The sequence below is a fragment of the Fusarium coffeatum genome (genome assembly GCF_003316985.1).
Source record: "Fusarium coffeatum strain FIESC_28 chromosome Unknown BRIP53273_contig_377, whole genome shotgun sequence".
Taxonomy (NCBI): Eukaryota; Fungi; Ascomycota; class Sordariomycetes; order Hypocreales; family Nectriaceae; genus Fusarium; species Fusarium coffeatum.
Genome location: NW_022158166.1, coordinates 15,526 through 84,568, shown reverse-complemented (window position 1 = coordinate 84,568; position 69,043 = coordinate 15,526). Strand labels below are relative to the sequence as shown.

At 49.3% G+C, this 69,043-nt stretch overlaps 16 protein-coding genes across 16 annotated transcripts; 10 read left to right on the top strand and 6 right to left on the bottom strand.

The window, feature by feature from the left end:
• Positions 1-5,263: 5,263 nt before the first annotated feature.
• On the top strand, positions 5,264-6,014 carry FIESC28_11257 (uncharacterized protein; the record flags this gene model as incomplete). Its single annotated transcript, XM_031165384.1, has 2 exons — positions 5,264-5,294; positions 5,668-6,014. 2 exons carry the CDS (start codon positions 5,264-5,266, stop codon positions 6,012-6,014), a joined length of 378 nt encoding a protein of 125 aa, XP_031010573.1.
• Positions 6,015-10,758: 4,744 nt separating this feature from the next.
• On the top strand, positions 10,759-12,047 carry FIESC28_11256 (uncharacterized protein; the record flags this gene model as incomplete). The annotated part of the gene is made up of 4 exons (XM_031165383.1): positions 10,759-10,765; positions 10,816-10,859; positions 10,952-11,098; positions 11,151-12,047. The coding sequence occupies 4 exons, from the start codon at positions 10,759-10,761 to the stop codon at positions 12,045-12,047; spliced, it is 1,095 nt and encodes a 364-aa protein (XP_031010572.1).
• A 3,627-nt stretch (positions 12,048-15,674) lies between these two features.
• On the top strand, positions 15,675-17,588 carry FIESC28_11255 (uncharacterized protein; the record flags this gene model as incomplete). Its single annotated transcript, XM_031165382.1, has 4 exons — positions 15,675-15,771; positions 15,901-15,980; positions 16,039-17,416; positions 17,494-17,588. 4 exons carry the CDS (start codon positions 15,675-15,677, stop codon positions 17,586-17,588), a joined length of 1,650 nt encoding a protein of 549 aa, XP_031010571.1.
• Positions 17,589-17,998: 410 nt separating this feature from the next.
• FIESC28_11254 (uncharacterized protein) lies at positions 17,999-19,057 on the bottom strand (the record flags this gene model as incomplete). Its single annotated transcript, XM_031165381.1, has 1 exon — positions 17,999-19,057. The coding sequence occupies one exon, from the start codon at positions 19,055-19,057 to the stop codon at positions 17,999-18,001; it is 1,059 nt and encodes a 352-aa protein (XP_031010570.1).
• A 2,932-nt stretch (positions 19,058-21,989) lies between these two features.
• Positions 21,990-23,254, bottom strand: FIESC28_11253 (uncharacterized protein; the record flags this gene model as incomplete). The annotated part of the gene is made up of 3 exons (XM_031165380.1): positions 21,990-22,209; positions 22,258-22,337; positions 22,388-23,254. The coding sequence occupies 3 exons, from the start codon at positions 23,252-23,254 to the stop codon at positions 21,990-21,992; spliced, it is 1,167 nt and encodes a 388-aa protein (XP_031010569.1).
• A 3,211-nt stretch (positions 23,255-26,465) lies between these two features.
• On the top strand, positions 26,466-27,972 carry FIESC28_11252 (uncharacterized protein; the record flags this gene model as incomplete). Its single annotated transcript, XM_031165379.1, has 4 exons — positions 26,466-26,580; positions 26,641-26,789; positions 26,841-27,823; positions 27,909-27,972. The coding sequence occupies 4 exons, from the start codon at positions 26,466-26,468 to the stop codon at positions 27,970-27,972; spliced, it is 1,311 nt and encodes a 436-aa protein (XP_031010568.1).
• Positions 27,973-29,016: 1,044 nt separating this feature from the next.
• Positions 29,017-30,082, bottom strand: FIESC28_11251 (uncharacterized protein; the record flags this gene model as incomplete). The annotated part of the gene is made up of 3 exons (XM_031165378.1): positions 29,017-29,598; positions 29,647-29,802; positions 29,849-30,082. The coding sequence occupies 3 exons, from the start codon at positions 30,080-30,082 to the stop codon at positions 29,017-29,019; spliced, it is 972 nt and encodes a 323-aa protein (XP_031010567.1).
• A 9,038-nt stretch (positions 30,083-39,120) lies between these two features.
• FIESC28_11250 (uncharacterized protein) lies at positions 39,121-41,495 on the top strand (the record flags this gene model as incomplete). The annotated part of the gene is made up of 2 exons (XM_031165377.1): positions 39,121-39,288; positions 39,339-41,495. The coding sequence occupies 2 exons, from the start codon at positions 39,121-39,123 to the stop codon at positions 41,493-41,495; spliced, it is 2,325 nt and encodes a 774-aa protein (XP_031010566.1).
• Positions 41,496-43,419: 1,924 nt separating this feature from the next.
• Positions 43,420-45,526, top strand: FIESC28_11249 (uncharacterized protein; the record flags this gene model as incomplete). Its single annotated transcript, XM_031165376.1, has 5 exons — positions 43,420-43,616; positions 43,671-44,270; positions 44,319-44,570; positions 44,619-45,147; positions 45,194-45,526. The coding sequence occupies 5 exons, from the start codon at positions 43,420-43,422 to the stop codon at positions 45,524-45,526; spliced, it is 1,911 nt and encodes a 636-aa protein (XP_031010565.1).
• A 511-nt stretch (positions 45,527-46,037) lies between these two features.
• Positions 46,038-46,544, top strand: FIESC28_11248 (uncharacterized protein; the record flags this gene model as incomplete). Its single annotated transcript, XM_031165375.1, has 1 exon — positions 46,038-46,544. One exon carries the CDS (start codon positions 46,038-46,040, stop codon positions 46,542-46,544), a length of 507 nt encoding a protein of 168 aa, XP_031010564.1.
• A 335-nt stretch (positions 46,545-46,879) lies between these two features.
• Positions 46,880-48,238, top strand: FIESC28_11247 (uncharacterized protein; the record flags this gene model as incomplete). The annotated part of the gene is made up of 1 exon (XM_031165374.1): positions 46,880-48,238. The coding sequence occupies one exon, from the start codon at positions 46,880-46,882 to the stop codon at positions 48,236-48,238; it is 1,359 nt and encodes a 452-aa protein (XP_031010563.1).
• A 465-nt stretch (positions 48,239-48,703) lies between these two features.
• Positions 48,704-49,697, top strand: FIESC28_11246 (uncharacterized protein; the record flags this gene model as incomplete). Its single annotated transcript, XM_031165373.1, has 2 exons — positions 48,704-48,762; positions 48,809-49,697. The coding sequence occupies 2 exons, from the start codon at positions 48,704-48,706 to the stop codon at positions 49,695-49,697; spliced, it is 948 nt and encodes a 315-aa protein (XP_031010562.1).
• Positions 49,698-51,767: 2,070 nt separating this feature from the next.
• On the bottom strand, positions 51,768-54,653 carry FIESC28_11245 (uncharacterized protein; the record flags this gene model as incomplete). The annotated part of the gene is made up of 3 exons (XM_031165372.1): positions 51,768-52,083; positions 52,132-54,459; positions 54,565-54,653. The coding sequence occupies 3 exons, from the start codon at positions 54,651-54,653 to the stop codon at positions 51,768-51,770; spliced, it is 2,733 nt and encodes a 910-aa protein (XP_031010561.1).
• Positions 54,654-57,168: 2,515 nt separating this feature from the next.
• Positions 57,169-58,359, top strand: FIESC28_11244 (uncharacterized protein; the record flags this gene model as incomplete). The annotated part of the gene is made up of 1 exon (XM_031165371.1): positions 57,169-58,359. One exon carries the CDS (start codon positions 57,169-57,171, stop codon positions 58,357-58,359), a length of 1,191 nt encoding a protein of 396 aa, XP_031010560.1.
• A 571-nt stretch (positions 58,360-58,930) lies between these two features.
• FIESC28_11243 (uncharacterized protein) lies at positions 58,931-63,109 on the bottom strand (the record flags this gene model as incomplete). Its single annotated transcript, XM_031165370.1, has 1 exon — positions 58,931-63,109. The coding sequence occupies one exon, from the start codon at positions 63,107-63,109 to the stop codon at positions 58,931-58,933; it is 4,179 nt and encodes a 1,392-aa protein (XP_031010559.1).
• Positions 63,110-66,669: 3,560 nt separating this feature from the next.
• FIESC28_11242 (uncharacterized protein) lies at positions 66,670-68,318 on the bottom strand (the record flags this gene model as incomplete). The annotated part of the gene is made up of 2 exons (XM_031165369.1): positions 66,670-68,094; positions 68,154-68,318. 2 exons carry the CDS (start codon positions 68,316-68,318, stop codon positions 66,670-66,672), a joined length of 1,590 nt encoding a protein of 529 aa, XP_031010558.1.
• Between the last annotated feature and the right edge of the window lie 725 nt (positions 68,319-69,043).

The window sequence follows — 69,043 nt, the reverse complement described above, 5'->3', positions numbered from 1 at the left end:
TGTCCAATCACCATGAACAGCGTGGAGACGAGAAAATAGGGTCCTTCAACGGTCGAGAGCAGGCACCACAGGCATGTAAGACAACCCCACGATCATGTCTCAGTTGTAACATAACGTGCGTGCTGTTGACCGCAAGTAGTTTGTTTTGACCTGGCCCGGCACACATTCGGCAAGCTAGTTCCACGTATTTTACCATGGATTGCACTACAGGCACAGGTGCATACTCCATTCTGGTGCAGTGATTTGTGCCATAATTTTGGCCAGGGCGGAATTCGATGAATCGATGAAGGGGCCCAAGCACTTGGATCGACCGACAGGGTATAAGCGAGTTCGACCCTATTATATCTTGTTGATATTTTTGCTGTTCAGTAACGCTGTTTATAGCCACCTAAGTAGTCATCTTTAAGAAGTAATAAGTAAGTATATTGGCCCCAAAAAGTGACAATGTGGCCAAGAAACCTGGATCATGTAAAGATAAAGATACATGGTCTTGCTGCCCTCCAAGGTCCAGTCTTGCTTCCTTGATCCCCGTTGGACGGGGCTTCCCGCAGACCGCGATATCAATACATACCAACATGATGGATCCTTTTGCACGTTCTCTAGCCGACCTACATCCTGAACACGAAGCGCTTGGTCTAGCCGCCGGAAACCGCAACGAGAAGATAACAAGAGTCGTAGTTCTGGAGTGAACTCAATCTGCCACGGGACAAGTCTCCCAACTACAGTACCATGTAACTTTATTTTTGCTCAACAATGTATGCGGTATGTAGTTCGAGCAAGATATGCAAGGTTGGTACAGTAGCGGACTCACTCTCTCACTCTCATCGTCATAGTCCATCATCGCCGGCACTTCACCACTGTGGCCATCGCCCCGCTCCGGGTCCATATTCATTCTTAGAAGGGGTGACAAAAGAAGAAAGGCAGCCTTGGCCACCTAGGTACCTAGGTAGGTGGAACTTGTTAGGTGCATCTATAGTCTAGGTCTTGGGGCCAACTTCCTTCAATGTTTTCTTTTTTTCTTCTTCTTCTTTTTTGTGGAGTTTCATAAGTCTATTCGTAGGTACCAACCGCAGCAACATGCCCACAGACTATTTGCCTTGATGTATTTTCTTCTTGTTTCTTTTTAGAGCCGGTCATGTCCTGCTGTTGTTGCTGGTTGCCTTGGCTGTTTAACCGCTGTGTCTTTGGCACATTGATCTGCTTCCGCATGCATCACAGCAGGCGATACGCCCAGATTGATAAGGCGCCTAATTAAACGATAAGGTGCTCTTGTTTTTAACACTCGCGGCCCCAAATCGGTAGGTAGGTATGGATGCCACAAATTTGGGGCCGGCCGAACTCGCAAAGGAAGAAGAATCTCCAACGGTTATTTTCCAATTCGATGTTTGTCATGGCATGGGGCTGTCTAGAATTGGCACGTCAGAGCCAACTAGCGGCATCCTAGACAGAATTCTGGAAGAGTTCGAATTGTCGAATCGTTGTTCGACGTTAAAAGCTCGAGCTCCGTCATGGTCATGGCTCATGTTGGAGGGCAAGGGGGGGTACCCTGGTTCCTCCACAAAGCCCACAAAAGGCCATAATCTTTCAATTGAATTCAACAACACCCCTGTCGCGACTCGCAGTTTGATATCAGTCCTGCAGATGCTTGGCAAATCTTTTGTTCTCGAGACGGGGCTCTTCTCTTTGAGCTTCGTTAGCTTGGCTTGGACTTAGCTAGTAGCTAGGTAGTCAAAGAACAAACCTAAAGGACCGGGTCAAACATCCACGGTGAGCATGTGCGCTGGACCTCGGTAATCACGATGCTGTAAATTAAATTCCGCATGCATTGTGAGATGACTTGCCGTCATGTCAATCAATGGCTGTTGCGGATGGAATGAAGTTTGTCAAATCGACATGGAGGGAGCATAAAGCGGCCACCTCACCTTACGCATAATTAGGTGATGTGATGTGAGGTGAGGTGAGACGCTCAATGAGGTATTAGAGGTACTTGCTGTTGACAAGCTTGTCGGTAGTTGTGTCTCGCCATTGTAAAGTTCCTGCAATGTTATTATTGTTGATGTTGTTTTTTATTTGATTCAAAGCATTGCCAACACATCTTTGCATGAGGTTAGTACTGTAGGGGCTGACCCGAAAGCTACCTATGCCTGCTGCACCTTACCTTGCCCTAGTCGTTACCTCGAGCTTCTTTCTATTGGGGTTCTTCCTACCATCCATTTCCATAACATACCCCTCCTGGTGTATAGAGTAGAGGTAGCTGCTTCCTCTGATCTAGGTAGGCAGGTAGCTTACTTTCGATTAGGCAAGGACAGCGTTCGGACGTCAGGGTACCTTCCCCTTTTCGACTTAGGCCTCTCTAGCCCGTATCTCGGAAGGTACCTTGAGTGTACGGGCCTATCGAAGCTCCAGGCTGGCTTCCAGTACCTAGGTAGTGGAGGTCAATAGGTACCTGTACCTACTACCTAACCTAAACACCAACACCAGAGAGACGAGACTCCTCTTGTCATCCAATTTCTCGAATGCCATAAGGTATCCTGCATTCTCGAACCACCAAACACCCGCTGTGCACACCATTTCAATGGATGCAAAAGTCCTAGCCCCGTCTTTATTGCTGAGACATTCAAGCAAAAGTTGATGTGCATCTTCCAATCAACTGTGCCACTTTCACCGTTCTCATCATTCGAGTTATGGATTAGAGACTTCTTTGCTTTTGCTGCGTGCTGGAGACAGCCCTAACGGCGCCCACACCCACGCCTGTGGATGCATGGCACAGGGTATGGTGGGCAGGGATCGATGAGCAATACCGGACTCTGCTTTGTATTGCTGAGAAGCCCAGCCACTGACTATACTGTTCATGCACTGCATGTCGTCGCGCTGCTTCACCGACCCTTTCTCTGGGTCTTGGGGGAGTGGTATGTAAGATCCATCAATGTGGACAGACAGTCTTTGTCAGGAAGCTCGGGTGCCATCAGCGTTGGGCCATACTCATCTCTCAGGACACATGGCCTTGCAAAAGTTGGTTGTTGACCATCTTCGACCAGTCGATAGTGAGGCACTGTAGCTGATATCGTATCTAAGAGTTCGATAGCATCGGTCTCAAAGATTCACCCTGCCACCTATCATACTCGTGATGCTACTCCGAGTATGGTTCTTACCAATTCTTGTGACAGCAGTGCCAGCCGCCCGTTTTGGTCACATAAGGTCTCTTCGAAGTTTGATATACTCGCTTTAAAAACATGCGCGCTTCACGATCTTGTTGTTCTACGTACGAATTAGCCCAAGGTAGTAACCGCCACATGAAGTTGAGAACGTGGCCCGCTTTCAATGAGTCGTTGTCACTCGGCCCCAGTACGACACTCTAGTCTTCAGGCTAGGCCGCTCAAAACGGCCGTCCATTTCGCGCGCGACTGGTGAGGATCAAAACACAAACCTGGCATATGTCAATCTCGACCCTGAGAATTTTCGCTTCCAATTAGTTGCGGTAACGATGGACAACTTCGATGGTCCTGCAGCATCTCCGGCCACCGGGGCTCTCGGCGCTGGAGAGGAGGGGTTCAGAGTGGGCTGCCCCTCGCTGCACCTCATCGTCCAGCCTCAGGGCAGGGCAGGGCAGTACTGCACAAATACAACACGGTACGGATGTAGTACTTTGGAGGTCTGGCCGCTGTGCATTAGTGGCCGCCAAAGCAGAGATCTCAGACGTCAAGATATGGTGTTGAGCCAGGACGCATAGGTTGTCTTGGATCCAATATCCAATACTCGGACGTTAACGTTATTAAAAGCTGCTTTTACGGCTGCAGACTATTTTGCCCCTCGTCTACCTTTCGGTCTTTTCAGACGTCCGGCCTGACAGCGAGAAACGGATTACCCGCCTTGGACCACTGCGGTGATCTCCTCTTCGCCACTTGAGTTGAAGCTAAAGCAAGTTGAAATTGTTGCCATGTAGCAATGCATCTTCAATCGCGTGTCTGCATGAGCTTCAGAAACGGGGCCCTCACTGGCCCCGTCGCCCCCCATTCCAGACCATGCCATCATGTCTTTATGTACTCAGCCGGATACAATACAAAGACCCTGGCCATACCATGTACTATACCATCGGCCTCGAGATGCCATTATGAGGGGAAGTGGGCAAACGAACACGTTCAACAATACAAAGTTTGAACTAGAGGCCATAGCCGAGACCGCCAAACAAAAACGTTGTTAGCGAGAAGAGGAGGGACAATTATGATCGAATTAAAACAAAACAAAACAAAACAAAAAGAAAGAGAGAGAGAAAAGAACACAACCCGCTGCAGAGGATCCAGCTGCAAAGCAATGACTGAGAGTAAAAATGGGAACCTACTAGGTTCTTTGGTGGTACGCCAGTGGCCGAAGGCGTTAACTTTGAGACTTATCAGAGAGATCGCCTGCTTGCTGCATCCTCCATGTGTCGCGGTGGAGTGGCCTAGTCGCCAGCGGTTTTGATCAACTGGCAACCAGGTAGGCCAGCACAGCAAGATGGGTCACACTCTTTTGAGAGCCGCATCGTTGCTTGCATCTGCCCCCATTCGCGCGTCTTCCTTTGTCTCCAGACACCCCCGGTCCCGCGCTAATAGGTTGTCTGGAATAAAGGCACACACGTCTCGCCGTGCTATCGGCTCAACTCGTCTGCAGCAGATGGAAGTACATGCTGTCAGTACCTAGTATTACTCAAGACGGATATTTCGACAAAGCTAAGGTTATTCTTCCTTTTCTTCCGGTGCTCGTTCTCAAGTGTATCGGATCCTGCTTCATAACCACCTTGCTCCTTCGTCCCATCTCAACTCTTGCAATTCATCTTGTACGTCAGCCGCCTGGGTTCTCTTCAGCTTCAGATACAACACGAGCCGAACAAACTTGACAGGACCCCTCCAAGACTTGCAAGGCTTGTTTCAGTTTCGATTCGGTTCCTGACATCTCTCTGCCTCCACATCCTCTACCCGCTGCAACGCTCGATCCTAGAGTTCGTCTTCGGAGCTAAACCCTGTCTTTCGGCATCAGTCTTCTCCTTTGGATCTAGACAAGCGTTTATTTTGGTCGCGTTTCCTCCATTGATATTCCTTCTTTATATCAACTTCCCCTCTCGGGTCCTTGATACTCTCCACCGTCTTTGCCGCCCCAGAGAAGCTTTTATAAACTTCGATTTCCATCTTTTTGTTTACTCAAGCGCAACCACAACTGCATCTCAACCGACCTCCAACTTATCACTTCTGCCCATCAAGTGACCGCCACCAGCATCAACATCACAATGGGCGGATTCTATATGCAGTACCTCGAGAGTAAGTCAATAATGATTTGATCCGTTATATTTTTGCAAGCCAATTCCACCCACGCCATCGGCAATTGCTCTAAGAAACATTATGTGACGGACGAGAGAAAAAAAGTGTACAGGGTAAACCCAGGTTCTCCGCATGAAGTAATGAGCAACCACTGTTCTTGCTTTTGTGCAACCTGGGTTGAATTGCATGGAACGATCGAGGGAAGACTGTGAAACCTCATCGAAATATAGGTGGTGACTATCCAGCAGTCCTTTCTCGATGTTCCATGGATCTGGCTTATCCTTGAGTCTGGATGGACCGCGGGGGTTTCTCACGCCACCAACTTACACCGGTTGTTGAGACAAGGACTTTTTGCTAACAGAACTGTGCACAGGCCTCTGCCGGCGTCGAGGATGGACAGACCCCATGTACGAATGCTACCGGGATCACAACGGTTACACTTGCCTGGTTCTTGTCAATGGTCGCGAATACCAGACAGATCTTGCATACGAATCTGACGTCCTTGCCCAAGAGAACGCTGCCATGCGTGCCTTCATGGTCTGCCGCAACTTCTCTGTCAACGGGGGTATGTTGGCTCGCAATGGTATCGTCCAAGGCCTCCCAGCCCAGGAAACATCACGCCGCCGCAAGAGCCGTCACACATCCTCACGAGACAGCGATCGCCACAGCAGGCGATCAGGACACCACTCTAGTAGTAGCTCGACTGCCTCATTCGATTAGAGGGCGTTTCGACGCCACGCAGCTGTCAATAGATATTCGGGATACTTGACAGTATGCGTTTTGGCTCAGATTAGCTTTACTCGGAAGCATATCGACAAAGCATTAGAGGGAAACCACACAAGACGACTTATAAGCGGTTGAAATGCTTCACAGCAATCCCAAGGGATATACCCAAGCCAACCTCCTTTGGTAATCTCTCTCGCGAGACTTGGGGAAGGATCATCAGTTATTTCTTTGTTTTCTTTCATGTTGCTCGAATTTGTTGCATCAATTTGCTTTTCTGTTCGACACCCATTGTTCGCTTTGAACTGGGTCAACGAGGATATGTAACCTGATATATCCTCACTATCTTCGACGATTCATGACGACACGACACGACTTTAGATGCGATCTTAAATGTCTGCAGCCAGCATTTCCTTTGACGCCTTCGTCCAAACCGGCGATTTGTTATTTCTCGCAACAAGAACTAAAAACCTGGATCGACTTTTACCAGGGAGACTCGACCTGGCTTGCTCATGACGAACACCCTTTTCGTCGTTCTGGTACTTGGCAGAATATTCATCAAACCCTGAATGAATTGACTGTTAAATCGATCTGAAAGGATGATATACTACAAAAAAGGCCCCCAGTGACATCGGAAGTCATTCCAGCTGGGCCCGAATCCGAGAAATAATAGTCGCAAGAGCGGACGGAGAAGATCGAAACGGGCACGAATACCTGGACATGAACAAATTCTGGATCGGATGACAGTATCACTCAAAAAAAAGAGCATTTGTTTTTCAAAAGTCACGCAAAGGCGGATCTGACACGCGTTGAACGACAGTTTGATGAACCACGACGAAAAGAGAAAAAGCACATTTCCTGAGGGGTTCTTTTGGCATGGGGCACTATTAGCGAAGGTTGGATTTTCTTAAGCACATTTCTATAATGGATTCTGATGAGAAATTGGAATTTTGTTTTGATGGAAGAAAAAGTACGAGCATGGTAGGAGCTAGCGTTGACTTTTTACAACATGAGGAAAGATGAGAAGGATCATGAGAACGCAACGATTGATGAGGATTAGCATGGCCTGTGGAGGGATATGATGACAAGGCACTTTAACGACGATAATGATCACGACTTTTTCTGTTTCACTGCCGATAATTGTGCAGGTAACACCATGTGTTCCCTGATCTTGATGCATCTGTGGTATATGATGTGAGACTTGAGCTACCTCTCAAGAGGGTTGTACTTATTAGGTACACAACGTTTCTCCAACCACAAGTTCCTGTTACATTTGATCTGTTTTCTCTTATGCTCTGGCTTCTTGGCTTTGCTACGTGTTGCAACGTGGAATCTGTTGACAGTCTCATTGTTTTGTTCATTTGAGTTTCTCTCATCTGGAGCTCTAACATGTTGGTTTGCTTGGTGCCTGACGAAACAAAGGGATGTCGGCTGCATGCGCACAACCAGAGGCCTTGTGACACTCCATCCTTGATGCTTCCTTTTTGTACTACTGTGACCGGGTTTCTCACTCACATCGCGGGCATCTAGCCATACGCTTGAATACAACACCCTCCTGGTGCTTGTCATTATCTTCGTCGAGGACAGTAGTGCATCTGAGGGTAGCCTTCAGACCAAAGTAAAGCGTCTCAAATTCCATACGTTTGAAGCAAGCTCATGTTGACGATGTTATTTTCATCCTGGTCATATAGAAGCATTCTTGCAAATGTCGACAAGACCCCCGCCTCTCAACAATGCATCTATACTCCCATTCTATCGTAAGTACTGAACAACTCATTTACTACATAAGGTGTACCACACAAATCCCTTTTTTATGTGTTAAAACTTGCCAGTAATAACAATACTATCCTGCCACATGTTTTTAACCCCGCAATGATTCACTTTGAGGACGGGCTAAAATCACCGACTCTGTGGTATCTGGGAAGACAGACTTGTCAACATTCGTTACCAGCCTGCAAGGACTTGCTAGATTGCGGACAATGCCTTTGAACAGGTCATATCATGTGAATGGTGTTTCTTCGGGGTGACAAATGGGACTTCGAGTTGCATCTTCATGCCTTGTTGAGCGACGCATCCTGTCGTGGTGAAGTTTCTTACCGAGACTTTGTAAGCCATGAAAGGACTCTTGAACTCCCTTTGGTCATCATTCAACAGCAGATATATAGCCTTACAGCTTCTTTCTCTGTTACGAGTACGCCGTGCGCTTCGGGGCAACACTGGAAAAAGTTCACTGTCGACTTACTCACAAACCAGGCACAGGCGATACAAGCCACTCAGGAGATCCTTAACAGTGCCCGATGTCGTTGAGGCATCACAGTAAAAAGCAGTAATTGATTTTATGTCGAAAAAAGCCTTAGACAAGGTTTAACTCTGCTTAAAGGCCAGGCCTTGATAGCCTGTAGGACGGGAGCGAGAAACATACAAAAGATGTCGGACGACTGAACGAGGTCAGAGACATTACACAATTCGATCAAAGTCATCTGTAGTGGAGACTAATTGCCTTATGTCAGGAAGCCTATGAAGAGCTACAAGCAGCCGTTCGGATTGGAAAATTGAACTGCCTTGCGGTGACACCGGCAACTGTCAGCTGTTGAAGTAATGGACACAAAACTACCCAACACCAAACTCTAACGTCGTACATTTAAGCTTTGACGATTGATTGCCGAGCCAGTTCAGCTTTAGCATCCAAGTTTCACCCATATCAAATGTGCGATGACGTTGAAGGAGAGCGTAGCATAGGTAGCCGTGAAACAAGAGGCTAACAGGGCGATGACTGTAGCTTGGGGCCAAGGTAGCAGATTTTAGGTTGACTATATCTTCCAATTATGATCCCATTCGTCATATTTTGAACCGCAATAATTAATTCAAGGTAGAGGGAAGAGGGGAAGTTGACACAGTTTGGGGATTGAAGTTAGTTAGCTACGGATACGTGTTGGGGTCACGGGGTGGTGATCGTCGACCTCCAGCTGTCAATCAGATGTAAGGAGACGAGAGGGTCTCCCACACTAGGTAGACTAATAAGTTTGTAGACGTGTCAGATGGGGACACGGGAGAGGCTGAGATGGAACGCCTCGATTATGAAGTCATATGGGGCTACTTGTGGAACGGTTTCAAGGTTCACGACACTGAACTATCTGTACATATTTACAGTACAGAATACGAAAAGATGGCTCAAGTTAAAGGCAAGGAAGGTTGGGACAGAGTCATGAGGATGTTAGTCTATACTTGGAACATCAATGCCATGTCGTTGAAGAGCCAATATAGAAATGTCCGGTACCAACACGAAGGACTCTCGTAAATGAATTGCAGGGTCCTTGACAGGGGTTGTATAAATGAACGTTAGCCTCTGAGTGGTTAACTTTGCATGACCACCTCCTTAATGCTTACCTAGTAGTCTAGTACAGTACTCCGTATCCGTACACTTGAAGGAAATGGTGCCACTGCTAGCTAGCTCAGACCTCTTTATTTCTTTCAACGAATTGATCAACGGTTAGAGTGAAGAAAGGAGGCGATATACAGATACTCGTCATGGTATCTGAAAGATTGACCGCGAGTCTAGAAGACAAGATAGGTACCTACCTGGGCTGTTCAGATACTTTACTTTGAGCTCTGAGAGTGGCGCATGCTATTTAATTTTTTTCTTTTAAGACTCCAAGAGCTTCCTAAACCAGATGATAATTGTTTTCAACCTCAGCTGAAACCTTGTCGGATATTGATTGATTAATTCTAGAATACCCAGCATCCGTATCCATCAGCAAAACCAAGACGGAAACAGCCTATTCCAACAGGGGGCTTAATATAATTTCGCCAGGGAACGGGAAATGGTCGAGCCACATTGGACCCCGCTAGACTTTGTTTGATTGGAGTGAAAAGCCCCCTTTCTCTTCGAGGACCTCGTGTCGTGGATCGTTGGCTTGTGTGGACCGAAATAATTAACTTAGTACGGATACTCCTAGACTATTGGATGACTGAACATTACATCCAATCCATATACCTACAGTTATTCAACGGTATGAATCTTTTGGTACGGATAGTAGGTATCTCAGTAGGGTTTGTCCAAGCTGTGGTGTTGTCAACCTTTATTGTCCATCAATTAGCTGAAACAAAATTTCAGTAAAAAAGACTATTTACTCCCGAGTTAGGTTTAGAAATGCCTCGAAACAACACCAACTTTACAAAGAGATCTTCATCGTGATTAAGCCTGGACCTAAAAAAGGACCCTGTTACTGGTGGTAGCCCGACTACTGGGCTGGCATTAGCATTAGCACTGGCACTGGCACTGGCACTGGCACTGGCACTGGCACTGGCAATGGCGCTACCCCCTGGATCCCGTTCCCCACTTTCGCATCCCATCCCATCTCATTCTCAAGCTCCAGGTGGAAGCAACCTGTTTCTATGGCTGCCACATACTACGAGGCAGTGAATCTACCCACGTTGGCCTTTTTAGACATCCCCACTTGCCTTGGATTGCTCTCCATCTCCTGAGTTCAAAGTCGGCCTACTTTCTTCTTCTTCTTCCTCTCCTCTTCTCCCTTGACTCTCCTCCATTCCATCTTCACATCTTTCGAGATACCCAATACCCTCTTACCTTTAACCTACCTATTCTAATCTAATCCTGTCGAGGTTTCTTCCTTCTTTTCAGGACCTCGCTGCTGTCCCTCGCTGTTCTTACATTCGCTGTTCTGCTACCCTTAACTCTTTGCTCTCAGCATATTCAGCTTAGCTTCCCAATACCGCAATCATGAAGGGTTTGTCCTGCCAAACTGTCTTATCAGATTCCTCAGCTAACAATCTCCAGGTCTCATTCTTGTCGGTGGCTATGGCACCCGCCTTCGCCCTCTCGTACGTTACCCCACGAAAGCTCGCGACTCGACCGCGCGCACCTCCAATACTTTCGACTTTTCAAGTGACTAACATTATGCGCCGCTTCACAGACCCTGAGTGTTCCTAAGCCCCTGGTCGAGTTTGCCAACAAACCCATGATTGTGCACCAGATTGAGGCGCTGGTCGCAGCTGGTGTAACTGATATCGTCCTTGCTGTCAACTACAGACCTGAGGTCATGGAGAAGTTCCTCGCCGAGGTAAGAACTGTCACTGCACTCTTGCCAGCCCGTATTCTGACCCCTGTTACAGTACGAGGAGAAGTTCAACATCAACATCGAGTTCTCCGTCGAGACTGAACCCCTTGACACTGCTGGACCCCTGAAGCTTGCGGAGCGAATTCTCGCCAAGGACGACTCCCCCTTCTTTGTCCTCAACTCCGATGTTATCTGCGACTTCCCTTTCGAGGATCTTCTGGCCTTCCACAAGAACCACGGTAACGAGGGTACCATCGTTGTTACCAAGGTCGAGGAGCCTTCCAAGTATGGTGTTGTTGTCCACCAGCCCGGACACCGCTCTCTGATTGACCGATTCGTCGAGAAGCCCGTCGAGTTCGTTGGCAACCGTATCAATGCCGGTCTCTACATCTTCAACACCTCCATCCTCGACCGTATTGAGCTTCGCCCGACTTCGATCGAGAAGGAGACCTTCCCCGCCATGGTCAAGGACAACCAGCTCCACTCTTTCGATCTTGAGGGCTTCTGGATGGACGTTGGACAGCCCAAGGACTTCCTCAGCGGCACCTGCTTGTATCTCTCTTCCCTCACAAAGAAGGGCAGCAAGGAGCTCACACCTGCCAGCGAGCCTTACGTTCACGGCGGAAACGTCCTGATCGACCCTTCAGCTAAAATTGGCAAGAACTGCAGAATCGGACCTAATGTCACAATTGGCCCAAATGTTGTTATTGGTGATGGTGTCCGTCTGCAGCGATGCGTCCTCCTCAAGGGCTCAAAGGTCAAGGACCACGCTTGGGTCAAGTCTACCATCGTTGGCTGGAACAGCACCATTGGTCGATGGGCCCGTCTCGAGAACGTGACAGTTCTTGGCGACGACGTTACCGTCGGCGACGAGATCTACGTCAACGGTGGTAGTGTCCTTCCCCACAAGTCTATCAAGGCTAACGTCGACATCCCTGCTATTATCATGTAAGGAACGTTTCGCTTTACGATTTCACGTTCTGTACAAGTCTGTTGAAGGACACACCAACGGGCTTTTCCATCTAGACTCTAATCTCACACGACATCAACGACGAAAAGGATATCGAACAAAATTCACCACTCTGGGAAGGTGTGCTGGCCACCATTTTTATACCAAGGCGGCCTGGCGGGAAAGAAATTAAAGAGCCTGCTGCGTCATCTATCTTAATACCTTTGTGCGGTCGTCTCAAGCCCCTATTATGCGTGTTTATCAGGCGTCCAGGTCGATATTTACAGGAGGCAGGCAGACGAGTAAGCCATGGAAAGACGAGACAAGAACAGGCTAGGTTTATGGCAGCGTTTTGAGGAAGCCGTGTACAATGGTTTGTTTATTAGTTATTGAATTAAAGAAGGTGGTGCAATACCATTTGAAACTTTACCTCTCCACGTTTCCAGGTGATTGCCCTTGTCCGACCCAACTACATTAGACTCTAGAGATGTTGGCATGGTCATTGTTACGCTATCAAGCTGACACGTCAAAAAGTCGTATCTCCCCCACGGACTTCCTGAACAATAGTGAAGCTATAAAATAGGAAAGTTTTGATGTCTTGTTTCGGGGTTCAGGAACCAAAATGGGTGGATTTATACCCAACCAGGTGGGTAACAGAAGAATTGTCCTCTAAGGCTTAGGCTTCCATAATAAAGTAGCCTAACTGCTAGTCTAAGCTAGCATAAAGTGACCAGATTATTTCGTCTCTTATGCCTCCAGGGGCCAATTCTTCGACACCAGGAGGCCAACCAAAGACTACCTGACTATCTGTATCTGTAGAATTCTCCAAGCTTCAGTCTTGGGCATAATTCTATCGACATGCTTCTTGTAAGTCGTCTGCATCTCTGATTAGCTCCAGACCGAAGTGACGTGAGGCGACAGCCGGCCTCGGTGAGGGATCCCTAGACCTTGTCAACGGCTGGGGACCCCGAACTCGGGTAAGCCAAGCGATAGATAAGGAGATCGCGGGGGCGGTGATGCAAGAGTTTGAATGGGACCGGTCTCGATACAATCGGTCATGGACTAAGCTGTCTGTCGAGATGGTATGGGGTCATGGCACGAGTGAACTAAGATAACATACCAATATGTTGCGATGGCAGCGATATTAGTTGGGCTTTAACTGCGATCTATATGATGCGGTAAGATGCCACTAGCCTTGACCGAATCTTTACAAAAGCCACAAAGTCACAGGAGAGATGCAACAAATTGGAAGCCTGAACCATATAAGCCAAGCGTATCAGATCGATGGAGGTCCCTCGATGCCCCCAAATGCCATGTGCTGTACAAACGTCTGAATTCATAAGAGGCTTGAACTTCAAAGCCAGAGGTATTTGGGCCTAATCTGGCTTCAAGCAGGTGAATGTAGAGCGGTGTCGTGGAATGGGGCAAGGGGTTAGTTGAATGGACCTGCAATGGCAGGATGGATATTTACGTCGGTGGTATTGTTGGCACCTTCCTAAAATTTTCCACTCTGCATTTGAGAGTGAATTTCCTTCCCACTGCTATACCTCAGCAACCAAGGGTATCGTCCCCAAAACAAGGAAAGAAGCGTACAATGACCACCTACTTAGGTAGGTAGGCTATTTGGTTATCCAGTTGACTGGTAAAAGAAAGAAAAAAAAGAAGAAGAAAAAAAGCCGCACACTGGCGAGGTCTAAAATCGACGTATCTTGTACCCCGCCATTCTGTTCGACCCAAAATCAATTTGCGACACTCACCCACGTAACGAAAGGACCCAGACTGAATATTTCTCGAATGACTGCGGCATTTCCAAGATAAATCACGGGCACGAATAGAGGGAGGCAGATCATAGACTACCACTCGAGTCGTTTCTCCTAGGTCCTTGAGGCTCAAGCTACGAACCGCTGCACCTGCACTGGAATCACACCAGTTACGTTACACCAATCATACTCAGTAAGAAACACGCGACTTGCTAGATCAACCGCCGAAGTTCGTCCAGTGAATTTCGAATGATACCTCGGAACAGTCTGAAAACGCACAATTGACGGTATTCCTTTCCGGTCTGGTGCGCTTTTCTTGTCACAATACGGACGAGACGGCCCGTTTACCAGGCTCCTGATACAGCGGCCTTCGACCAAAAGCGATTTAGAGCCTTGTTAATTGTTTGCGGAGAGTCATAGTGACCTTATTGTCGGTGCTTCCGACCAGGAGACAGTCATCAGGCTTGAAATTTCCACAGACAGGCAGGTCTCAGACAAGCACAAGACCATAACAGATCAGGAACACTCCATCTTGACACTCACTACAAACCCAAGACTCTGGCTTGGCAGCAGTCTTGATTATCAGGACAATGGGGGCACAGCATGTGCAAGGACATGGGCGTGGACTTGAATCGAAGGCTAGGAAACGTCCTTGGCCTCGGTTTATTGTCTCTTTCATTGCAATCATGCTGATTCTAGTGGTGAGTTGCTATTTCTATTGCCGTATGTTTTGTCTTCGCTGTGCTTGGCCTTCAATGGGTCTTCATATCATCCATCTCTCTCCATGCCATTCCCCGTCATCCCGCCTTTCACCCACACCCTTCTTTTGTTTCCCCGTGGTTCCCCCGTCTTTGGTTCTGGAGCCCATAGTTCACCCGCCCGTACCGTAAATCTGGGTTGGGTTGAGCGAGACGTTGCATGACCTGACCGAAATCTCACTAGTGAGGATGCATATTGGGAGATTTGACGATAGCATCATTTTACGTACCGAGACGTCCTGGTCGCAAGATTTCTGGGGCCAAAGTTGGCTTATGACGGCATCCCAGTGGGTATGCACGCGGACCTAGGACCTCAAATCGAAAAATCTCTATTCAGAAACCACGTATTGCAGTACCGCGAAAAACTAGGCCGTTCCATGAAAACAAGACACGGCGATGTTCGGCGTATTAGCGGAGCCTCTATCAGCTTTCTCCCCCGCACCCCGAACACCACCGACCACACCTCCACCATCTCTCCACTCGGACGGCCTCTCCACGGCCGCCCGGCGGCACTTCAATTGGGCTGGCTGCTTCAGAACCATGGGGAGCCCGCCTCAATCAGGAGAACAAAATACCTGGAGTGAGGCTCGTGGTATTAGATATCCACTGAAATTCGGGCCCATTCGGCGCTGAATGCCCCGTCCCTGTAGTGGACGGGGTCTCTGCACCTCACCTCACCTCACTTCCATTCACTTTGCAAGCTCTGATCACGTAACTCAACGCTCCATGATCCCCCAAGTCCCAAGCCCCAAGCCCCCCGGCCAAACCCCCCCATACTCGAACGTCATTGGTAATTGATCAGCCACTGACACAGGTTCCGTCAGCAGCTCTCCCAGCTTGTCCCTACCGATGGTGACGCCAAGCTCCAACAGCAGCCAAAGCTCAAAATCCTACTCCCGCTGCAGAGAAACCTTTTGACCTCGTTGTCGTCCACCAACATTTTAATTTCTTTTCCTTCTCTTCTCCAAATCTTCTCTCCCCTACGTACTCTTCATCTCCTATTCCCTCACCTCTTTCCCTCCTCACCCCCACCAAACCCAACAGCATCCGAAGCTGTCTGCTATATTCCCTCTCCCTTCGCGACCGCGCCTCCCACATCACCACCAGTAGCCATGGCTCTCGCCGATGAATCCAACCGTATCGTCGAACAGTTCGAGTTCCCTGATGAGGATCTCAACCGCCATGTGAAGGAATTTTTGAGGCAAATGGGTATGTTACTCTATCGCTCTGCACAATCTGTGCCACCGTGCTACTGTAGTTCGACGCTATGATGCTTGTCGCAATTTCACCTATTCTGGCTTTAAAGCCTCAACAAACCCAACACTGACACCTTTCTAGACGAGGGCCTTCAGAAAGAGGGCACCAGTCTCCAGCAGATCCCTACCTACGTCACCGGCGTTCCCAATGGCACAGAAAAGGTAAGCACAGTCCACAATTGGCTCATGTAGCTGCTCATGCTAATCTGTACGCCGACAGGGCCTTTACCTGGCTGTCGATCTAGGGGGCACAAACTTCCGAGTCTGCTCCATTATGCTCAATGGCGACACCACCTTCAACCTCACTTACAACAAGGTTGCCATCCCCAAAGAGCTTATGGTCGCGAAGACGTCCTCAGAACTGTTCTCTTTCCTTGCCAAGCAGATCGAAATTTTCCTGAAAGAGCACCACGCCGATCACTTCAACTCGCACTTGCGCCGCCGTAACACTTCCAGCGCCCCTTCCGGATATCGAGATGAGCACATTTTCCGCCTGGGCTTCACCTTCAGTTTCCCCGTTAAACAGCTTGCCATTAACAAGGGTCTGCTGATTCGATGGACTAAGGGATTTGACATCCCAGATGCTGTAGGCAAGGACGTATGTGCCCTGCTTCAGACTGAGATCGACAATCTTCACCTCCCTGTCAGGGTTTCTGCGCTTGTCAATGACACAGTCGGTACTCTCATGGCCCGATCCTACACCTCCACTGGCAAGAGCCGCTCTGTTTTGGGCGCCATCTTCGGTACTGGCACCAACGGTGCTTACATGGAGAAGCTTGATAACATCAAGAAACCCATCACAGGCGAGTTTGACCAGTCAACGGGCGAGATGGTTGTCAACACTGAGTGGGGTTCGTTCGATAACCAACTCAACGTTCTGCCCACTACACCTTGGGATAAAGCTCTCGATGCTGGTAGCGTAAACCCCGGTGATCAGATGTTTGAAAAGCGCGTATCGGGCATGTTCCTGGGCGAGATCGTCCGACTGGCGGTTGCCGACATGATCAACAACGAGAACTCGTCCCTCTTCAAGGATCTCAACTCGAGCTTCAACGACTGGGGTACCACTACTAACATTGCCCCTACTTCTGGTTTTCTCAAGCCTTGGGGACTCGATAGTGCCATTATGTCTGTAGCCGCTGCCGACAATACCCCTGAGCTGTCGACTCTTCGCCAGGAGCTCGAGAACTTGCTCAACGTCTACACCCCTTCACTTGAGGACGCACAGGCTTTCAAGGCCGTTTCCAATGCTGTCGGTCGGCGTGCCGCTCGCCTTTCCGCCGTCGCCATTGGTGCTATTGCCCTTAACTCTGGAAAGCTCGACGACATCAACGAGGAAGTGATCGACATTGGTGTCGACGGCAGTCTCGTTGAGCACTACCCATTCTTCCGCGATATGATCTACGAGGCCCTTCGTTCGATTGAAGGTATCGGACCCAAGGGTGCTGAGAAGATCCGAATCGGCATTGCCAAGGATGGCAGCGGTGTCGGTGCTGCCCTTATTGCTCTTGTGGCTGCCAGCAGGGAGAAGCCTGAGGATTACCTAACTGACCTGAGGTCTGAGTCCAACCGCGCTCGCAAGTCTTCTAATGCGATCCGTACGTTCTACTCCTATACCCCCGAGCCACTGGTAATTCGGGGCCCCTGTGAAATAACGTCCGCTAACTTTGAATAGTTGAATCATCTCCAGTCTCGAACCAGGCCCTGCTAGTCGGTGGCGCCGTTGGTGTCCTTGCGCTAGCAGCCCTATGGTATAGCAAGCGCCGATAAGCAATATCAGTCGTTGTTTCCATTCAAGTCATGTTTTGGCGTTTTGTTTAACTTGGAACAACATTTGTATATATATGCACATCCGAGACGATGCTTTCATGTTCGCTCTTGGGATTTTTGGCGTCTCATGTTTCCAATCTTTGCGCTCTTCTCGCATTTAAAAGCTGTATAGGTATGAGGCAACTAGTCTTTTTTTTAACGATATAATTTGATGATGTTCAATATTATTCTACTCCCAGTTTATTGCCCGCCTTGTGATCGCTCCAATATTACTATAACCAGTCTAAACTCAACTCCTTTCCACACAGTCGCATCTACCTCATTCCGAACCATTAAATCATATACCATCATGAAGCATATTCACCCTCTTAACATGCAGTTTATACCGTCCTCATCTTTTAACCTATCGTCTAGCTTCCGAAGGCTGCAGCAGGGTAAGAACGATCTCTCTTCTTTCTTGCCGCAGAGCTACTCCTAGAGCTTGCGCCGGAGCCGGTACCTCCAACAGCCCCGCGGGGCGGTGGCGCAAGTCGACTGCCAGCCATATCGTCAGGCAAGTCGTTCCACTCCCTTTCGGGTCCTTGGTTCTGGTAGGACCGTGCAGAAGGCGGCATGGGCGGTCGTGAAGCGCCGTTCCTAGGAGGACCTGAAGCCGGGTCCAGATTGGCAGCAGCAGCGGTTGCACTTGCAGGGACAGAGCTTGGAGGTGCAGAAGAGGACATGGGCAACAGACCTCGAACAGAAGCACCCGTGGGACGGCTGACTAGCCAAGCAGAGTTGGGTCGTAGTTTGAGATAGTAACCCTGAATTGGTTGGTTCTGGCGCTTGAAGCCTCGACCTTCATACCACTTCAGCCCTTCCTCGTTCTCAGTCCAGACATGCGCAGTGACGTTTGTCACATTCAAATTGGGATCTGACACCGCTGTTGCAACGATGTTGTCCACGGCGGCGTTCACTAGTCCCAGCGACCGATAAGGCGAAAGAAGGCACAAGGACTGAATGTACAGATTTTGAGGAACATCCCCTGGGGCGTTGGGATCGAGAAGGGGTTCGACTCGACAGACAACACCGCCAACAACCTTGGGCTCAGCTCCCTCATGGGCCCATGTGATAACACGAGAGAAGCGACCAGAGGCAGAGGGGTCGACGGCGCGCTGGTAGAAATTATCCGGGTAACTCACGGGCAGGAGCAGAGCGTTAATGCGACGCAAGGCATTGACGTCGTCGCCCGAGACGAGTCGAATTGTCGCTTCTTGAGGAAGGGAGGTCGGAAGAGGAGGGATCCCGGATTCGGAAGTCGAACTCGTGGTCAAGTCTTCTGCGCTCGAGGTCGGTGGAGGGGCAGCTGCTGCTGGTGACGGAGGAGGAGGGTTGGCAGCTTGAGAAGGAGGAGGCGCATATTTAGGAGTCTTTGACGAAAAGAAGGATCGAATCGAGGTTTGGGCGGGTTTGGTAGACGGAAGCGACATGTTTACGATGTAGATATATATAGTTGTGTTTTCTTTGTATGTCGGGTGTACATGAAAGGGACTCGGTCAGTTGTCAAAGAGAGGATAGAAAGTGCGAGTAGGTCAAGCAAAGGAAATTTATGAATGATGAAAATGAGAGGCTGGGCAAGCAAGACAATAGCTCAGCTTAAAAGCCCCGATGTCTAAGGGATCGCAGATCGAAATGGAGTTGGAAAGTTTATGGTTTCGAGGAGGTATTCAAAAGGGTGAAAAGAAATCTAGGTTAGTCGACACGAGACGAGACGAGACGAGATGGGCTCAAGGTAGGGGTTATTAGTGCGGATCATCCAATGAGTGCCAACCAAGATGATGGGAAGAAGCCAGATCCACGTGAGGGATCTAGATTGAAATCGATCGTCATTCGTAGAGGAATTCTAGGTCAGTTAAGAACATTTTTTCTTCTTCTCTTTTCAAGGTATCCACCCCCTGAAAGTCGATTTGACATGCCCGTGGACTTTTTGTAAAGAAGGGGACCCGACTGGATGGATGGATACCTGCCTAGAACCTAGTACTAGCTCTTTGCCGTTGGAGATTCCTAGCACAGGAAAGGATTCAACTTTGTTTAGATGAATGATACTTATGGAGGCATGGCTTGAAGGATCCTGCAAATCAATACTGAGTTATTTGCGATCCAATGATTGTCTTGCGATACGGTTTAACATGGGTTTCAGGGGTTTGGCAGATCTAATTTCTGCTTCAATAACGAACGTTCCAAGACCGAGAGCAGAAAGGCTATATCAGTTCAAGTTATAATACTAACTAACACTCATAGTTTACATTCAAATCCTCATGTTTGATTGGCCTATAAATCTCATTTATGACTGTTGGTGCCCTTCATCTAAGCTGCGTCTGAACCAGCAATGTAATAAAGGGTTTATTTTATTTCTCTTTAGTTAACAGCTTTCAGTAGGTATACTCTTTGATCAAATACCTAGCTAGGTACCTACATAGTAGGTACTATTGTAGTAGATATGCTGAGTTACACCCCTGTTCCGGACAGGTTGATGCAATGCATTGTACATCTATATCCATTGTTGGATCTAACATTAGATTCCCTGTCCGAAACCCCCTCCTGATAGAACCAATATAGTAGGCCCAGCCAGTGGCCGACACTACCTACCTTGAGTAGGTAGGTACTGTAAGGCAGCTGAAGTGTACTAGCACACTTTTGAGGCTCTAATTCTTTCCCCCCCTTTGAGGTTCACCTTCAAACAGACTTCAAATTTCCCTTTTGTTGATCGAGCTAATTTTTTTCTCGTTATTTTTGGCTCATTCATCACTCGTCCGTCACTACCTGGCTTGGAAGCATTTCCGTCTCTCTTTGTCTTGATTTTCTCTTACGCCTAGGCCCTACCTAATCGAGAACCTCCATACCTATTCGCAGGTAGTGCCTGTCTACCTTAGTACAGGTAGGTAGTAGGTAGGCGGGTCTCGTCTCATCGGGCTCTCTGAATTCCTTGAGCACCCGACTCAATTCACCCAATCCAACGAACGGTCTTCTCTTTTCACCCACTCAAACACAAAACGCTGTACTGCTAGCAGCATTGTCAGCCAAATTGGAGAATAGAGAACCTCGATTGTTCACCTATTGTCCATCTCACTCTTCTCCCAATTGTTCGTCTTTTTTGATATATTCATCTCTTTTATCCAGACCAAACCTACTGTCGGTCGCACTTACTCATTGCTTGTTAATTACCTCCTCTTTTCCCTCTTACAGCCAATTCTCTCACTGCTTTTTTTTTTCTTTTTCTTCTCTTCGTTATTCGTTATTCGGACATTAACGACCTTATGCTACAAATTGACGAAATGTATTATGATTCCCCTCTCACAGTAATGAGTTTCCTTTTGGTTGGCCTTTTTTTTATAGTGTGCGATCATCGCTTGGTGTGGAACTTGGAAGGTCTAGTTATAAAATACCACGTTCGTTGCACATTGCTTTGTGTGTTCTGTCCTTCCGATGATCGTTTCAAAGGGAATGCGTTTACTACGTTTTACAGCCACGTGGTGGGACAGAGTAGAACTTACTCAAGATCGACGTTTTGTGAAAGGGATTGGTGTTGGATGACATTCAAAGAGTACGGGCTGACGGCTCGCGGATCGAGGGAAACTTGTGTTGTGCTTCATGGATGGCTACTCCAGTTCCTCGGCGTAACCGTTCCTGAGGATCCACGGACGTTGAACAAGGTTGTTCCCCGAGAATCGAACGCGGGTCGACGCGTTGCTTTAACTTCAAGCATCGTTTGCATTGACATCGATATGAATGGGGATGGATCAACAACACGGTCAGGGATGTGGTAAATGAGCATAGGGCTCGCTTAACAGGTTCCACGTTGGCGTCGATGCTCATTTGTGAACACAAAGACAGTCTATCAATTGATACGATACTATCTGAACAATAAAACTCATATTCCTTTTTTGTCATGCCTGCTATCATGAGGTTGTCGAATAAAAATTCCGACTTGAACAATGCGAGAGAAACCAAACTGAGGTTTCAATAGATGCCGTGCCATTAAAATGATAAGAAGGCATCGCTGCCAAATGTAAAAAACGATCGCTATGCCGTAATGCACCGGTTTTTTATGCAAGTGAGAAACACAAACAAGCTTGCTTCCGAAAAGGGTATCCGATTTTGATGGTTTGAGCGGGTGTAATGAGAGGTAGCATTACGAAGTTGGTACGGTGAAATATATGACATTTGAGTCATTACCTTGCTAAGAAGTACGGTGATGAGAACGAATCGTGTAAAAAGAATAAGCGAAACGTCGTAAAGCGTTAAGGCGTGAGCGCGCAATTATAGTGAGAGATTAAAGTACGTCGTGAGTCGTTTAAGCGTTGCGCATCGCTGCTAATTTTTCCATCGCGAACGAACAAGAACGTTGAGTGAAGAGCTCCGTCATGCTGGCGATCCAGGATAAGGCGAACCGAGACTGGATAAACTGGCGATACTGGAGCGGTTGACACGTTTTCGTTTGAGGGCTTGGTAATCTTTCTTGAAGGAGGATATGCATCTTTGGAGTTCTTTATCGGGGTGTGCAGGCATTTGAATCTCAACAGCTTTGAGACAAATGCGAAGATACTGGAGTTCATCATCGTTCTCGCGCAGTTCTTGCTCACTGTTCAATGTTAGAATAGTCGGTGTTGGGATGAGAGAGCACACTTACAGATGAGATATGCGGTTTTGAAGGAAGATAATGCGCTGAGCAGCACGCTCGGCACGCTCAATGAGAAGGCCTTGAATATGCTATGAAATCGTAAGTATATAAATATGTCAAAGAGAGAATTTTCACATACATCAGACTCTTCTTGTCTAGCCTTGAGGTTTTCAACAAGTTGAGACATTTCCTCGTTAAGTTGTGTAACTTCTTGAATAACCTTCTTCGCCTGTACCACCGTCATTCCCAGGTTTGGTGGAGGATCAGGTTCTGGTGTCGGTTCTGGTTCAGGATCCCTTCTAATAGATGCGCCCAAGTCTGAGAATCGTGTCTTAAACGCCGAGCCTGGGGTACTGAAGATAGATTCGCCAGGGCTGTACATATCCAAGCTCACTGGTCGTCGAATGTTTGGTCGCGGTGATGGTGTTGATGGCACGGAAAATGAGACAGTCTTCTTAAGCATCTTTGTCCCTTCCAGCTGATCCAGTTGCGCGGTGAGAATGTCGACGCCACTATCGTCAAGAAGATCATCTTCGCCAGAGGTAAGCTCGTGAGCAAGCTGGCTCAACCTTTGCGCCAAGACATCGCGACTGTTCCGCGGTCGGTGACTCCGGCGCTCAGAAGGAGAAGAATTGCGGGATGAGTCGTTTATGGAAGATAATCTCGAATGTACAGACTCTGCTCTCTTATGGGGGCTCACGCGGCCGGTGGAGAATCCGAGACTCGAAGCCACACTTGGGCTAGACAATAACGAGGGCGTCCTGAGACCTGGATAATCTTGGTCGTCGTGATATCGGTCGCGAAATTCATTGCGATAATTGCTGTCGATGCTTCCATAAGAAAAATATCCGGGGGCTGGTGTTGTGGCGTTGGAAGATTGATTTGATAGTTGTTTGCGATCAGGTGTCGAGAAGAGGAACTGCTGATCTGAGATTGCAGACACGGCATCGGCTTCAACTGCAGCAAGTGCGGCAGCAGGATCCTCGTCAATGGCAGCGAGATCCATGATTGCTTATTTCGATATAGTTTTGTTGATGTTGTTCTCGATTGGGGTTCCGGGTGTTGGAATTCGAGTACGGGTAGGGCGGGTAGTAGTAACACAGAAACAGACGCGCGCAAAACAGACGTTCAAGACAAGCTCCAACGATTCCCACAAGACGAGTAAAGTACCTTTTACGCGCTCTTAAGAGAAGCATCGAAAATCCGCCTAAAATAAATGAGCACCACCCGACCGACGTGTTCAAGAGTGGAGCAAAAAAGAGATCCCAGCTTCACCGACTCCCCTGGAAAAGAGCGGGAGGCTGGCCACGTCCACCAACCAGCAGAGAAAAATTAAAGGGCCCCGCGTGGGCCGCAGCGCAGGGAGGAGCCAGCCTGACCTGGCCAGGGCCTTTCAGAGGAAGGAAGGAAGAAGAAAAAAAGGGGGGCGGAAGGTAGGGTAACCGAAATATGACTCTCGTGAGAGCTACTAAAGAGGTAAATTGTCAATAAAACCGTCAGTATTGAAGATGACAGCCACCAAATCTCGTTGCTCTCTTAACTTGACGCCGGCCGTTTTGCTTGGGACCTTATCTTGTCAGTAAGGTAGCATATCACTTTTTTAGTCCTTCCGTCGAGGCGGGGAAACTTCGATGAATGGTCGACGGGCAATCAACGGGACGGGAGATGGAACTCTGACCCATATTTAATCCGAGAGCCAATTAAATAACATCGAAAGCCAGGTACGTCATGCCTTTATGCTCTGCTCTGCTGGGTCTTGACCTTCACGTGTTGGCAGTTCTTACAGCTCAGCTTTTAGACGCCCGATTTCATGTACGATTGAGTTGTCCACCTCCTAGTGCCATGCTGGAACAAGAATGAGGCGTTTTTTGTCTTTGTTGCTGGGCAGCGATGTCGTCTCTGTTTCTCTGACCTTCTGAAGCAAGACAATGGAATCTTGGTACTGGAGCTTGCTCACGTGATCAATAAGTTGAGTCACCCATATTCCGCAAGTCGGATGACAGCGCATAAGGCTTGGACTTGAGCAGATCCTCGAGCAAGTTGTGGTGAGCTTCGAAGCTTTCTTGGAATCGACAAGGACACTCCGAGGCTTTGCGGTTACCCTAAAGCTCTCAAGTTGGGACACGTTGTCGAGGTCTTGACCCGATGGTGCCTTGCTGGTGCCTTGCTGTCTCACCACGTTGTACATACATGAAGTGCTTGCATGAACATGAACCCACGATAGTGACCCAAATTGGCTTGACCATAGCTACCCAACCACTATAACATGACTTGATATTATCGTCAACTTCCATGTCCATCGAGCAGCTAGTCCGTGTCCTCGATGGCGTGCCTGTGCTGAGGTGTGGGGTAGTTAGTCGGCTTTGTGAAGGATGATCTCTCCATACCGAGTTGGGTTCAAAGTCTGGGGAACTTGTCTGTTTGCTGCAGAGTACAGACGACTTGGCCAAGATGAGAAGAGACTGCAGTGAATCGAGATTCTACCCGAGTCGACCACTCTTGGGAACAGGTTTGACATGTCTCTACAATGCAACAAAGGCTCTTGTGATCATGATTCAAAGTGATGTCAGATCAGGATTGACGCATAATATCACATTCATACCGTAACCGTTGTATACGGTACTGTACGGCATCCCTCCACCGAGCCAGGTGGGTAACAGAAGAATTGTCCTCCAAGGTTTAGGCTTCCATAATAAAGTAACCTGACTACTGGTCTGAGCTAGCATAAAGTGACCAAATTATTTCGTCTCTTATGTCTCTAGGGGCCAATTCTTCTGATACCCTGAGGCGAGCCTCTCATACTCGAAGTTCGACGTCAGGGTGTCAGAAGAATTGGCCGCTGAAGACGTAAGGGATGAGGTGATTTAGTTACCTCATGCCAGTTTAGACTAGCATTTGGGTTCTTCCATTTTGACACTCTAAACCTTGGGACAATTCTTCTGTTACCCGCCTGTCGAGTTATGTATCGGATGAAAGAAGCAGCCCAGACTACAAGGTTCTTAAGAAGAAACTCTGTCAGATCATCAACAACGGTCCATGGCGGCATAAACCCAGAATCTAGGCCGAGGTCTCTCGCCTCTTGAGTGGTGAAAACAAACCCCCGTGTCTTTAAATCAGTACAGAATTCTGCGAATAGTGGTATGTTATGCAAAGTCATTCCCGTGGCCTGACATGACATGCCGTGTCTTCCCCCGAGCTGAGAAATCCGTGCCCCGACATTGGAGCTCGGAGACCGGCGGTGATGAGGGGAACTGTAATTACTGTCATGGATCTAAAGTCATGATCCAGATTGTTCTATATCGTCTCAAGGGTCCAAAAACCTCAACATAATTCGAATATCAGGTCCTCGTGACCTTCCATTACCCCGTAGTCCAATTCCCCAGATACTGTAGTTGTCTCTGTGGTTGAATGTTCCCCATCATGTGCCTGCATCCGTCTCATAGTCTGTCTACCCCTCTGCTCTAAATCTAATGCTTCCCCATACTTGATCCCACATGTGCAAAAAGCCAAGCACTCCATAGATAGCAGTCTTTCCTCCACTAGAATGACGTTTAATTCGGTATCTCTCTCTGTTCTGTTCTGTTCCCCGGAAGAATCATTTAGTTCCTCATGAATCGCTGGACTTTCCCCGAGCAGTTCCGCACCCTTTAACCTCTTCTTCCACTACTTCCTGGTCCCCTCCGGATTATTTCATTTTCATGTGCGCGTCTCCATTTGGTCTCACGCGACACTGTTTATAAAAAAATATCAATTGTTCGTTGTTGAAAGCACGAGATTGCTTGCCAAATACAATACTATATTATACTGTAACTTGCGTACCTCGGCTTCTCCCGCTATTCGCACGCCTCTCTTGCGTCTCCATCATCTCCATCTCCATACGCGGGGCCGCCATCATTGATACCCTCCTCTCCGAATCCCCGACCAACCTCAACCAACCTCACCTCATCCTTCCTTTCCCTTCTCTTCTCTCCACGTCAATTCTCCTCTTGACGATACAGTCGCCCGACTCCTCTCGTCTTGATTGACTATTCAATGACGACGCCGTGAGCTTCTCCACCATTCACAACTCTCTCGGACGCTCTTCCGCAGCGGGAACCCGGTCTCTCCCTCCGTCCGTCCGAGCTGCCTTCTCCGAGTCCGATTCCTCTTTCTATACAACACTGTCACGCTCGACAACTTCATCTTTTGTTCTCTGATTCGACCCACGTCCGCCCATCATGTCGTGGAGAGCTTCAGAGCGTCTGATGGACACGATCCGTCATTATGCTCGGTTTCCCGCCACTGGCGTCAGCTTGCGCCAAATGGTGCAGTTCGGCGAGAAGCCCTCGGTTGGTATGTTTTCGCTTGTTTCTACGTCCATTGAGGACGATTACTGACTTTGATTGCTCCAAGGCACTCTATTCCGAGCTTCTCAGTTCTTAGCCGAGGAGCTTCCCATCCGTCTAGCTCATCGCGTGCAAGAGCTAGACGAGCTTCCAGATGGCCTCAATGAAATGCCATCCGTCATTAAGGTCAAAGATTGGTACGCCCAATCGTTCGAGGTATGTATTATATGAGCCGATTGCTCAGAATTGCGATGCTGACTTGACCAGGAAATCACACAGCTACCTCGGCCAGAATTACCCTCGGATATAAAGTCCCGTCTTATGAAACCCAGCAAAGCTATCGGTCGCAACGCTTTCCGTCTTCCTGCCGCAACCCCCAATCCCTCAATTGATGAGGGCGAGTCCGACGGCTGGGGTGGTCTCCAGAACGGCAATGGCAAGAACAAAGGCCTCACGCGCCGATACTTTGCTGTTGTCGATGACTCAAGCGACTGGCCCGCCGATCTTCACCTTTACAACCAACGCTTTGCCCAGACTCTGCACCACATCAAGCGCCGTCACGATGGCGTCGTTACGACCATGGCTCAAGGTATCCTCGAATACAAGCGCCGCCGCCAGCGCATGCAGATTGACAGCACCATCCAATCGTTCCTCGACCGCTTCTATATGTCTCGTATCGGAATCCGTATGCTTATTGGGCAACACATTGCGTTAACGGACCAGAGCCACCATCGCGACCCCAACTATGTCGGTATCATCTGCACAAAGACCAACGTCCAGGATCTCGCCCAAGAAGCCATTGAGAACGCCCGTTTCGTCTGCGAGGATCACTACGGTCTCTTCGAAGCTCCCAAGGTTCAACTCGTCTGCAACCCCAACCTCGACTTTATGTACGTTCCCGGTCATCTGTCACACATGCTCTTCGAGACTCTCAAGAACTCGCTGCGCGCCGTCGTCGAGACACACGGTGAGGAGAAACAGGCTTTCCCTGTCACAAAGGTCATTGTCGCCGAGGGTAAAGAGGACATCACCATCAAGATTTCTGACGAGGGTGGCGGTATTCCTCGAAGCGCCATTCCTCTCGTTTGGACTTATATGTACACCACTGTCGATCGCACACCAAGCCTGGATCCTGATTTCGATAAGAGCGACTTCAAGGCCCCAATGGCCGGTTTTGGTTACGGATTGCCCATCTCACGCTTATACGCCCGCTACTTTGGCGGTGACTTGAAACTCATCAGTATGGAAGGGTAAGTTTTATACTCACCAATTCACAGGACATTCGGTACCCCTGCCCTTAAGAGCAAATTCGTGATTAACCTTTCTTTCCAACAGATACGGTACCGATGTCTACCTCCACCTTAACCGTCTATCCTCGTCCTCCGAACCTCTCCAATAGCAATCACTTAGCGCCGGCGCACAGAACTTTCAGGTTCCCCCTTGGGTTCTTCGCAAACGACTACAGAGCCGAAACCGAGAGATATCGGAACGGAAACAGGTGGGCGACGCCGAGGCGGTGGTCAACGCGCCGCCACGAAGCAACTATAGCAGTCCACAGGAAGTCTAATGGGTTTTTTTCTTACACAAAGGGAATCATGATCGCCCGCGGAAGAGCCGTGCGCCGGAGCAAAACAGAGACGAAAATATATCGTGATGCTACTATATCATCAGCAACTATTACAAGAGATAAGATCAGGAGGAGGAGGAAGATGGAAGAGAGGATACACAAGAACATTAACAACATGCCCACGAGGCTGACGACGATATGCCCGGAGGAGTACCACGCCAACAGAAGCGCACAGGAAACTTGGATATTTGAAAGAGGAGGGAAGAGGCTACTCGAATCGGAGGACGAAGATCCTTTCGCTCACGAGCGCAAGACTAGGTGGCTTTCAGTGACAGGAGAATCAATTTCTGGTCTGAAGAGCAACGTTGAGAATTTATGCGACATAACGAAGCGTGCCGTTGCACGCATGCTTGGGCAGTGAAATGAAAGTTGGGATACGATATGGTTATTTTTATATTATAGGTAAAACCCTTCCTAATCGCAAGAGGTGGGAAAGACGAACATCGTTTTTTCGTGACGATGAGGATACACTGTACATGATGCATTGGATACGAAGGGAATGGCGGTTAGCTTGAAGAGGTGGACGGCTGTCTTGCTGGCAGACCATGAAGCATGTATATGGATTAAAAATACTTCTACGGGAGTCTTGGTCATGGGTAGGAAATATCATTGCATTTTGTTTTCTGGCTTATTTTCGGCGTTGCAGTCTAAAGCCCATATGGATTCATGCATCCGCATCCGCACCAGCAATCGGCTAAGTTATCATCTATAGTTCTTTCGACGCTCCTTGTCATCTTCTCCGCTCTGCGCTGGGCGGCCTACCAGCTGGTTTTGATCTTGAAGGTCCGCACGGGAGATCATGTACTGCATCTCAAGTTAGTCAATAAGCTCAATCTCAAGTTTTTGATCACTTGCCTCGCTAGCCTTAGGCCACTTGCCGTTACCGCGACCCAGGGACTCGGTCTCTCCAGACGTAGAAGCAGCCGAAACAGAAGCAGAGCTAGAAGCGACAGTAGGGTCCTTGGTGACCCTGTGCTGAACACCCTTGGAATCCCATGCATTGTAGAGGATCTTGGTAGAGGCGGCAGTCTCCTCCTTCTCCTTTCGCATAGTTGTGGCCGTAGAGACGCTGTCAGTTTCACCACTCTGCTCCAACTTGGGCTTGCGGAGGTGAGGGGGCAGCATCTTCACGCTTTGGTTGCTTGTTGTAGCTGCAGTCTTGGAGTTTTCCTCAGAAGCAGACTTTCCTCCAAGTGTCATATTTTCCCAGCGGGCTTTCAGGTGAGGTGGAAAGGTGGTGGTGACACGGCTGGAAGTGACGGACATGGTCTCGTTCACGACGCTGGAGGTCTCCGAGGCTACTCGAGCCGCGGTCGAGCTACCAATGACCTGGGCGAAGGCTCGGTTGGTGGACTCGCTAGCCTGCAGACCAAGTGCTTCAGGTCCGGTGATAGGGGCCTGCATCATGTCAGTGACTCTGGTTAACGCCTCTCAGGACCGACTCACTGCGGGAATCTCATGCGTGAAAAATTCTGAGCAAGAAGTTGGCTCCTTGTATCTCTTAAGGGCATCTTCTTCGATTGAAACATGACCAGTGGCAAGAGGAATTGGAGTGACACCGTGTTCTTGGTCGGTGTCCCAGGCCACACACTGTTGGCATCGCTACATGATATTAGTGGAAGAACTCCATACTGGCTCAACAACATACCGGGTTGTCCGATTTACGTTCGTTGTTGGAGTACTGGTCGATGGGTCTGGTCCTGCAACAAACTGTACAAGTAATCTCGGCACGAGATGGCTGGCTGTGCGCAAGACAGATCATGCCTGAGTTCTCCCTGTTGTTGGGTCTGGCACGTCTCTGCTGGCTTCTGCTGAACTCAGAGATATCCTTCCACTCGCCGCCAACGGTGCAGCGATACTGATTGTTGCGGTTGCTGGCCATCGTGCACACTTGTTGGATGAAAGAAGTTGCAGTTCTTGATGTGCGTGTGTGTTGTGGAAGAGAAAAGGATGAGGGGGAGAGAATGACTTGCCTGCTCGGGGTTTTGTAGGCAGAAGGCACACAGTGATTCACTGCAGGTAACAAACGGATAGGGAGTGCGGGCACTCCTGCCTGCCTATTCAATTCACTACCCGTCTATTGTTATCTAGGCAGGCAGGTAGGTAGGCATCAAACGTCACTCGGCTGCTCGCACTTTCCGTTTGCTGCGGCAGATTCTGGCAGGAGGCTGTTTGCCAGTGGCGAGGCAGGTGCACCTCTCTGCTCATGGGAAACTCACTCCAGCCGGGATGATATTACAATTTTCCTAGACAGGTGGGCAACAGAGGAATTTTTTTCTAAAAAGTAGGCAGGTACTATGATGAAGTAGCCCAAGTGTTTGTCCTAGCTGGCATGAAGTGACCGAATTATTTCATCTCTTACGCGTTTGGGGGCAATTCTTCTGATACCCTGAGGATAGGCACCACTGTTCGATAAGATCATCTAATATTCTACTTAGAGTCTTCATGTTTACTACAAAGACTTCCAGTGGTTACCTATAAGTAAAGATCAGAGTTTCGTTGGTGTATGGTCTCGCTGCAATATGATGGTTATGTAGATTCCGTGATCAGCATATCATGAAGCATTTTAACTAAAGGGATATGTTGGATACCTAGTAATGCCCAAAGATGCATGACTTGTGTTCAACTGTGTTTATATAGTGGATTTGCATCACTCAGTTGTAACTCAACAGTGTTTGTATGTATCCTCCCGTTTGCATCAACCCCTGAACACTCCTCAAGACCCAAAGAGGTCAACACCATATAGAATTCAAGATGAACCAGCCCGCGACTTATGCGAGTTCAGATCATCAAAATGGATTCTTTCTACTCACAATCTCGATTCTCAATTCTCAACTTTGATGTCCCTGATGGACACCTTGAGTACTCCGAGTCCTCCTGGCTGTTACATATATGCAACTTTCCGGAACAATACTCCAGCCACTCATTTCTTTGCACAGATATCATATAATACATGCATTAGCCCGAAGGCCTCTGCGCTCGATTATCTGAATCGCATCTAAGCATACTTGTGCTGATCATTGTAGTGGATGAGGCTCAACTTGGCCCACAGACAATGTTCACTTACCACATGGCAATCTTCAACCTCATCCTCTACTACTACAATTGACATATTTATTGACCTTGTCACAGGGAAAACCAGCCTTATGCACGTCGTTTCTCTATTCAAACACCCTCCTTGCGCGGCACAGACTTGTTAGCGAAGATACCTTGCTTGGCTCCTTCCGACATTTTCACCGCCATCTACCCTACAGGATCATGAATTGAGGTCTTCACCGCTCGAGCGGAACCTCACATAGCGTTAAGCTAACTCGATGCCGAACCCCAGATCATCGATCACCTGGCATGACAATCAAGTCGGCGATTTGAGACTACTTTGACCACCATGAGGCTTTGCGTCGCATGTGTTTACTGCATTATCTCGATGACTGCATCTGGTCAGATCGAATAGTGTACCGCGCTTAATCTATGTACGACTGATTTCGATACCTTCGGGCTCCGGGCATTTGCGTACTCGCCGCAGGGCTGCAAGATACCGCATGAAGACTACAGAATCTGCCAGACCGTATGGCGACTGTCCTGCAACTACCCTGCGCCTCTTGAAAAGCTATTGGTCTTCATCGCGTGGCTGGACAAGCAGACTCTGCAAGTCACCGCCTTAGCCGACGAAGCATCAATTTTTTCTTCTCAACATGCTGGGGTCAGGCCATGTTGCTGCAGTGATGTTGAACAAGACGTGTCAAGCGACTGTGATATCCGCAGACTATTCGTTGCTAACGGCCTGTCTACGGTAGAGCAGGCGCAGGTATCCATCACCAACTGACCTACCCTTGGCGAACGGCCCATCGATGGGGTAGTAAGCTTCACTTTCTCATCGCAAAACCCACCAGCAACATGCTGGCTACAGAGTTACAACAAGGTCAAGGTCTAGGCTGTAAGAAGATGCCTTTTACCGATAAGGGTGTGAGGTCTTCCAGATCAGGCCCAATTCATTCTCATCTTGGCCACAAGATCTGGGGTAGATAGCCTTTTGACTTGCGCTTCTGCAAGCCTCAGCAATAGACTGAAGCTAGCTTGTCCAAAACAGCGTGACAAGATCACCACCCACGGACATTGAGAAAACAGGAAACTAGACTCTTGCGTTGAAACAAAAACTGGTGACAATCATTGACCTCCGATACAGGCCGATTCTCTTGCGATAATCAGCCCGCCTGATGCAGTTGAGTTGGTCCCTGGATCCGTGCTTCAAGATAAGCTGTCAAGGTATCTCTCCACTGAGCATCGGTTGCGATGAGCATCACTGGGCCCAGTCTGATCCTCGCTCGCGTTCGTCAAAAGAAAACAAAATAGATCGACATGTCGCGCTGTCGCGTCCAATCGTCGTCCATGACTTCACCACGAACGATGCCACCATGACAGGTGATCCAAGCGGGCTAAGATCGACTACCATAGCTCTCGGGATGATTACAACTTCCAAGGTGGACAGACATCGCCACATTGGCACGAATCCACGTAAAAGAAAATGCCTGCTTCGCTATCAACCCGGCCAATACGGAAGTGCCAGCTCAGGTTCCGGCTGGCGGATCATGCATCAACATCAACAATGGTCAATGGTCCCTAGAGAAACGGAACACGTCAAAAAGACCCGACAATGCGGTGACGGGGTAATGGATCCAGCCAGCCAGATCTCAGCATTAACACCAAGAGCATGCATTACAAACTTCCTCCTAAGGGACAGCTGCTGAAAACTCTGCCCTGAGCATTACTCACTCAGCGAACGCATCATTGGTATGTTACCGATCATCCAAACCCTAAACCAGTGGTTCCTAGAATCTTAAGACAGTCTGGCTTTACTTTACCGTCAACGGTGCGGTTGGACAGCACGCTAAAGAAAAGCCAACGGGCTCAAGGCTAAGATAAGGTGGAGCAACACGGGGCGTCCCATCGGGAAGAACCCTTTGGACGGCTGCACTCCACAAATGTCAGTAGAAAAAAACTTAGGTCGACAGAGAGTTGAGTTGGCTGGCTTTGGCGACTCGCTAGGGTAGGGTAGGTCAGGCCTTTCACTGAAGCGAAGTGGTGGCAGGGGAAGAACTGTGAAATCGAAAAGTGAGGCATTGCAGCGGCCACTAGACGAGGGCTGGGAATACGAATACTGTACTAGTACCGGCAGGCATTGATTGCCATTACTCGTGTGGCGCAGGCTCGATCACGATCTTCAATTGAGTTTGACGCAGTGAGAAGTCATTGATGACAGTCAGTCAGCACAGCGGATGAAAGATGGTAGAAACGGGTTCGTGGCAGACGACAGAGATGATGTGAGCCGAGCCACCTCAAACAGGCACAACTCAAAAGAAGAACAGTGCAATGACGACAATGTTTGAGCTAAATCGATTGGGATCGAGGCGCACACTCTTTTTAGACACGGCACGGCACGTCAGTCTGGATCAGGTACGGCCCTGGAATCAGGAACTGTGTATTATGAAGTCGTTGGTAGTGAGCTCATCAATTCAATCAATTCAATGTTGGTCAGAAACCGGTCACCATTGCCTTTCGCGTCAAAAAGAAAGGATCTTATCAATGTCTGGCTGTTCACCCGCCAGCCTCCATCTGTGCGTACCGCGTTTCGGCGCCTAAGGGCCATCATGCAGGCCATTTGCTGCGGCAGGTCATCCGTAGGGTCAGGCACTGAGCATAATGATAATGGTCCCTTCAGCTACCGCTATAGGTCCCTCAAACATCAACCTGAAGAATGAACGGGCCTGCGAGAGATCTTTGGCGCGGGTTCGCTCGCATCATCTACCATCTGTGCAGCTGGTCGCTGAGTGACAGACGTGTGTCGCACAGGGAACTCCTGGATAGCCTTGGGCCGTGACGGGTTTTGGTTGAAGGTTTAGCTGGGTTGGAAAATGCAGGGACAATGGCATCAGAGTCCACCCCGCCTGCGCTGACTCGAAACACCTGCGACCCAGCCCATCCTAATGTTTATCTTCCCGGCCACCAGTGGCTGCATGAGCGAGGCTTGGTAGTAACAGGCGCAGCGGCTCCTCAGGTATCGCCGCGTTTCATGCCGCGAATACTACCTGTTTGAACAAGAGACAACTTCAAGGGATACACTCATCTATCACTTTGTGTGAGATAGCAATAGAAAAGCAACGAGAGGGGGGATGGAGGGGAGGGAGGGGCGTGGACAATCAGTTCGAGGAACGCGTCAATCACCACAATTGCTCTGCTCTGCTCTGCTCTGCGCTGCGAGATGGATCGACGCCTAGGTCGTCCACTCCATTGGGCCAGGATAGCCTTTCCTTCGAGAAGGTCTGGTAGATTTTTCCGCGACACCGGGCAACCCGGGAATGCTACCGTACGGTATCATCGTGTCCAGGCTCGCCCGTGATTCTGTCGCAGGCAATCTCCGTTCCCCGGGCGTGTGTCCTTTGCATTGGGTCGATGATCCTGCGGCATCGTGACAGGCGAGTCCAGGATCGGGAAGCGTGCCCCGAGAGGGAAAAAGCATATGAGTGCACGGTACAATTAGCAATGCTATTCACGAGCGAGCGAGTCCAAGTCCAGGGTTTCAGAGACGATCAGGGCAGGTACCTGAATGTTTGGTACCTGCATCAGCTCTTTGGAAAGTACCGACCGAATGGAAGGGCATCCACTCATAGTCAGGCATGAAAAGATGTTTGGTAATTAACGAGGACCTAGCAGCCCAGCCCAGGCAGTGTGATGTGAAGTGAAGTGAAGTGAAATTGACCTGGGCCCTCCATGTCGAGTCCACGGTCCGGCGGCTGGCCCCTGGCAGCGGCCCCACACCCCGGACGGTTGGCTCGAAGACCGGTGGGTTGGAGGCTGGGTTTGGTCTGGTTGGTGTAGCCATAATTAATTGTTTTAATGTACCATTCAGAGCAGGCTCTCATCAAACCATGGAGGAACAATCTCGCATGGAGGAAGGAAAATTCAGACCTTCTCAAACCCTGGATCGAACAATCTAGGGCAGCTTCCGTATCCGTAAGTTGGGATTTCTTATGCCGAGTAGACAATACCAGATCGAACACGACCCTGTTGGTAGTTGATAATGTTGATTTGTGATAGTAATAACGTGTGTATGAGCTAGCTTCCACATGACGTTGCATTTGTCAACAAACAGGCTTCCAAACTCAAGCACGATGACACCATGTTGCTGTACATCCAATATCGATCTGCCTGTATCCGTAGCTGAGAGCAACTTGGAGTGAGTCTCCGGGAACCACTTTAGGGCTCACGAGTTTATCCGCCGTCATGATCGACTTGTGAAAGCAGGGACAGTGCCTTCAGCTCAACGGTTACAAGACTTTGTGGCGTCTTATGTCCAGTTATGCCCTGAATGGCGCTGCATAATTCGCACTACCAACGGACCTGTACACGTGTGTGACAAGGGTCTGCCCGCACGTTTCGGAAAAAGCTGGTCCTTGTTTCCATCAACACGCTTTCAAACTGTCCGCCGCCTGCCCTTCTGTCACAGCTTTGTCAGTCGCAAAGCCGTGATTCCCAAGCAGGTTAACTTTGTCCCTCATCTGTTTCGTCACTTGAATGCTCAATGCCCCTCGTTGCCATTCCCTCCCGCCCCCTCCCCCTTTTCAATCTATTCGAAGGCCCCTGGAAGCATAATCCAAGGGCACGTCCCGACAGAAGGAAAAGCGTCAAAGCTAGACAGGCTGTTTTATTAATGCCCCCGGCCGCTGGAAGACGGCCTCCGCACGTACCAATTAGCCCACGAGGGCCCTGAAGAGAACACTCAAGGTAAGGTTTGGGGGGATGAACGAGGGGCAGGTTGACAAGCCAATTCATGCGACCCCGAGACACAACCAGGACACTCGGAGGCTCTTGCAGATGGAATTTGACGAGCGCCACGCGAATGAACCAAAGATTGTTCAGTCCACATGAGCAAAGATAAGATTTGACGTTTCGCTTCGATAATCGACCTGAGCTCGCTGTGCTCCAGGGCATCAATAGATAGACGGTTGTAACAGTAGGCTAATATTTTAATATCTAAACTCGAGGTCTGTGGTGCCAGGTCACGAAAACCGGCCGAGGCTGAGGTGATAGGGCAGCGCGTGTAGGTAGTGAGCGAGAGCGCCTGAACGCGTCTGCCAAAAGGTAGGTACAGAACGCGTCTGGCGGGGGTTGATGTCCAATCTTAGCAATTTGCTTGGCTCATCAAAGTTAACTTCTCCAACAAGCATCGCCAACAAACGCCGCATTGTGATACCAATATCTATCAGCCGTAGTATCATTATTTGTCGAGCGCTTTTGGCGATCTAATACTAGAGGCATGGAAGTGGTGGTCATGGGAGACAAGACAGATTGAATTGCTCATCTCCTAGACCCTGCGTGCCTATCAAATGCTCCACGGCTGGTAGAACGTTTTGAGTGTATCCGATTTGCGCCCAAATTGCGACAATTTGCAACGCGGAGAGCTATCCCCGAAAAGACGTTATTAAAACATGGGAAAATAGAGGCGGGCCTGTTGGTGCTTGCGAGATTGGGATTGGTTTTCCAAGTTGGGCACTAGGAACTTCATCTCTTTGCTCCCCGTGTCTACCATAGACGGAACGATGGCTAGCAACTTAGCAAGTCCCAAAAAGTCCAGTAGGTAGACGGTCACTTCTGTGACACCGTCATCGCCGGTGGTTGCTCTGGATTGATGGTCCAAAAAAAAAATCCTAGGAAGCTTCTAGGGGATCCAGGGGAGCTTTCCCGCGGTGACCCTAGGTCGTTTCTTGAGTTTCGTCCCCAATTGTTCTGTCATCCTATTCACCCAGGTTGCGAGAAAGTGATTTCCATTTATCTGGGACCGCTGGAGACTGACCCTTATCCCCAATAGCCGACGGGCTCAAGTTAGAGGTTTAAATCTCCCGTGATCTATCACGACTCATTGCTATTCGTCGTCTAACACTTGGGAAGCCGGGCATTCTAGCCCATACCAGCGAACAGCCAGTCCCGTCAGAGTTGAGAGGGCCACACGACACCATGGAAGAGACCCTCTGACCCTCCCTGGAGACGCTTCGACTGCTCCATTCCCAAAACCTTGCACACCCTTTGGATCTCTGGCTGTTGCTCGTGGACCCTGGTCTTCATTCCTTGGTTGTCTGGGACATTTGATATTCCACCCAGAGTATCGGAATTCCTTTCGTGACGCAGATTCGCGCCGATTCGATAGTATAATTCTTGTGAAAAAAAAAATTCTCTTTGCCTCTCGCGTAGACAGAGAAATGGATGCTGGGCTATTTGCCAGTATAGGAACTGTTGCGAATTCTGTACCTGATCCTCAGGCCTGAATTCAACTCAGAAAAAGGTACCAGTACTTGAACTGCCGTGACTCGGACTAAGTTCATAAGGCTCGAGTTAGCATGTCTTCTGAAGACTCTGCCTGCGCCCCAGTAGGTCGGTATTAAGTCTAGCAAGTGCTGCTGCTGTAGGCCACAGTCCACTGTACTGAGCTCTGTTGTGCTGGTCGGGTTCCGTCTCTCCAAGCCTCTCAGGTGGGAAAAGTGCCCACCGGATCGCGGGTACGTACACCCATCTTGGCAATTCGAGCCTGAACCGAAGGTGTTGCTGTGTGTTGTTCTGTGCTGAGCTTTCCATTTCTTCGACCAGGGCATTCGAAGTGGGCAGCCCACGGTGGTAGAGTGACATGTTGAATGAAAAAAGCTACCGCGCGCTGACGCCATGAGTACCTTTCTTCCCAGCCACATTGCTAGGGTGTAGGAAGTTTCTGCAAGGTCCCGCCCACGGTTTGCAAGTACTTGGACTCGACGTTCTTATCCCGTCCCATCATCTTATCCCATCCCATCCCATCACAGCACCCTGGGCGAGGTCTCCATTGCTTCTTCTTCCACGGCTTCCCTGCACCTGAGCAGAGTGAACTCCACCGGCCAAAGCTGGCTGCTGTTGACGGATACCACCACACACCCACGTCCGCGCACACCCCGTCTCGTCTCACCCTTCGACGCCTCTGCACAGGCTCTTTGGCTTCTGGATTTTGGCTTCTCTTTTGGGTTCTTCTGGGGGATTGACTGGTCTTCCGCCCTGTCCTTTTTAGCACTCCAATCATTCACTGTTTGGACTTCTCGCTTTGCTCACCTGCATTTCTTATCATCTTCCCCTCACTTGCTTCAAGATAGAAACAATAACAACATTTGTTGACTTTGACTGAAAATCACCGGCTCAATCAATATAATGCCCAGCGCATCGCATTAATCACATTGCACTAAGGCTGGAGCGGGAAACTGTTCGCTGGGGAGATACCTTACTGACTAGTGGTCTGAGGATCCTGCCCCGATCGGCAGGTTCAAGCCACTCCCCCCTGGCCCTTGACCCTGGGCAAGAGCTTTCCCTCTCCTTTTCGTTAATATCGACCCTATCCACTTCTGCAATCACCCTCACTTCAGTCACTCCTTTTGCTCTTCTGGAACCTGGACCCTCTGGGACGATCTCATCTCCTTGATTGACGTTTATTCTCATCGTCGTCTTGAATAATTCTCCCCATTTACATCCCCTCCTTCTCGACCCTCCCATTGTTCTATTCAGTCCATCGTTACTTTACATCAACCAAACCTCCGCCACCATCCATCCTCTCCTCCCATTAAATATACATACAACAGAGGAACTAGCTACCCGTCTATCGCTATACAATTGCACTATACGCTCTACACAGCACACGCCCTCAGGTCCTTCGTTCGTCGTCGTTCTCAAAATCATCGTCACCGAACTGAATGCTCCGATAAATCGATTTTTAGCTCTTTGATAGAGCTTATTGTCTCTGGCCTGGTTTAGGTATATTCGTTACGCCGCCGGTCAACATCGAGAGCACCCAAGGATCCCGACTCCACGCGTGTCACACTGCATCTCGACAATAGATTGTCTCGATCATAATTCGAAATGATGACTGTTCAAAACGACTTGACCCATCGGGGTTCAAATGGTCAACAGCTTTCTCTCGAGGACCGATTTGAAGTACTGAAGGAAATTGGTGATGGTAGCTTCGGCAGCGTCTGTCTGGGTAGAGTCCGGACAGCGGGTGCCAACATTGCTCGCCGAGGTACAGTGGTAAGTCGACACGATGTGCGTCCTGTCGTGTCACAGCTAACCCATTCTAGGTTGCTATCAAGACGATGAAGAAAACCTTCGAGTCTTTAACACCATGCTTGGAGCTTCGTGAAGTTGTCTTCCTTCGCACACTACCACACCACCCTCACCTTGTTCCTGCTCTCGACATCTTCTTGGACCCCTACACTAAGAAGCTTCATATCGCTATGGAGTACATGGAGGGCAACCTCTACCAACTGATGAAGGCTCGCGACCACAAGTGCCTTGACAACGGCAGCGTCAAGAGCATCCTTTACCAGATTATGCAGGGTCTGGAACACATCCACTCTCACCACTTCTTCCACCGCGACATCAAGCCCGAAAACATTCTCGTCACAACATCCGGCCACAACGAGTCTGGCAACACATTCCGACGATACTCTGCTCTCGTTACTCCTCCTTCAACACCCCCCACATACACCGTTAAGATCGCCGACTTTGGTCTCGCCCGCGAGACGCACTCTAAGCTTCCTTACACCACTTACGTATCTACAAGATGGTACCGTGCTCCAGAGGTTCTTCTGCGAGCTGGCGAGTACTCGGCTCCTGTCGACATTTGGGCCGTTGGAGCCATGGCTGTTGAAATTGCCACGCTCAAGCCGCTATTCCCTGGTGGAAACGAGGTTGACCAAGTTTGGCGAGTTTGTGAGATTATGGGTAGCCCAGGTAACTGGTACAACAAGTCGGGCAACAGAGTTGGCGGAGGCGATTGGCGCGATGGCACCAGGCTCGCCGGCAAGCTGGGTTTCTCGTTCCCCAAGATGGCTCCCCATGCCATGGACACGATTTTGCAAACACCTCAGTGGCCTTCATCTTTGGCTCAATTTGTTACTTGGTGCTTGATGTGGGACCCCAAGAACCGCCCAACATCATCTCAAGCTCTTGCCCACGAGTACTTCATCGATGCTGTGGACCCTACTCGACCCAAGTCTTCCGCTTCTCGAATCCTCGGCCGCAAGCAATCCGATCTCAGCCGAAGCAGCAAGGAAGCTTCCACCACACCGACTTCCGTCAAGCAATCCTGGTTCCGCAAGTCCCTCATCGGCCGTTCTGAGAGCACCGACCTGGTCACCATGCAGACCCAAGCAAAGGAACCCGCTGGTCCTCGTCCCGCTCCCGAACCGGTCACCGCAAAGGCTCGCCCTGCTGCTGGAAAGAGAGCCACTTGGACAAACGGCCCCTCAAATGTGGCACCTATGCCTATCCTGCCTACCGCGCGACCCATCTCGCCGATCCCTGATGCTGTAAATGCCCGCGCCAACAACGCCTACGACGACGCTTACGCTAATGGACATGGCCAGGGCAAGACCAAGAAACTTGGCCGACAGCTCTCTGTCGCTTCAAGCACAAACAACTACACAGAAATGCATCGGCAACAAGCCGAACGTGCTCTCAATGGGAATTCTGGCCTCGCCTCCCCTCCGTCTGGACAGAAGGAGAGCTTCTTTTCACATCTCCGAAAACGTGCGCGGCGGTTCTCTGGACGACATCAGACCCCCGTCTCACCCTCCTATGATGACGACCTGGAGGCCCAGGTTGGATGTGGCCCTTGGGCTAGCAACCGGTCGTCCATGGTTATTGACCAACCGCAACAACAGGCTCCCGTTCCCAAGTCCGAGGTCTACGAATCTCTTGACAAGGCCCTCCGAGATGTTCAGAACAACCTCGATTCGAGACCTCCCGTTCCGCCCGCTCACCAGATCTCGCCTACCAGCACCCTCAAGCGACATCACTCGCTACCTCAACACCAAGCCCGGTCAGTAGACAACCTGATCGGCGCTGCGAGGGGTGGTCCCATCTCCAGTCGTACACGACGGGCCCAAGCCACTCATGGTGTGCATCAATACGAGGCCCCTGACGAGGAAGATGAGCTTCTGGATGAGGCCATGACTACAACTCAACGAGCCATGAAGAGAATGGAGCAGAACCAGAACAAGCCTCTACGGCAATCAGCTAGCAACATTGGGTTGATGAACCCGTATCCCACTCCCTCACCTTCCGCCAACGGCAACCAAGTATTGTTTACTGATGGCCAGGCTGTTACTCCCAAGCCTCTCGACCTCAACAAGAAGACAGACCAGTACAAGTGGCCTACGCCACCGTATGAGGAGAGTGAATGGGCAGCGTCAGCAGCAGCCAGCATTTGGGCAGCCGGCAGTCGCTTTTAGGGTTTTAAAATCTGGACACAACCCATTATGATTACGTCCAGTGGCGTGGAAAAGTTATTTTGATATCATTCGCATAGTCATGGTGTTTGGGTGTTTGGGTTAAGATGGATAACCCTTTTGATCTTTTTGACATTGTTGCAACGTGGGCGGTTTGTTTGATTTCTGGGCATATTGGCTTGACTATACATACTTTATTCCCCTTTCTCTTCAGCACGCTCAACGTTTCAACAAATACCCGGCCGGATATTCACGCCGCCTTCTGCACATTACTATTATTATTACCTCTTCGCAATCTCTCCCTTTCCACATCTGTTTACTCTTGTTCTTTTTTTTCGTATACCTCGTGTATCAAATACCCCTATAGACCACAGGCGAGCGCAGCCGCAGCAATCTGCTTGAAGCAATATCACATACCACTCAATCAATTTCTTTCCTTTGTCTCACTATATATAAGAAGGGGAAACGGAGTCTAAGCATTTTGGGCTGAATGTGACCGGCCATTTTCTCTTTGTCATATCGGCGTCTTTGCTTGGTGAAAGCAGAAAAAGGGTCAACAGGACGCTTCTTGGGAGATGGACAGAAACCATCGTTTGCTTTTTTTGAGGATGTATAAAAAGTCAGCGCGTATTGACGGTCCGCTGTTCTCTGTCGATGTACTGGGATTTGCCAATCGAATATAAGGGAGTTTCACGGGCCAGGATGCCAAACATCAGTTGCAAAGTTAACGATGGGAGAACTGTATATAATTATCGCACACCCCGGCAACAGAAGGAGGAATGCCTTGATATGATGGAGCATCATGGGGTTAATCAACAAAAAAATAACAAAACAATTACTGTTTCATCATGCTGCTGCTATGCCTTGTGACATCCACTGCCTTTTTGTGAGATCCATTGATCATTTTACGAGAAGAGAGCTTTGATGTGTTCAGACTTTGATGAGTGAAGAATGCTAAAAGTCTAATAAGAAGGTTTCTGCCTCCCTTTGTGAGTGGGGGATGAAGTCAGAATGTGAAGCAACATTTGTAACAAGCGGGGAGGCAGCCGAATTGATTAGACTCTGGGAGGGGAGATGAGGTGGCTTGCGTAGTGAGGTTAGGCTAGATGCCTGGTTGTTGCATTGAGTGAGAATTGAGCATGCATAGTATTATTTGCATAGCGTTATTCAAACCATGTGGATGTACAAGAATAAGCAAAGCGCTTGGCCGTTAGGGTATCATTGCATTGTTGTGGCTCTGATGAATGGGATATAAGTAACTGAAGTATATGTGATGCATCGTTATCAATACTACAGTCCATTATGAATTGATCGACTTGACATCCATGGAAGATAACTTGAGATGAGATGAAGGTCAGTTGATACCTAGGTAGGATTATCACGTCACGTGGTTGACGGAGCATCACGATGCTTACTATACCTACTACCTTAGGCAGCACTCAGCTGGACTGGGGACTGGGTAAGCCAAGCCAAGAAACTGACGACAAAGCCGTGGCCATTACGAAACGAGAGACGATCTTCTGAAGCTTCTTTTTTAAAAGCGTGTTACACAATCTTCTCGTCTCTTTCCGGGATTGTTTGCGATTCTTGAAAGTTTGTTCTTTTTTACTGAGAAACCGGGACGATAAACGTTTCACAGTCAGCGACGAGTCAAGCCCATTGATTCATCTTGGATGACCCAGTGAGGCGCAGTGAGATCTAAAGAAACAATACTACGACGATATATTCTGAAAAGTTACATTGACATATTTCTTGGGCTTCATCTTTATTCTTTCGCCACTGCTACAGTATCATCCCACCAACGGCCAGACATCATCTTACGCGGGGGAGGGGTAAAACGGTTGTTGGACTTATGATAAACGGCTTGACCGATGGATGAGCGTTTAATTGAGCCAAGGAAACCATCATTTCTACCAATCAGCTCAGAATGAGTCTCAATCTACCAATGCGACCCAGCACGAGCAGTCAGCGCAACCGCGACAGTCGAAATAATTACTTCAACAGCTATACTCCGCCAAGTTCGACTGAAGCCATCAATGGACCTGTGAGGGAGTTGGTCAGAGAGCAAGCGCCTCTAAACGATCGCTTGATCGTGGGTGTTGATTTCGGTACTACCTTCTCAGGGTGAGTATTCATGTTGGAGAGGATGTGATATGATAATGAGACTAATACCTCTAGTGTCGCTGCTGTCTACACTTCCACCCCTGATGATATAGAAATCATCAAGACATGGCCAGGCGGCAATGGTATCACCTCAGACAAAGTTCCGACTGAGATCGCCTACGATTTCCCACCCAATGCACCTCAAGGCACAGAACCAACAGTGAAATGGGGTTTCCAGTTCAAGCCTGAGGAGTCTCGTTTGCGCTGCATCAAGCTCTTCCTAGATCGTTCTCAAAAACTGCCCTTCTACGTTAGCCCTCTTGACACAGCAGCCCAACTGAAGCGTTTCAATAAGAATGTAGTCGATGCTGTGAGCGATTACCTGACACAGGTGTATAAGCATACTATGGATACGCTCACACGTCGGTATGGAGAGTCGTTCATGGCGTCGACCAAGGTTGAGTTTGTCTTGACGTGTCCAGCTGTTTGGAGTGATGCGGCGAAGAACACGACCTTGCAAGCTGCTGAGAGGGCTGGGATGGGATCTAGATCTGAGATCCAAATGATCAGTGAGCCTGAAGCTGCGGCTGTGTATACTCTCAAGGCAATTCAGCCAAATCATCTGAATGTGGGTGATAACTTTATTGTTTGTGATGCTGGAGGTGGTACAGTTGAGTAAGTTTGCATTCTCTTGGGATATTTACAGCCACTGACAGTTGGCAGTTTGATTGCATACAAAATTATCTCTCTTAAACCACTCAGAGTCGAGGAGTCTGCAGTTGGAACAGGAGGGCTATGCGGAAGTGCTTTCCTGAACTACCGTTTTGAAGAACATGTCAGAGGTCGTCTTGGCCAGACTCGATTTGATGAGATGAAGGCCAAGAAGGGCAAGACATGGCAGATGGGTCTTCGATACTTTGAAGAATTCGTTAAGAGAAACTTCAATGAGGATGAGCACCAGGAAGTCAACGTTCCGTAAGTACACTCCAATACTTGTGATTGGATTAAAACTGACACTCTTAGCTTCCCTGGTCTTCCTGACGATGAAGAAGCTGGGCTGGACTCGGGCTTCTTGGTCATGACGGCAGAACAGGTCAAGGACATCTTCGAGCCAGTAGTGAAAGAAGTGTGCGACCTAGTTCAAGGCCAAGTCTCAGGACTTCGATCAAAGGGCGGTATCGTCTCCGGCATCGTCCTAGTAGGAGGATTTGGTCAGAGCGATTATCTATATCGCCGTCTGAAGTCTCACTTTACCAGCGCTGCTCCACCGCCCTACAGCGAACGTCCCACGCATGCTAATGCCAACTCTACGCAGGAGTCGGGTTCTATCGAAGTGATGCAGCCCGTCTATGCTTGGACGGCAGTTGTGCGTGGTGCGGTTCTGCGAGGATTGGAAGGCAACATGGTCATCTCTCGTAAGTCGAGAATGCACTACGGAACTTCATATGCTACTGTATATGACGAGGACAAGCATTCGGTCAGTGAGCGATACTGGTCTCCTCTATGGGAACGATGGATGGTCTCTGACCGAATGCAATGGCACATCGCCAAGGTACGTCCCTTCTCCCTTTCAACTAACATTCACTAACACATCCCAGGGCGAGGCTTTATCACCACTTGCCCCTATCGCATTCCACTACACACGCAACTTCCGCCCTGGTCAATCCCTCATCGTCACAGACGACCTGATAGCATGCGACGCCGACGAGGCACCCGCAGCATATACGCGAGACCTAAAACACGTGTGTACTCTCACAACAGATCTCAATGCTGTCCCCAGGAGTCTGTTTACGAGGTTGACGACTACGAGGGGCGTTGAGTTTGATAACTTGGACTTTACGCTGGAGATGAGGGTCGAGAGTGCGGGACTGGGCTTCGAGTTGAAGGTTGATGGGGTGAGATATGGAAGGGTTGAGGCGGAGTTTCATTAAGAGATGGATGTTTGGACATAACGGTTGGTTACTCGGGTTAGACAACGGTATACATTTACTGGCTAAGCTGTGCCTGATGGGTGTGACGTCTTCTCGTGACATGAGCCAATCTCTGTATTTGCTTATTGCCCCGACTGACCTTCATTGCGTGCCCTTGTTTTTGGTGATCAGGATTTCTTGGCCGCGGCTAGGCCTGTATCTATAACATATTCATTTGCACAGCCTGTTGTTCAACTTGATTATATTCTTTGTTATGTGAAAACAAGACCGTATTCGTAGCAGACATCACACACTGCTCACCAAACACAATACACTTGTTGAACTGTCTTTGTTCGACCGGTTCGAAGAGGAACACGCTTCAGAGCGAGGATTCGCCCGAACGAATTGCTTTCGTCGTAAATATAAAACATGCCGCCCTCGAACTTCATAATATGTGCTCATCACCTGCAATTCAAACTCGCTCGAAACAAACATATTACATTGCAACCGGTTTGCATCAAAGTCGTTCAAAATGACGTTGACAACCTCCAACTCAAGCTCCTCTGAGAGCTTCACCTTCCATCAGCCTCATTCCAGAGCCCCCAACTACATCTGCTGGCATCGCGGCTTGAACAATGCCAACGATAACATGATGATTGCCCTTGTAGTGCCCTGGATCCAATGGCCCAACAACCCTCTCGATGATGTCAATACGGAGTGGTCCATTATTCGGGACAAGGCGCGCCAGGCTGTGCTTCAATGGCGCAGAGTTCTGAGAGAGAAGATCTCAGGTGAGTCGCACCAGAGGCACATGAAGATCACTAGTATTATTATTATGAATTCGCAGCTGAGACTAACTGTTGATAGCTTGGGAAAGGGTGAGGAGCATATGAGTTTGTTCTATGGATTCGTCGCGGATGAGTTGATGGATATGGACGAGGTGAGAGGTGTGAACATGGGGAAGGGTCTTATCAAGTGGATTGGTCAGGGAGAGGATGCATATCCTGTCGTGAGGAATTTCAGATCCAGGAGTTGGTAAGGTAAGTAAGTGGTAGGATATCTCTGTGGTATAAGTCAAGGTAAGTATATACATGCTGGACATGTAATGCCTAGTATCTAAAATGCAACATTTACCATGAGATCATATACACATCTGTGAAATACTATAACCATCTATCCAAATTAATAGTAGGTATGGTGATACTCTTTGATTGACCATTCAGATGGTCTGAACAGACGTCACTTGAAGTTGGTTTGTTCTTCCACTTTTCAAGGTGGGGCACAAACATCAAACCAAGTTTATTATATACACAATTCTCACTCCTTCATTTCACCTTCTCTCATATAAAAAGAAAAGAAATACATTTATTCGCAATGTCTTCTTCAGAACAACTCGTGCATTGGGCGACTTCGAACGGGGCCACAATCAACCCCTCAGTCCAAGTTTCCCACCTACCAGAAACAGGCCTTTCTTTCTGCGCAACAGCCTCTACATCGCTTTTTGACACAATCGTCAGCATTCCTCCTTCTCTCACGCTGTCATATCTCAACACTCTTCCTGGCCGTGACGACCCAAAGCCATTTACTTCGAAGTTTCTGGCTCAGACTCCTCCGCATGTCATTGGACGGTTTGTTTTGATCAAGCACTTCCTTCTCAAGGGAGAGTCTTTCTGGGCGCCGTATATACAGGCATTGCCACAGCCAAACGATGTTGATTCATGGTCTCTTCCGCCATTTTGGCCGGATGAGGATGCTGAGTTATTTGAGGGGACGAATATTGAGGTGGGAGTTACCAGCATTAAGGCCAATGTGAAGCGCGAGTTCAGAGCGGCGTTTGATCTCCTATCGAGAGATGACTGGGAGCCTGAACTGCTTAAACATTTCACTCTGCCTTTGTATCAGTGGGCCTACAGCATCTTCTCCAGCAGAAGTTTCCGCCCAAGTCTCGTTCTTGGACCAGAAGACCAACAGCGACTGCCCGAAGGAGTCAAGCTGGATGACTTTTCCGTTCTCATGCCGCTTTTTGATGTGGGCAACCACGATATGATGACTGAAGTGCGATGGGAACGCGACGAGAAGGCCAACGATTGCAGTCTCAAGGTTGGAAAGGCGTATCAAGCAGGAGAGCAGATCTTCAACAACTACAGCATGAAGACAAACGCTGAGTTACTTCTCGGATATGGCTTTATGCTGCCTGAGACGGAAGAGCTACACAACGACTATGTCCACGTGCGGAAGCGCCAACCTGCTCAGGGTGAAGCTACAGAAGAGTACTACATCTCCCTCCGTCCCATCCGCCACAGCAGCTCCCTCCTCGCACGATCTAAGCAAACCGTGCAACTGGGTGACTCTGTTGATGTACTCGGAGCTTTCCAGCATGTTCAGCATGATATGGTATGGGACATCTTCTGCACTCTCGCACCACCCGAACAACGCCACCAATTTATATGCGAGGGCACAGAGCAGGAGCAGCAAGAAAAGTTCTTCAGTGGACAGGTCACTGAGGATGGACGGATGTTTATGCAGCAGACGGCTGCTATTATCCAGCACAAGGTTATGCAGGAGCTTGAGAGGTTGCTTGAGACGGACGTTGAGGTTGTGAGTGGAGGAGATTTGACGAGGAATCAGCAGTTGGTGCTGGATTATAGAGCGAGATGTAGGAAGGTTCTTGAGAATACGCTTGAGGCTATGAATATGGAGGAGCTGTTTGGAGAAGATGAGGATGAGGAATAAACTGACCAAAGGGATATAGACTAAAAGAGTCAAAACGATAGAGCCAATGAGGATAGATTGCCTTACAGATATACCAGTATATCACTGTCGTTGTAAGGTATGATCTCGAGTTAGTGAAACCACTGCTTCAGAGAATCGTGTTACAGTCAAAATTAAGAATGACCAAACCAAAGTTTCAGTAATTGCTACATGTACACTTTTAATGACATGCCTGTCATTGCTTAGAGCCTTTGTGTGTAAGATCAAACGTGCTTGTCTTGGTGGATGTAGAACGTGGTACTCACCGTTCACATTGGCTGCATATTTCCACAGTCAGATTTGGCTTTATCTCCACCCACTAACTCGACATCAACTTACTCACCACCTTCAACACAATAAACAACGTTCCCTTTAAGAACAAGTAAATAACTCACTTAGTAACAAAGCTTTGAGGTACCACCTCTCTTCAGACTTCATTCCGCTACCATGGCAGCCTCAACTTCATCACCCCGCAAACTACTCGATCTTATCACCGACATTGATAAGTAAGTCTCTCCATACAAATGGCTATACTGTAGCTAATAGTTCCAGTGTCCCCTTGGATTTTGAAACAAACTTCTCCCCCTACTATCGTCTCTACCTTGCCCCGGACCCTCGCCCTCATGGCTTCATTCACCCAGACACGGTATCCTCCATGTCATGGCCCACCACATTCGCCATCAACCACGAAACTCGCGAAGTGACCCTCACGGAACCACCTACTTCCCAATCTCTTACAGAACATGCCAACTCATCATTCCAAAAGGCTGTTGATAAAGCCATTGACGATGATCTATTCCCAATTCTTCACAAGGAGCACAGCGAGTACTTTCGTATAGTCGGTGCGAGGAGTTTTGTCCAAGTTGAGAGATTCGCTGCGCCGTTGTTCGGTATCGCTACCCGCGGTGCGCACTTGACGGGTTATGTTCGTGATGAACATGGAGGAATCAAGATTTGGGTTGCGCGAAGAAGTCGACATCTTTTTAGTTATCCGGGTCTTCTCGACAGCACCGTCGCAGGCGGTATCAAAGCAAGCGATACACCACTTGCTTGTATAGAAGCCGAGTCCACCGAAGAAGCATGTCTTCCTCCAGACCTTGTGTCAACCGCCCTTGAGCCCGCAGGTGCTATAACACTCGCCAACATCAACGCCAAGTCAAAGCTCTTCCATTCGGACATCATCTACGTGTTCGACCTGGAGATGCCGGCTGATGTAATTCCCCGACCGGGAGACGATGAGGTTGAGGAGTTCGTGCTTATGGAGTGTGGGGAGGTTGTTGAGAGGATGTTGAAGGGGGAGTTCAAGCCGAATGTTTGTCCTGTTATGATTGACTTTCTTGTTAGGAGGGGCTTTGTTACGGAGGAGAATGAAGAGGACTTCGAGGAGATTCAGAGGAGGTTGAGAAGAGATATTCCCGTGCCTATGGAGTCGGATGTGTAGTTGTCGGCGTGACATAGACTTCAGAAGTGAGGCTATACAGAGATGTCTCACGTTGGCATGGCCAAAGGATTTAATTACACACATCTGTTTCAATATACACCAAATCTATCTTGTCGCAAGCGCTCAAAGTGTTCTGTCTTCTAGCAACATCATTGTGTGCGTTTCTTCTTTCGACTTATGTCCGTCCTACGAACCAGTCTTAATCACCATTTAATCTTTAACAAAATTTAAAAGTCTTGTCAATTCTAAATCAGTACTTACATCTTGAATCCCCAATGCAATAAGTGAGTAAATGTCCTCTAAGCCAATCAGTCAGTGGTTATTTTGTGTCTTATCCAGGGTAACTTGACTGTCCCGATAGCCGTCCAGGCCCGTCTACAGTGTAAAAACTGCCTCTGCCTCTGTTAGGTTGGTGAGGTGAGGCGAGGTCCCTTCCCAATAAACGACGACCATCCCTACCACTACTCAGCCCACCAAAAAAGTCCACTACTTCCCCCAAATTCCAGTCTCTGTCAAACAAACCCGCAAAGCAAAAAAAAAATTAGATACGTCCATCCATCTACTCAACAACAAATATCAACCACGACATCTAATATTACGACTTTGAATCGCTGATATCACTTATTGATTCTCTATATCTGCTTTGGTATAGAGATTATTGTGATATCACTCGGTATGTATTATTTCTCTTTGTCTGCTGACCTCTGGCAACCCCGCCCTGACGGATCATATGGCCTCCAGCCAAAACAACCGACTCGTTAATACGCCTGATTTACTCAACCGTTCTTACAATAACAACCTCACCAAGAGTCTTTTCTGAGATATCTTCACTTTGTCGGCCAAAATGGACCATTCCCCCCTTCATTTGCCACACTGCTATGTGTCTCTGTTATGGCCTTGCCACAGAGCGTCAAGCCCATCACTGAGCTTTCTATCTTCTCCCTTCCCACAACAATCACGCTCTGAATCACTCACCATTTCATCTCATGTTTACCTCCCCTTACACCCTCTTACGCCCTTACATACTTCCGTACGAGTCGTCTCGTAACTTTCTTTTTCTCTGAACCATCGATACACTTGGTGCCTCAGGTCTTCTCTTCACACCCACACAGGTGTCTTGCGCCCGCCCAACTCAAAGTTCGAGGCATACTCCATGCTTCAAGGCTCAAAGACTAAGTTTACTTGACGCTTCCCGTCAATGCTTCCCCGACTCAACCAGTTCCCAACCACTTCAGTTATTGACACCACTGGACGGCCTTCAATGTTTGCAGTTGTGTCCAGATCGCCATCACACCCTTCCCATCTGCATCATGGGCGTGAACAATTCTCAGCACGACGCACCACGTCCATACAGCACCACAAAGCCAGGACTTACCAAGACACGGAGGCGACTTAGACGTGCTGTTTACTTTGCGCTCCGTCAGCCTACACCCATGCCCAAATCATGGATCACAAACAAGCAACAGCAGCTACAACGACTGACTGCAAGGCCTTGTCGTTTGGCACGATACATTCACATATATCACTACATCACGTCACACTCAATCAACGCCCAAGTGGGAATATCGAAGTTGATTTATTTTCTGCATTCAACATAACGCTGGACCGATAACCGGTACTTGGATGCCCACTGCCATCCAACCTCACTTCGCTGGATATCACCTATCAAGTATCCATAATCGTATATGCTATCGCCTCCGTTCGCTTCTCGGGTATCTCCCAAAAATTATTCTCATCAACCCCCTACCACTTTGGGCCCTCCTAGCACTGCATCCTCTCGCATATACGCCGCTACTGGTTGGTTCCCGAAACCAAAAACTGCTCGGGGGATATCACGACGTCTTCATTACCGATCTCATCAGGCTTGGTTTATGACAACCTCGTCGGAGGCGGCATGCCCGAGTATATTGCCGAGCACATCACGCCATTCCTTTGAGCAAGCATGACACCTGGTGTAGCCATGCGGCTGGGTATAATGGTGCCTCATGCTCGTCGGTCGACTTGGCAACCAAGCTTCCAAAAAGGAAGTCATACAACTCATTCAATCCGTCTGTCAATTCGACGTTATTTTTACTCCTCCTCCGAGTCTGATTCATCACTAGACTCGGCGGTAGGTGTAGGAGCTTGCAGCACAGGCTGGGCGTCTCCGGGCTCCTGACCAGGTCTGTATAGATCGCGAAGACCACGAAGCTGTGCGATGCGCTCCTCCTGCTCGCGGGCACTCATGGGTTTGTTCTTTTTAGGCTTCGCCGATGTTGACGAAGTCTTCGAGTGTTTAGGTGGCGCGGCTCGTGATACTTCTGGAGAAGATGGAACATTCGAGTCCTTACCGAACCCTGGAAGAACCTTCTTACAGAGCTCCCAAAGCTTGAGCAATGCCTCGTGACTTAGTTGGTCAATATCTAGCTCAAGTTCTCCATCAGTGTTCTCCTACAAACATGTTAGCATTACTCGATACTCGACAGGGGAGGTGGTGCTTGCATTTTGGCCCGTGTCTCGCTTGATAATGTCGATGGCACGGTCAAGCTGTGCACCTTCAAGATCGTTGATGGCCGAAGCTATCGAATCCTTATCTGCGGCAGTGAGGGTCTTCTTGGAAGCAGCCTTCTTGGGACCGCTGGGTTTCTTAGGATGAGGCACGGTTCCGCTAGGCTTACGGGGGGCAGATCCACTGGGCTTGGGCTTGCTAGGCTTGCTGGCCTTCTTGGCAGGCTTCTCTGGGTTCTTTGTGCGGTGCTGGCTAAGAGCCTGTTTCGCCTTCAGCAGGTTCTTCTGCACCACACCAACGATAAGCTGCTGGGTCTCAATCATGCTCTCGTTGGGAATTTCAGCAGCGTAAAGATCAGTGAGCTTGCCACTCTCTTCTCGTAGCTTGGCCTCCAGGTCACGCACTTCCTTGGTAGGGTCAACACCAGGGGGGCCCTCTGCTTCCTCACCCTCAGCCTCCTCATCTTCATCTTCCTCATCACTGCCATTAGTGGCGGCAGGAGCATTCGCCTTGGCATACCTAGACAGCCAAGCGTCTTTGTCCTTCATCAGGTTGCTGTAGTAGCTCTCCAATTGGGAGGCCACGTACGACACAGAGTTGCCTTGGTCAACAGTGCCGTTGAAGGTATAGCAATTGGTGAAGATCAACCGCACGTTCTTATCGAAGTCCTTGAAGCTGGTAATCTCGCCATTCTTCAACATCCGAGCAATCTTGTTGAGGTCCATGGGTCTCTTGATGATGGAGTAGTAGTGGGGGATGTTCAACCCTTCAGCATCAACTGGGTCCATGAACCAGGAATTGAGGGCTGTGTTCTTGGGGTGCATCAGTTCACCCAGCGTCTCCTCGGCGAACTGTAACTCGGGCTTGAGCTTCTTGCGCGAAGGCTTGGTTGTGTAGTCGATGTCCTTGGATTTGGGAGCACGGACAGTTCGCTTGGGACGATCACCTTCAGTCGCATTCGAAGCACGGCGCAATTCAGAAGCAGCAGCAGCAGCCTCTTGAGATCCATGTCGCGGCTTTGAGGATACGCTCTCAGCAGCAGGGCTCGTGCCTGGTCCAACAGATGGCTTGCGGGCAACAGAGTCGCCCAGGGAGCTGATACGCGACTCACGAGGAGGCTTGGGCTTAGGCGCAGACTTGGGCTTGACTGCCTCTTCCTGGGGGATCAGAATGATGTTCTCCCAGATATCTCGGATGGCATTGAACGCAGCAGTCGTCACCTCATGTAAAGTGCCATTGAAGGTACGGGTGTTGTCGTACATAAGAGCCAGGTCGCTTTGGAAGTCACCGATGGTGCTGTATTTGGAATCGCGCAGAGTTCTGTCGATCTCAGATAGGTCCATGGGCTTGTCGATCTTGGACAGATAGCTTTCAGCAAGTCCTGGCCACAACTTTGGGACAGAGTCTTTGAAGTGACCACCCGACTTGGTTTTCTTGACGCGACCAAGCACCTTCCTGAACTCGCGGCGTTGATGGTTGGTAAGCTTCTGCTCCTTGTAACCGTCGTCACTCCATTTGTCGAGACCGGAGAAACGTGACATCTCCTTCTCGGGAGCATCCTCACCAGGAACACTATCTGTGATCGGAGCGGGAACTCCAGCGTCGACAGGCTCTTCTGATTTGGGCTCCGTCTTGGCTCGTTTGGGCGCAGGCTCATCGTCAATATCGTCCTCACGCTCGCGCGCTACTTTAGAGCTGGCCGAGGCGTCGACTGCAGGCGCATCTTGCATGGCCACTTCGGTGGAGGGCTTGGGGGCATCAACATCCTTGGTATCGATCGCAAGTTGAGACAGGCTAGTAGGCTGCTCGTCGGTCTCTTCCTTAGGAGATGCAGCATCAGTTGACGTGGCCGCCTTCTCATCAGCAGCGTCGCCCTTTTCCGGCGCATCGGAGGGCTTCTCTGTCATATCGACATCTTTAGAATCTTCAGTGGCAGGTTCTTCAGCGGGCGCATCTTGCGCAGGCTTATCATCTTGAGGTTTGTCGGCAGGGGCAGCATCTGCCATGTCGACATCCTCTGATGCAGCCTTTGCTTCATCTTCCGCGGGCTTCGAATCGTTTGATTCTTTCACTTGGTCGCCACTGTCCGACTTATCCTTGATATCTACAGCCTCGTCTTTGAGTGGCGATGGGGATGTCTTCTTCTCATCCTCATTCTCTGCCATCTCAACATCCTTGTCTACGCCGTTCTCGACTGGAGGTTCTTCTGTCTTGTCGTTGTCGTTTACTGATGTGGATTCAGGCGCGTCATTTGATTTCTCAGGAGTCGCATGTCTGGTAACAAGAAAGTCAGCGAATGCTGAGAAAGGATGGAAGCGCATGCATCGCGACAGCACAGTCACAGTTGGCACGCAGCAGAAAGAATGAGGGGCGACTTACCCATTAACTTCGGACTTCTGTTCCTTCTCTGCTGTGGCATCGCGCGATATGGGATCGGCAGCGGGAGCATCGGGGGTGGGCGAAGCCATAATGGCTGATCGCGATAAATGCGCGTCAATGTAAGTCTAGCTTAGTTGACCCAACGCGACATGAAATAACGATGCGTTTACGGGACCAGGTAAGTCGCAAATTATCGAGAGGTAAGCGACGTGATGTTGATGCGCGATGGAGAGGGTTGGGGTGGGGATGCTGGAATGGAGGCGCGTCGCGCAGTTGCGTAGTTGGAATAAAGGCGGGGAGTCGCGATCTTTTTATGCGCCGCTCAGCTTTGGGGTTTTGGTGGCCTAGCGGCAGAAGGCAGGCAGGCGCAAGCGGAGGTGACAGCAGCAAGTACCAATCGATGTCGTAACCCGGAGGTAAGGTAGGAGCCAGGTAGGTCAAAGAGCAAAAGCCGAAGCAATGACGCTGACAACAATAACTGGAGAGCTTTTGTTGTAATAGGCCTTGCGCGCAGATTGTAGTGTACAATGTATAATGCGTAGAGCAGAGCAAAGGAAGAAAGAAAAATGATCAATAAAAAGAACAATCAAAGAAGAAATAAATAAAAAAGTCAGTGCAAGCGATGCAGAGTTAATCTGTAAATCGCGAGACTTATTATTGATTATAAAAAGTCAATAGTATGTGCAGTGCAAGTGCAGGTGCAGTAAGCTTTTTTGGTGGTGATCGCCAGGTTCGAGAACAACAAGAACGGGAAGGAGCTCTTATCGTGATCGGGGCGCGGAAGGTGCTTTTTGTGCTTTGCGGTAGCCTCAAAAAGGTGCAAGGTGGTTGCCAAGAGGGGGAAAAGGGCAGTTGGGCTTGTGTGAGTGGCCAGTGCTAGGGAGGTCAGGTCCCAGATGGCTACGCAGCGCAGAAAGAACAGTGCAGTGGCTCTGTGTCTTTTTTTTTGCTTCTTCTCTCTTCTGTTTGGCCGGAGACCGGAACGGAAGAAAGTTGGAGGGGGGTAAGGGGGGTTGGATTTAAGGGGAGTTTCGGAGCCTCTGAGGGAAAAGCGCGTGCACGTCAGTGAATTTTGCCCGGTCGGAGGCGCGGTGGTATTTATGAGAGAAGAAGGCAAACTCCGTTGAGCCGTTCACTTGTCTCTACCGGGGCGCGCAAACTTGGCAAGGGGAAAAATTTAGTTGTCCGGGTTTTGTACAGAAAGGGGATGGCACGAGCCATCCCACAATGGTGATCTCTGGTGGCTGGGGAACTTGTGGCTACGAGGTTGGGTATCACTATCAACAAGTTTGTTTCATGAGGTTTTGATCATGTCGAAGATAGATGGATTGACTGATATCATCGGAATCATCATGAAGATTCTCGAGCTTAGATCACAAAGAATTATGTTCAGCTTATACAGCACACGTAATGGTACGTCGCTTACATGTGGTCCAAACCTTACGGGCAGATGATGTGGCTAGAGTCTGAGCATATTGTTCAGAAAGGGAAGGTCTCCATCCCGAAAAGACGCGGATGAGAAATTGCAGACGGTTCCGGAATGCCTCCGTTTCCCGAGCACTGCGTCTTACAAGATGATCCGGTTCAACCAGATGAAATGAAGATGTCGCCTTAATTGACGGGCTGATATTTTGTTGAGAGTTCCTTTTAGGCAGCGCAGCAAAAAATTATAATGAAAGAAAAGAACAATAGCCAACTCTAAAGTGACCAAGCATGCAAGAGGCTATCCTCTTAATTCATGACACGTGCTTTAACCTTCGCGACACTTCTCTTACACGTTCGCGTCGCGTTACTAGGCCATGATGCAACAAAGCATCATAATCAATTAGTGATCTGCATTCTGATACCGAAGCTAGGCCGCATCATGGTCCAGCCGGAGACACGGGTCCACTTTGGATCTCAAGTTGGGAGCCAAACATCAGGTGACCGTGCGTTCCGTATAAAACGAGATAAACGGACATCGACATGGCTTGTGATACCCAGATTTGATGCTTCTGGGATGTTTGATAGGTAGCTCTTTTATAGAAGGAAACTTTGTACGGATACGTGCCTGTTTCTTGTTTGGGCCTGGGCACGGATGACAAGTTGATCCTTCCGAGCGATGTAAAAGAACCCATAGGTACGCGGCTGATTGTAGTTTGTTACGTCCTATCCAATCAAAGCTCAATTTGCTTTGCCAGCCAATCAGTGTTATTGAAAGGCTTTCCAAACTCCAAGATTAGGCCGCTGTCCAACCCGACAGCCAACTTTCTGTGTGCCACACATGACTCATCTTGTGGCTGTTGAGTTGTGGCACTACACGTGATGCTATTCTCTAATCTTATCGCATTGTGGGGCAACCACCAAGTTAAGCTCAGGTTCCAGAAAAAAAGTTCCTTCACTCGAGACTGAGCGACGGCTTCGTCAAATTTTCCAATTGATAACGCTCAACATCATTCATTTCTCTTTATTAATAACGAGAAACCGCGATATCAGCGCAGCAACAGTCAAAGTCATTTGACTCGCCTTTACCCGTCTTTGATTCTAAATCATCGACAAGTCCTTGCACGCGACCCGGCCGTATTCTTTCTGCGCCTGCCTCAATAACTTCACACTCTATTCATAATGTCGACAACAAAACGCAAAGCGCCGGTCAAGCTGGCTGCGCCCGTTTCTCGAACCAGTGCTCAAATCCCTAATAAGTCCGCTATCAACGAGTCAAAGGCCTCTATCGGTGGCGCCGAGACTTTCGCTACATCCCAGCCCGAGACTATTGACATCTCATCCGATGCCGACAGCGACGAAGATCTCTCTGATGCTGAGAGTATCGCGGACCAGAAGGAGGAAGCGCAAACTGCTCAGGAACCCAGCGCAAAGGCCTTGAAGCAAAAGATCAACGGTGATACCAGCAAGGACGCGGAGTCAGACGAGGAGGGTGTTTCGCCTTCATTTGGAGAGCTTCTCCGCGCCGAGGGCGATATCATCGATGTGCCCTCAGCCCTCAATGGCGCAGTCGTCTCTCAGTCCACAAGGAACTCTCTTGTTCCTCGTACTCACCAGTCCCTTACTACCGTCCTTACTCAGGCCCTTCGCACCGACGACACAGACCTTCTCGAGTCTTGCTTCCACACCCCCGATCGCGATACTATTCGCAACACCATTGAGCGCCTCGACAGCTCTCTTGCCGGACTTCTCCTTATCAAGCTCGCCGCTCGCCTGCACCGTCGTCCTGGCCGTGCTGAGAGTCTCATGCATTGGATTCAGTGGACACTAATTGCTCACGGTGGTGTTATCGCATCTCAGCCCAAGGTTATCCACAGCCTCAGCAGTCTGCAAAAGGTCGTCTCTGAGCGCGCCAAGGGTCTCAACAGCATTCTTGCTCTCAAGGGCAAGCTCGACATGCTCGAGGACCAGATGCACCTCCGACGCAAGATGGCCAACCCTAAGCGTCGCAACGCTGGTGACTCGGGCTCCGATGAAGAAGAGGACGACGATGACGAGGATGTTATTTGGGTTGAGGGTGAAGATGAGGCTGCACGCACACCTGGCCGAAGACGCGGCTTCGAAGGCGATTTCGACGACTCTGACGATGACGACGCCGATGTTCCTATCACCAACGGCTTTGTCGGTGACTCTGACGATGAGGAGGTTTCAGCTGGCGAGGAAGAGGATAGCGAGGCCGATGAGTCTCTCGACGAGGATGAGGTTAACCACGATGATGTGGACGAATCTATGGGTGAGGATGAGGACAGTGATGTTGAGGCTGCACCACCAGCCAAATTGCAAAAGACTGGCAGCTCTAGCAAGCGGAGATAAATGGATTTGAAGAAAAAGCATGTAGAAGAGTGAAAATAGGGGAGGGAAAACGGCTTGTTAACATCCTGGCGTTGGTCTTGTAGACATTGGGTTGCTTTAATTTTTCTGTATCTTTGTTTTGGCAATATGACAAGTTGATACCTCCCCATGCTCTGCATTCACTCTCAAACTCGAAATGGTAGCAGATTTGTTCACGTCACCACATTCATGTTTGGCTAGATGAGGATATCAACAAGAGAAGCAGGTTTTTGGAGAAGCATTTGTTATAATGAGTAAATTGTTTCCTTGTTAAAATAGCTGTCCTTCCAGCTTTACGAGTATCTCCAGCGCCATGCCATGCTAGGTGCCATGCTGAACACGAAAAAGCAAACTTCCTAAATATGTGATGCCAAAATCTCCTGACCTCTATCAAATACACCTAACACCATATTGATAGCCATGCGCTTTGTGTGACCCGTCCTTCTTCTATGTTTCCCCAAAAAGTATTACTGTAGATTCATGTTTAGAGTTGTCTCCCGAAATAGGTCAATCAAATGTTTCAGGTTGAAACAACCGAGATATGTTGGATTCTTCAAGGGAGAACGCCTTGACGCCACTGCTCGATTCTGTTGGAAGAGCCACCCTGACCGGGCATTTGCATACCGGGCTGCAACATGCCTGCACCATAGACGCTCATGCCACCGGCGCCATACGGGCCCATGCCGTTAATCGCACCCAAGTTCCCAGTCGAAGCGCCGTAGGGAGCTTGCTGCATCGGCGCACCATATGTACTGAAAACTGCGCTCTTACGGTGGTTAAGAGCAGGCTGGTTGAAAATCTGGGTATGAAGAGCTGGTGAAGACATGGCGGCTTGAGAGTTCTGACCACCAAGACCGTTGTTGAAAGTGCCCCCACGGTAGCCACCAGAATGAGCATTGCCTGCAACTCCTAGAGCCTGAGGCATCTGGTTTCTATAGGCAGCCATCTTGGCGTTGCCTTCTCTAACCAGTCTTCTCTCACGCTCGAGACGCTCACGCTCAGCCATAGCCTCATTGACTTCCCTCTTGGGATGAGCAGAAAGAACGCTCGACATTTGGTGCATTCGGCCATTGACACCAGGAATTGGCGCCTCCGGTTCCTGTGGACTGTTCAACTGGTTGAAGCTCATCTCTCGTTCACGGGCCTCGCGCTCAGCTTGCAAGCGACGGCGACGCTGCCCCAAAGTTTCCTCTTCGCCTGTCTTGGGCTTGTTCTCCTCCTCTTCCTTGTTTTTCTTCTCTTCGGGGTCCTCAAACTGATTGAGAAGCTCAACAGAGAAGGCTCCACTGACAGGTCGTGCTTTGGGCAAAAGATTTTCGGCCTCTTCCTTGGCAGCAAGGCGCCGTTTCCTGTCCGCAAGTGTTTCGCCTTCGAATTCATCATCCGGCACAGTGGATGCGTTCTGCACTGAGTGATGTGCAGAGTGAGGTGTCGTAGGAAGATAATTGGCGCTGAGGTTATTCATGCTAGGTCGGTTGGTGAGGACCATGGATCGAGGATCCTGGCCATGAAGACGAGCTCGGCGGTGGCTGAGAGGTTCGTTCTCCTCAATCTCACGACGCTCCATCAAACCGATGGGGCGGTTCAAATCCATAACATTCTTTGCACCCTGGTTACGTGCCGCGATGACAGCCAAGGGGATGTCCTCATCGTCAGAATCTTCATCAACAGGCTGTGCTGCGCCCTCTTCCCAGGCCAAGTTGATACGCTTGTTATTCCTTGCTTTCTTCTGCGTCTCGGCAACTGCGTCCATCTCCAGTAACGTAGCGTGCATACCACCTGGGAATGTTCGTTGGGTACGCTCCTTCTGCTGTTGTTTACGTAGTTGTAGTTCGGCCAGTAGTGTTGTCGGAGGTCCATTGTATGCTTCTTCATCAGTGGCATCTTCGGCATCCTCCGCAGCCTCATCCTCACTGTGTCCATCGTTGCGACCATCTACGCTGCGGGCCAAGCCATCGTTCTCACCAGCGTTCGTGTCAGCGTTGACTGGTCCCAAACCAGCCTCTGAGTGAGCCTTTTGGTCCTTGTTGTCATCACTGACGTGACTGTGACGCTTGCCAAGCCACATGAAAGAAGACCGTTTTCTGGCATGTTTCTTGTCACCCTCGGGTTGAAGAGCAACGGATGCAGCAACAGATGCCCGTTTCTTCTCTGGACCATAAACTTCCTTGCCAAGTCTACCAGCACGCTCATGATCGGTGAATGCACTAACAGGGGCATTGGCAGAAGCGTCCAGGATGCTCTCGAGAGTGGCCATCGCTGAGCCATCCTTGACTTCGATATCTGGCTGTGTGTTGTCGGGGAGATCGAAGTAAGCACTGGCTCTCAGTTGCGGTGGCAGGTTGGACATTCTCGACTTTCGCTCATCAGGGTTCTTTCGGAGCTTTTGAGGACGTCTCAAGGTTTCAACCGGTGCTTCGACTGGTTGCACAGCAGGGGCGGCCGTCTGCTCTGGAAGCACAGGATGACCTGGGTCGGGCTGTTGACCAAGCTCTCTGAGCTCGTCAGAAGACAAGGCAACGAATGATGCTCGATGACCAGCGAGGGGATCGGGCAGCCACGAGTCCCTGGTAGTATCTCGCTCCGGAGCAGGGATATTGGCATCCATAGCTTGTGATTTTCTCCCACCATCAAGCATAGCGCTCATCACCTGGGATCGTCGCTTGTTCCTTTCGCTGGCCTTGGGCTTGTTCGAGAGCTTGGGAGGCAGGTTGAGCATAGCAGGTACACGAGCTGGGTAGTAGAGCATTTGTTGACCCGACTCAGGGTCCATATAAGATTGCGGTCTGATGTCAGGACGAGGTGCAGGTCGATGGGCTGCTGAATGTTGTGGTTGAGGTTCAAGGTCGTCCGGAAGAGCGTAAGGGTCATCTTGATCGGGAACCCAGTGAACACCATCAAAATCACCAAACGCATCTTGACATTGTTGGAAAGTCGTGTCTGAGTGCGAGCTTCCAGGCCGCTTGGGATCTCGGGACTCCTGTTCGGTCGGTAGACCAGTGTGTGCTTTGACATGTAGATGCTCGTTCCTGGATTCCATGAAGTTGTCATCCCCCATCATGTTCTGGAAAACATCGGTAGCGGGCATATTGGCGTCGCGGAGCTCCTCGGGCAATAGGGATTCACCCTCGGGGTTCTTGACAGGGGTTTTGTCAGCCATGTCGAGAACGTCCTGTGTCAGGGCAATAGGCTCGGATTCTGAAATCTCTGCAAGCGATTGCTTGGTAGAGCGAACACTTCTGATAGATGCCTTGCCTGGGCCGTGTCGTGACAAGACAGAATCGAGGTCAAAGTCTGGTCGGCCTGCCGAATTTTTGGACCCTGATCTAAGTCGCCCAGTAAAAGAGTGGTTCGGGGAAAGGACGTATCCGCCAGGAGAATAACCACCGTGGCGTGCAGCGTTATTCGTTGATACGATGGAAGAAGCGATAGAGGGATGTCGTCTTAATTGTTCAACAGCGGAACCGGGATTATTAGTGTAATCGTCAATGGACCCTGAGGCTTTGAGGCTGGCAGCAAGTATCGAGGAACGCCGACTATCGGATCGCTTTAGTTCAGTATGTAAATCTCGTATCGCATCGTCGATGGAACTTGTCATAGACAGCCGTTCGGCGGTCGCTTCGAGTTGTGCGATGTTGCCAACGTACGCTCCAGATCGAGCCTGGGAGGTAATGTCGGGAGTTGGATGTTTGATATTAAGGGATGGCGAATCGGGAGCGGTGCGAACGATTGGCCTTGGCGTCGGCCTGACAAAATTCGTATCGACTCGGATACCACTTAGTCGTGAAGAAAGGGATGTGTTGCGTGAGGGAGAGAGGTCGTTGTCTTGTGAGGAATGAGTGTTGCGGTGTCTTTGATGCCCAGGGGGGACAGAATCGCTGCTAGTGGAGGCCGTGCTGGACATGGCCTGGGTGGCGCTTTGCGTAGCACTGCAGTGACTACTTGCCTGTGCGGGTGCTGTGGCTTTCCCTGGTGCAGGGCGCGCTCCCACTGATGAGGGCCCTGTGGGCGCTGGAGCTGGAGCTGGAGCAGTCTCGTATTGCTGATAGCTGGTCGAACTATCTATTTGATACTCGTGCTGATCGGAATGAGGGCCCCTGAAACCAAGAGCAGGGTCGGCGGCGTTTGATGGGGCGTTGCTATTTTGGGCAGCCAGGCCTGTCGTATTTAAAGCAGACGGTGAATTAACTTTTGGGTGCGCTTGCGAAGCACCGTCTTCTGGCTGACTTGTTTCGCTAATTGCTGGAGACTTTTCGCTCGGGTTTCCATCTAGAGTTTGATGTAAATCGGAATTCTCCCCAATTGAACAAGGGACTTTACCATCATCAGCGGCACGTGTCTGCTCGGCGTTGCCGTCATCTGCAGTCTCTTTATGCCCTGGAAGATCTGCGCTGTGCTGGCCTTGGGTGCTGGGGTCTGCAAGTCTAGTGGGCGACCCCGCCGAATTCAATGGTGATTGGCTGGAGGGTGCTGCAGTCTTGTCGACACTAGCTGGAGCACTAACACTGCCCGCTTCGAGACCAGTCGAGATGAACTTGTCAATATCGAGGAAACATGAATCGTCCATCATGCTGAGTGGTGTCGGGTTTTGGTCGGCCAGCGACTGAATTGAGACCAGCTCAGGACTTGTCGTGCGGGGAGTTGAAAGAGGAGAAGAGAGGAGAGCAGATGCGGATCGGGCCTCATCCATGTCTTGGCCATCGCAGGATATCGTAGTCTTTGAAGGAGTCATGATGACTGATTGGTGAGCGCACAAGACGATGCGATCCTGCGCCAACCGAACAAGGCAGGGAAACTGCTGCCTTTGACTTAATTCTTATCAACAAGGATGCGTCCTGCGTCCAGATCGTCCAGAAATAGACAAGCAAGTGGATGCAAATGGACAAGATTGGCGAAGTTCGGTACAATGTACCCGACTCTGACTGAACGGCACAGCACAGCACAGCACAACGAGTGCAAAGCAGTTGAGTTGTTATCGATCTGTTGGTAGCTTGGAGGGTGGTAGTCTCAAGTCATGGGTGAACATCCCATGATATAGTGAGCTGAAGTCGGTGTGAGCTTTGATGATAGCTGGCTGCAGGCGACGCAATTTCGAGAGTAGCTTGGTGATAGCGGGAGACCGGTGTCAAGGGTCGAGGGGTTCGTTCGCGCGCAACGTCCTTGAAGCTAAAAGATGAAGAAGACGAGGACTCGATTGGAAATGTTAAGATCGTCGAAACGGCGCGGCAGAGACTAGAAGTAGGATTAGACTCGGAACAAAACCCAAACGTAAAAGTAAAGTTGATGGTCCAAGTTTAAACGGATGACGGATATTAAAGTGGAAGGGAAGGGGTCCTTGTACAGACCAAACGGGAACAAAGCGGGAAGGAAGATACAAAACAAGACTGGAATGATTGGCAAAAAGTATAGAGTAAACAAGACAATCCTCAGTGCCGTGCAGCACAGACTGACACTGACAAAGAGGACGATTTAGTAAATTGTAGTGCAGCGCGCACAAGCCAAATCAAGGTAAGGTATCCTGGTGTTTCTGTTTTGCTACCAACCGGGGCGCGTCGCATGGAAAGACAGGATGATCCCAGGCACTATACCTACCGAACCAGGTACGGCGCGGAAAGGCCCGTAACACAAGACAAGTACAGTAGATGTGATTGTGATTGCAGATTGTGAAATAAGATGAGATGAAATGAGACGAGACGAGACGGGGTAGAGAGGAAAACGTGGTTATCGCAGGAAGATCAACAATACGTCGGCCCGTACCTGACAGCGCAATTCGCATACGCAGTGCAACTTGCAATGAATGCGAAGCTTGTCAAGTCGATATAAGAGAAAAGTAACCAACCAGATGTTGAGGATGCACGGTCGTGCTGATCTTGTGGTAGTACGAGACGTAGGGCCCTGGCGTACAAAAAGCAAACGACCAAATATTAAAGGGTCATTCAAAGTGGTACGAAAGAGAGAAGAAGAGAGATTGGGCAAAGTAGAACAAAATTGGTCTGACTGATGAGAGTGGATGTCGCAACGAAGACAGACGTCGTACGTACTGTACTGTACCTAGTCGTAGTCGTAAAGTGGGCAGAAAAGTTGGAAGTTGGAGAGGGAAGTCTACAGTAACCTGAAGCAATGCCTGCCCATTGACTTAAGTGGGACAGAACAATCCATCAAGACTCTAGAAGTATTAGTCTTTGACTTGACGTGAGTCGTACAGAGTCGCATCGGACATGTTTGGTTGACTGGGGGAAAGTAAATAATGGCAAACTTAGAGTTTAGAAAAGAGGATAACAAAGGAAAAAGAAGCTTGTCTTGCTATGGTATGGATTGGAGGCGCACACTCTATTACTCTTTCTACCGACTCAACACTAAACTCTGTCTACACTCAAATAAATAAGCCTAACTTGATCGATCTAGCAATTCTCTTTAAACCAAGCCACTGCATGTTTTGGATCAGGATAAGGCTCAGCTGAAAAATGCATCAGAAATAGAAGTTCCTTTTTCCTGGCCCATTCCATCTATGATCAGCATAGCTTACATTGTCGATCGACAACCTACACCAAAAAGCATCGCGTTCCAATACTCAGTAAATGTCAGAAATGACAAGCCCTTAGTTAGATCACGATTCTTGCTACTGTATGGGTCTATTTCTTTCTCTTAGATCGTTGTAACTTGACCAGCATCGGAAACGAGAAACACGTCTTGTATCCACATGATTGATCCTTCTTTTCCGGTCATGACCAATGATTTAATATAATGGAAAAAAGAAACGATCAATCTATCCGTACCGCTGCTAGGAAAGACTTTTCTCAACCGGCGTGTTTTACTACCACGTTTCGCTTACCGAGACGGAGACTTTGCCCGTTCAGATCCATCCCCAGATTCTCATCTCTCTCTACCTAACCCTCCTCTCCTTCATCATCAAATGATCAACAAAACAACATGCAGGTCAAAAGCCACTGCAAAGTAAAAGCTTCACCAAAGATGCCGTTTCTGAACATAGCTTCCAATCAAGAAACTCAATTGAAACTGTTACCCACCATCTTCGGTCACGCTCTGCCCTGTTTTTGTCCTTCTGTTCCCCGGAAGCGGCAGAGGATTTCATCGAACGGCTACGCCAACTCTACCGGACCCAACCCGCAGCCAGTGGAGTGGTTTGCAGACCCTGTTGCTCATAGCTTTTGCGGTTTCCCATAGGTTCATATGCAACTCTAGCGCAGGTTTATACAACACTACGTATCCGCTCTTCAAGCATAAGCCGAAGCATGGCTTGGCTGAAGCAATGACAAAGTACGGTGTATGCAGCAAAGCAAGATATTCGTCAATTATGACGATCTAATTTCAGCTTCTTGACGAGCTTCCAACACAGCTCTTGTCTCGTCTTGCTGTGCCGCTCGCAAGGTCAGCCTAGGAAGGTGAGCCAGTGAACCAGTGGTAAGCAATGTCTTGTCTTATCAGTCTGTACTGTACTGAAAGAACTGGGCTGACTTGCTCATCTCGATCATCGACAGGGGTTTTAATGGGCACACCAAAGCTCTGGGCCGTTTTGACAAGGGTTGTGGTCGTCTCAACATCCCAACGTTTCTATCCATCACCAACGGTCAAGCCTCAATAGACAAGAGAGACCTCTCCTCAACGACCTCAGGAACTGTTTCTACCAATCCTGTCACTGGTTTCACTATTCACTCGAAGCCACAGTTGCACGAACACAACTCTGTGGCGCCTTTGACCCCTGGCACCCACGTTGGATCCTTGTCAGTGCAAAGAGTAAGCAGACAGGGGAAACGTTGCGATTTGATCATTTTATGCAGGGGCAGTGTGGTCCTTTGCGTCGCAACTCTAAACTGGGAGAGATGACACTCTGAAACCAATAAACAACAGAAAAACTCTGCGTAAAGGACCTTCGGGTTTCCGGGAGGTAGAGTGACATCGCGAGTTTCTGGTAGCAGTCGGCTTGTCATCCAATGTCCGGGCTGTTGGGTCACTATCATGCTGCGGCAGTTGTGGCCCTGAACTAATATGTGAGGTCTGCTATTCAACATCTCCAATTTCGGTCATACTCAGGGTCTTGTTTACTCTTACTCGCCCGCAATGATCCTGACTTAATTTCAGATGTCTATACTAGCGCATTTTCGATAATATGTAAAGTTATATTATTTCACCGACTATCCGTGATATAGACTGTAACCAAATAACACGCTCTATCCAACGCCGTTCTTGCATTATGCACAGTCATATTATTCATCACCTCCGAGCTGGGTCCCCAATTCCCGGGTTATCCACCAACCGAGATATCTCTCATGCTCAATTCTTCGGCTCTTGCGGAAGCGGTCCGGTCTCTCGCTCCGTCTCCGACTCTTCCGTTGAACGTTGTGGATTCTCCAATCTCTGACGCTCCTCTACCGTGAGGTCACTCTTAGCAGACCCAATGTTGATAAAAGGGATGAACAGCAGAGGAACACACGCGACACTGAATGCCAGCCAGAAAGCCACCTTGTAGCTCTTCCGAAGTCCGAGATCAGACGTCTCAGCAACAGCAATGTCGGCAATACCGAGGAAGAAGCTGATTCCTAAGAACAGCACGCTGTTGATCAAAGCACCTGCGAGTCCTTGTCGGTGGCTCGGCATGTTAGTCGTGAGGAAGATGTTGCTGACTGTGAAGGTAATATCAATGCCGAGGGTACAGCAGACCATGCTGGGAAATACCCAAGCCCAATAATTAGGGTCCTCGGGCATGAGAGCGAATAGCAGCATGCAGGTTGCGTTTGCCATGGACGATATGAACAGCAGCATACGTCCTGGTAGGAAGTGCAGTGTGAAGCCTCCGACGGTACCGATGATCAGACCGCCCACACACATCGGTATATACCAGACAGCAGTGATGAGTGGTGACCTGTGCAGCACCAGCTCCATGTAGAAGCTCGAGTAGAAAAGGAAGAGCCCAAAGGTACCGAAGGCCATGAAGAGAACGGCCATAAACCGCTTCATGCCCTTGGGCGCGAAAAGATCTGCCGGCAACAGAGGAACTCGAGCCTTGTGGGTTTCAACATACCATGCGCCTATCAGGAACATGACGCCCAAGATCAAAGTCACGATGATATAGGGGGTTGCCCAACCATTAGGAGAGTGTGAGCTATCCGTCAGGGCGTAAACGATCAGAAGAAGACCCGGCACAATCGTACCAACTCCCCACCAATCCATCGGAATATCGGCCTTTCTGTCTCGGTAGTCAAAGGGCACGGCGACCAACGAAACCCCGCAAACAACGGCGAAGATGATAGTGCCGATCCAAAAGTACCAACGCCAGTTGAGAAACTCAGCAGATAAGCCTCCGATAAAGATACCCAAAAAGAACCCGACGGGTGCGAATCCACCATATAGAGCGAAGATGAGGTTCTTTCTCGGCCCGGGGCGGTAGTATTTACCCATCAGTGCCACGCCTCCCGGGAGATATGCAGCGGGACCGAAGCCTTGCAATGCTCGGCAGAAGATGAGCATCATGTAGTTCTTGCTGAAGCCTGCAATGAGAGCCCAAAGGAAGAACCATATCAGACCGCCATTAAAAACAAGGTAGCCTCCGTACATGTCTCCCAACCGGCCCATGGGGAGGAGCATGGCTCCCGTGATGAGGGAGAAGACACTTGACGGCCATGTTTGCGACGCTGAAGGAATTTCGAGTTCTTTAGCCAAGGGCGGAAGAATGACATGAAATCCACTGACGAAAAATTCCTGATGATGTCAGTATCTGAAGACGTTGACGGGTGTGTGTTGTGTAAGTGAAGACTTACTGCCAGTAACATGGAGCAGAAGACTGAGAAACCAAAGCCCAATTCAGCCCATATTGACTTAAACACTTCAGGTCTCTGACGGCCGAGTTTCTCAACATCGACTGATGAATCCCGGCTTGCCTCTCCGGCGCGAACACCGGTGTTTTCCTCGTCGGCCTTAGTCATAGCATCCGTTGTCTTCAACAATCTGACCACAAAAGAAGAACAACACTTTTATCGTATCAATCTCTCAAGCCAGAAACAAAAGAAGAGGATCTCCATCTTGCTTTGTAGTCCCTCCGTCAAAATCTCGGGTTGCCCCCTCTGAAGTCATGGAGGCGTTGGTTCTTGGCATCGAGGTGGAACTTGCCGGGAGGAAAAAACTGCCTGGTTGGGATTAGCGGGTTCGCTCAAGGTTGGGAAGGGTTGCTGACAAACTGACTTTCGGCAGATATAATGGGAAGATATTCGTTGAGATATGCGATGTGACGCCCGAGGTGATGCCCTTTTTACTAACATGGTGACCGAGGCGTGAAGTTGATGTGTGAGATGACGACCGAGGTTGCGGGTTTGAGCATCCATGACGACCTGGCGCAGGAGTTGAAGTGGGTATCGAAAATAAGTCACACACTGAACGAATGTGACAGAAATAATGGCTCAGATACAAGTCTATAAAACCTGTGCAGTTCTTATACTTTTTGTCAGCATCATCATTTGGCCCAGTGACAGAGGGTTGATGTGCAAGCTTTTTTTGTCGATAGTCCGAGTTGTAAGACGATATTATTAATTGCTTCTGAAAATGCACTCCGCGAAACTTGAATCATTCAGCTTCTTAAAAAGCCTGACGTTTCACGGCATGGCTTGCAAAAAGGGAAGTCTTTTGGTTACCAATGCCGGGGAATGAAGTTTCT